Here is a 71,155-nt window from a genome sequence, read left to right on the forward strand (position 1 = left end):
GCAGAGTGAACCCATGCTGCTCAGCGCTTCCCATCCCAGTTCAGCACCATCTGCTCCTCTCCCCAGTGCCCCAAACTTGGGGATCTGGTTTCAGGACCAAGTCTGATAGAGTCAGGTCCAGCCATGCAGAGACCTTTCTGAGGGCTCAGGATTCCCATGGCAGGGGCTGTGCCACCCCACAGAGCCCTGGGGCAACCCAGCACATAGATGTGTCCCCCAGCTGCTCCTGCTCCCAGTGCCAGGGTGGGAAATAGGCTGAGGGATGCACGACTTTGCTTCTGTCAGTTCAGGTTAGTCCTTCAACATTCATGTTACTGTAATGCAGTTGAGAAGGAATCCGCTAGTTACAGGAAATGATTTACAGGACACGAGGCGCAGCATTTCAGAGGTCTCATGTGTACCATAAAAAATATATTATAAAGAAATAATCTCTATCGGAACTGGAGCTGCACAGAGAGAACACATGTCCAGCTGAGAGCAGCATTGAGCTTTTGTTCATTATGGGGAAAGTCTGTGCTCTTCATCTTATTTGATGAGTAATTTTTCTCAGAGCTCAGTATCTGGTTAATATTGGCAATCAATATTATTTTTTCAATTGTTGCTTTTGCTGTGAGATCCAGCTCAGCTGAGATTCCAATGGCATTTGCTCAGAGGTGCTTCCAGTTGAACATCACAAAGTAACAGTGAGATTCGGTGCCGGCCTGGAGCTTCCTGCAGGATATAGGCATGGCAGAATGAAGCTCCTAGTGCTGTGGCCACACGGGGCTGGGCACGTGCTCTCTGCTTCTCCAGCATATTCTCAGCAGCTGGCAATGACCCTGGGGGTGAGTCAATGTGAAGCTCCTCTGTAGTGTACGTCACTCAGTTCAGGCTCTGGCTCTGCTAGCGATGTGCAGCACCCAGTCCCAGCTGGAGCTTGGGGACAGGAGGTCAGGTAGTGCTCATTCACCTGTGAGGGCTCTGGCAAAGGACTGAGCTTCTCAGCCACTGTGCATCACAGCAAGAGCAGATCTGTACAGCTGTGGAGGCATGGAGAGCATGGTGATGTGCCCCCAACGACACAGAGTGATATCTTTGGGAGAGATACTCAGGAGACACGAGAATGAAGGGCAGGAGGAGCTGAGGGACACTGAAGCACAAAATCTATGCTGAAGCCAAAGCTAAGAGCTGGAGGTGGGAAGTGATGGATTGTGAAGCCGAAAAGAGAAGGTGGCTGCTCCAGAGAGTTGCCATGGGAGGCTTTTGGCCACAGCCTGTTCCAGGGCACTGCTCCCTGTGCAGTGTGAGGTGCAGCCAACCTCAGCTCTTGGTTCCCACAATCCAAATCCAATACATAGAGAAGGGCCGTCAGATCTGCTCCACCAGCACAGCAGCTGCCACCAACTCTTGCTCATGTGCTGCAGCCCATCTCTCAAACTCCACTGATGGAATCTGCTCGCTCCACTCCCCACCTGCAGAGGAACAAAGCTGGGGGTCTCTGACCCCTCTGCATGCTGCAGCACGAGCAGAGATTCCCGTGGGACCCCTTTGGTGCGCTCATCGGCGGAGAGCTGGGAGAGTTGGACAGGAGCAGTGAGCTGTGGGCACTGGGGAGTCTGACAATACAGGATGCATTTGGGGGCACCCAAAGGGGAGGAAGTATGGATAACCGGTGAAGGAGCTGCCGCGGGGTGATTTCTGCTGAGGAACAGAGCAGGGGGTGCAGAGGGCAGCGGGTTCCCGCAGGCGTGAACGAAGGAAGGGTGGGGGGACAAACGGGGCGGGCGGAGCGCGGGGCTGCGGACCCCAGGGGCGGCCCCGGCCGGGGCGGGCGCTGCCGAGCGCTGCCCGCGGTGCGCTCCTCGCCGGCGCTGTCCCCGTTGCACCCGGTGCTGCCGGCGCGGCGTTCGGCGGAGCCCGGCGCGCTCCCCGCGCTCTGCACCGCGGCCGGGGGCGGGGGCGGGCCCTCCCCGCACCGGGAGCGCGCTCCCGCCTCCCACCCGGCACAAAGTTTCGCGGCAGGAACTCGGGAGGCAACAGTGCGGAGCCGGCGGCGCTGAGCCCAGGCGCGCCCCGGTGCCCGGCGGGGGCCGGCGCCGAGCGTGCCATGCGGGGCTCCCCCCCGGCGGCGGCGGCGGGGCGGGGGGGCGGCGGCGCCCCATGCGGCCGGGGCGGCCGGGAGGCGGCTGACACCATGTGCGCCCGCTGCCCTGGGCGAGGAGCGGGGAGCAGCCATGGCCCCCCCCGCGCAGCCGGGGGTGCCGGGCGGGCGCGGCTCTAAGGTGCCCCCGGCGCGGAAGCTGCTCTGCATGTGCAGCCTCTCGCTCTGCCTCACCTACCTGTGCTACAGCCTGATGGGGGGCGCGGGCCCGGCCGCCCTGCGCTCCCCGGCCGCTCTCCCCGTCACGGCGGCCCCCGGCGCCCCTCGCTCCCCGGCCGCGCTCCCGGGCACGGCGGCTCCTCGCTCCCCTCCCGGGCCGCCCGGCAGCGCCGCTGCCCCCACCGCCTCCGTCGCTCCGCCGCGGGCCTCCAACGGCAGCCGGGACGCGGGCGCCTGGACGCGGACGCCGCTGGCCCCCGGGGAGGTGATCGCGGCGCAGAACGGAGCCTTCGAGAGGGACCCGCAGGAGTCGAGCACCACGGACGAGGAGCTGAACCGCGCCGGGAGCCGAGGCACCACGCCGGACTACGGCGAGAAGCGGCTGCCGCAGGCGCTCATCATCGGGGTGAAGAAGGGCGGGACGCGGGCGCTGCTGGAAGCCATCCGAGCTCACCCCGACGTGAGGGCTGTGGGCACCGAGCCCCACTTCTTCGACCGCAATTACGAGAAGGGGCTGCAGTGGTACAGGTGAGCGCGCCGAGCCGCGCCGGGAGGGTCTGGGTGGGTTCAGAGGTCCCGGCGGGGCGGTTGTGCGGCCGGGGGCCTCCCCTGCAGCCGCGGTGGTATAACGCGATGCACCGATGGGGTGCGGGACCGACCCCGGCTGCTGCTGCTGGGCGCTGGGCAAAGCGCGGCGGTTCAGCTGCACAGTGCCCGAATGGGTCAGAAATTAACAACTGCTGAAAGAAGGAAGGGAGCTCGTTGTTGCAGGTGATGCTGTGGGTTTTCAAGTGGAGAAGGATGCTTCTGTCACACCAGCTGCAGAGGGTTCACCCCACAATTAAGATTTACTCTTAATTCAACAAGTTTCACGTCCGAAAGTTTTTAAAGGCTTTTTTTTTTCGTTGCAAGATTTAATTAGAAATCTCAAAACGTGAGTGTTCAACATCACGTAACACTTTAAGAGACTCTTATTCTAAGAGTTCTGATGATCAGAAAATCCCGAACTGCAGTGAGGAAAGGCTGAGTGCCTCGGAAGGTGTAGCAGAGCAACGAGTTGTGCTGGCTCAGGGGTTGTTAGTGGTGTTTTCTCCCCTTGGTTTCTACCTTCCTTCCTTTTTCTCTCTTTGATCTCAAACCAGAAAGCATGCAGTGTGTTAGCATAGCTTGCAAGGTACTGTGTTTCTTTAGCTCATGGTTACAAAGAAACCCATACTTGTTATGTTCCAAGAAACAGTGGCTAAGCAGATGGGTTCTGCGTTTTCATTGCACATGTTCTTGCTCTGAGAATTAAGGAAAAACAAGCACAGCAAGTTGGTTACTACATGCTTCAACCGGGCACTCTTTATTGGAATAACACGCACTGTTTCTGTGATAGCAGCATGTAAATCTGAGGAACTCTAGGCAACTTCACGTGGATATCGTGCAAGCAGAGTCTTTGCAGCACCCATTTGGTGTGGCATCCACTTGGCTTTGTCAAAATGCAGAGGGATTTTCTTGGGGGACTCCAATAAAGTGGAGATCAGTGCTGTAAAACCATATTTATCTCTTTTCGGAATGCTGTACCAACTCGGGAGGAAAGCTTTGCCTCGATAAATAAGTTCAGCAAATGTGCTGGAAGGGGCTGGAGAGCGGCATAGAAATAAATGGGTTCAGTTTTATTCAAAACGGGTAAAGAAGATCAAGCACAGGATATGACAAGCTGCTTTTTCATCTCGAAAATCACACTGCACAGGAAAGGGGATGGAACTACTCTCCTGGAGCAAACAGCACACACGGGTTTTCATTTGCAGGAAGTGCTGTGAATGTTTTCATCCCTGTGGTAGCTCTGTGGCCAGCCCAGCTGGTTCCTGGTGCTGGTGATATGCTGCACTGGCAGGAGGTGTGAGATGAAAAGATTGGGTAGGGGCTGATTTGTGAGGTCCTGGGCAAAGTAAGATGGAGGATGGATTATCTGGTCGTGGGGTAAATAAATTACATCACTGTTTAATTATCACTGTGGCCATGAGTGCTTGCCCCGATGGTTTAACATAAAGCATCTTCCACCTGCCCATCCCAAGCACCATCCTTCTCCTTTCTATGAGCTTTGCAGCCGTGTAGGAGCAGGGCAGTGGGTCGCACAGCATGCGGTGGGTGACAGCATCATGTGCACCTATAGGGATCACATCCTGCCCTGGGCTGAGATGAACTGAGATGAACTGACTGCTCCCTGCCCGAGTAGCTGAGTTTTCCTGTCAGTAGATATTTCTGTTTTCATTTTATTAAAGAAAAAAAAAAAAAAAAAAAAAAGCAACCACTGAAGTGTTTATAGCAGCATCTCTTTACAGTGACTTTTATCACTTGTTTACATCTTGCACATAACACTTCCTTTTAAGCTGTTAGTTTTTAATGTGGTCAAGTTGATTTTTTTCTTCTGCAGTGAAATAAAGAAATAGCAGCCTGAGTTCCTTGCTTTGTCGTTGACTGCTGAGCACATCTCACACCGCCCAGCCAAGCCTTGTGGAGGGGCAGGTTCTTCTCCACGTGCACTGGTGTGAGCTGGGTGTCAGGCCGCTCTGGTCTATGCTGCCAGGGTTGCTCTGTGCCTGTAATGTGTGCCCGGCTGCCTGAAGGATGGGTGAGGTGATGGAGCTCTCCTTAAGCTGCACCCAACGCACCATGATGTGCATTAGCTTCTCTTGATAATTTCCTAGGGATTTTTTCTTTTTCCTCAGTGTTGGATGTAACTCCACTGCTATAAAACATTGAGTTAGAGGGCTAATAGGAAGTGAGTTTTAGCCTTTTGTTTTGTTGGCAGTGTGGCATTGCTTATATGTGGTGCATGTGTTAACTTGCCCATCTTCAGTTCTGGGGCCGTGATACCCAGCAGCAGCATTACCTTGGGCAATGGACCCTTTTACCAGTGCTCTGTCTTACCATGGAACAAGTTGTTCTGGCAAGGAACAGGTGTTTACCTTTCCTTTGGATGCCGCTGGTGACTCTTTCTCATTTTGCATTCCTTTCTCAATCACAGGATGTGCTGTTGTTCTCTACTGGAATCACTGCTGGCTTGCAGTCAGGCAGGCACAGTGCAGATGCTGCCCTGCAGCAGTTGGAGCAGCTTCACACCAGGTCTGGGGAGTCTGGGGACAGGGCTGGGGCTCAGCACCTGGGTAAGGAGGAGGAACCTGAACAGAGATCACTCAGTTGGGATGCTTTGCTCATGAGAGTGACCAAAGCTGTAGGTATGAGCACTTCCATCATCTCAGCCACTCTCTGGGACAAACAGGACAGCCTAGTGCTATGGGCAGCTGCCTGCAGGCTTGGGAAGGGGAAGTGGTTCCCTTCTGTCCATTCATGCTTTGAAGGCTGTTTTGACATCTGGTGTTTTAGCAGAAAATTGAGGACATGTAAATGTATTTTGAAAGCAAATGTGTTGTTTTAACAAAAATATGATCTCCATAATGCAAGGAGAGCATTGAATGGAGATCTGAAGTTCAATAGCTTGAAGATAATTCCAAAACCTCAGTCCTGGAGTTAAGCTCTGTGTACACATGCCTGTTGTTGGCCAACAGGCCAGCTGTGGCAGCAGGAGCTGTGGCAATGTCTCTGCAATCAGACCACGCTGCTGGTGCTCTGCCCCAGGCCCCCACGTGCCAAGCAATTACATGGGCATAACGTTATGCACACAGTGGTCCTGCTGCAGCCGCTGCAGGGAGCACTCACCATGACAAGCAATGAAACGGTTTGCATGTCTAATGCTATTTTCACGGCCTGTCTGGTTTGTCTTTTTTTTCCTTTTCTTTGAGTGTTCTCCGTAATGGTCAGACCTGCATGTGTTACTGTATGAGCCACTGCCTTGGTACAAATAATGTGTACCACGACCGGGAGCACGGGCTATTCAGAAAACCAAACCACCTCCGTCAGCTCTGCGCTGATGGGCACTATAGGAACACCTACAGTGGAAGGACAGATGGGTTTTTTTTTGCTAACAACAGGCACCGCTGCCTGGTAACTGCAGTATTTCTCTGTAAAACGCCTTCCTGGTGGACTGTGCCCTCTGCACTTCTGGTAACTTGGGGAAAAGGTATTGATTTTTTTCCTGGACCTGCTGTGAGTTGGCTTTTGCTGAAATGCAGTGACTCAGCTGCCCTCCCACCTCTGTGGATCCAATATATTGGGATTTATCTGGTTTGAAGGCTGCAGGAGCATTTCCATGTAATGCTGTTCTTCCAACAGCTTGTTCTCATCACCTTTCCCAAACCTTTAGGTATGTGTCAGGTCCTACCTTTGCACCAATTTTCTTAGACCAAGTCTTCCATGCAATACAAGCACTCTCATGCACCACTGACCTTCTGCCAGTGCCTGCATCCAGCTGCAGTAAGGCCAGCACTGTTGCTGTAGCTGGCTTGCAGACTGGTGACTGTCAGCACAGGACCAAGCTGGCCCAAGTCTGTCCCTGTATTTGCCCTTCTGGAGGTTGAGAAGAGGCCACTGCAGCATCAGGTGTGGAATTTCTTTCATACCCAGAGCTGCCATGTGCCAGAACCACCGTGTTACCCCTTCCCTGTTTGCAAAGCCAGGGGAACCCCCAAGCATCCTTGGCCAGCAGTTTTTTCTCAGCCTTTTCACTCCCTTTCAGATGAAGGGTTGGGATGCAGGAATGAATCAGGCCTCTTTGCAGTGTTTTATCGCCTGATGATGGTTAACCACAGGCTACTTGACTGTAGCCATGGGAATGGCAGCAGCTTTCAGCACCCCATGCCTCTTCACGCTGTGCTTTGCTCGTTCTTGCTAAGAGTGTGAGATGAGTGTGAGGACAACACACGGGCAGGGGATTGCTGCAGGAGCCCAGCCTGCAGAGCCCTGTGTGGCCACAGCATCCTGCTGCTGGGCAAGGCAGCAGTGAGGCACAGTGGCTTTCGGAGCATCACTCGGAGCACACAGGGAGCCTGCAATAATCTCACTGTTACACTATATCTTCAAGCACATACTTTCTGTAGGATTTTGCTCGATAATCCACTTAAGTAAATGCTACACTGCTTTGCTTCTAATGGTTTAAGTGTTATTTGTAGTGTCAAAGTTTGTGAGCTTCGCTCTGTGCATGAATGCAGTATCACTCAAGCATGTAGACACTACAGAAAATCCAAAAATAGGCCTTGGGAAATACAGCCACCTTGGAAAAGAGAAAGGCAAAGAGTCAGTCGGTTGTATTCCTGGGTTTAAATGATGAGTCTGACCTCAGCTCGTTTTTTTGATTTACTGAGGCTTGTTCTGCTCTGTTAGAAGCACCAACTGGCTGCGAAGGAGCAACAGGTTCTCAGAGAAAGTTGTGGACAAAGCCTTTTGATTTTCAAAGTAAAAATTCCAGTACAAATTGGTGACACCTCGTATTGAGAGAGGTTGGAGTCCTTTGCTTTTCATGGATTTCTCTTACCTCTTGTTGTCATGGGGACTTCTTTTCCCTGAGTTATTATATCATGCACTTCAGCAGAAATTTTATTGCTTTTGGGGCTGGAGAGGCTCATGTGGGACATTTCTCACTGCTCATGGTGTAATACACAGAGGTAATTTCTTTCAAATGATTTTTGCTTGAAGTGGTTTCAATGAATTGAACAGGGTAAGAGTTTGAATGAATGGCTGAAATGTTAGTGCTGAGTTCAGGTAAAGAACATATACCATCAAACTTTCCAGAGCATTAAATGTGGGTATTATAATTTCACTGCGGTATGTGAGTAGGCAGCAGTCCATTTTATCCTTCTATTCACTTTAAAAAATATATATGTGTTAGTTAGGATTTGAAGTGGTTTAAATTGGCTTCCAATCCCTTTTAAAAACATTAGATAAAACCCTAAACAAAAGAGTCATCTCAGACACAGAGAGGAACTGGGGACCCCAATGCAAGAGGCTGGGGCTCTGCTGCCTGCGTGGCCATATGGAGTTGGTGCAGCCACTGTATGTTTGTTGGTTGGGTGGCCAGTTGGGTGAGTGGATGGGTGTCTGGTATGTTCGTTGGTTGGGTTGTTAGGTCGTTGTGTGGTTGGTTAGGTGGTTGGTTGGGTGATGGGTTGAGTGGTTGACTGGTTGATTGTTTTGCTTGTTTGGGTAGCTGCTGCTTCCATGCTGAGCAAGAGTACTCAAAAGCCATGTGTCTGAAGGCTGTGGGAAGGATAACTATTTATGGAAAAACTACCAGTATTTTCAGATCTCCCATTTCCATCCCCAGAGTCAACACACCAATTTAGTAAATGTTGCAAGGCGCACTATTTTCCCCCTTGTCATATTATACATCCAAGCATCAAGGATGGATCATAAACTTGCTCTTTATGGCTTTAACATTTCAATTGCTAGTCACATTTTATGTAAATGAAGGTATTTACCTTGACAAGCTCTCCTGTGAAGTACAGTACTTCTTTAAAGAATTTATTTGGCAATATAAACAGGCCAAACGCTGAGGGTGGATGCAAAATTCACAATTGATTTCCCAGCTAAGTACCGTGGGGTCCTCCCAGGTATCCCAGAGACTGTCTGACCATGGAGAAGCTGAGGAAGGGCAGCTGAGGTCAGAGGAAATAGTGAAGGGACGTCAGTCAGAGCCACCAACCTGCTGAACAGCACTGATTTCAGATAAAAATAACTCCATCTGCCAGACTTTATTTTGTATTATAGTGATCTCTGTGTCACATTTTGGGCAAAAATCTGATTTCCATTCCCTTCAGAGCCAGACTGGAGTAGGCTTTGCCCCTTCCTTTATTAGCAGACAATCATTTTGGTTATGAGTAGCTCTGGTAGCCTGAATTTGTATCTCTCCTTTGTTTTAGAGAATATATCCTTTCATCTTGCATTGAGATGGGTGCAGTAATATAATATACTTTCTATTAGTGTTCATCCACATCTGCAAATAACTTTATTTTAGCCTCAGCTCTGCCCTTTCTGTATTTGTTCTTGATGGACGTTCATATAATTAAGCTGAGCAAGCGAGCACACTCATGGAGAGCTAACGTCAGAGTCAGGAGCATGTGTTAAATTCGCATTCGGATTCAGCAGCTGACAGCACAAGCTGAGATCACCCAGTCAAGGAAAAGACAAAAACATATGTGTAAGCTGGGGGAAGGGGCTCCAAGCAGGGACGGGGCTCCTCTGGCCAGCTTCCCCCCAGATATGGGAGCTCCTGGGTAAGGGAAGTGGCACGGGGGAGGCCTGCTAGTGAGTACAGGGCTGCACGGCTTGAACAAGGCATTAATGAAGAATTTCTCAGCTCCAGTTCCACTTGTTTAAAGATACACCAAGCCTTTTCCATCCAAAGTGCTGACTCATGAGGGGCCGATGACAGACCATGGATCCTGAAGTCGTTGCTGCTGGAGGTCTTTAATTGGCCTTTGGTTCCTCCTCCTTGGTCCTTCCCCCTGGGAGCATGAGCATTGATTCTGCTGCAGCTTGCCTGCACTGTCAGCACTCACAACTCCCAGCTCATTTCTCAGCTATTCATTTGGAGTGCACAAATCCCAGATCATCAGCTCCCACCACCGTGTGGGGGCCAGAGGGGCAGCAGGCTGCACTGGGCTATGGGCCTGGGGGCTCTGGGTAGTGAGCAGGCACTAAACTGAGGGGGCATAGAAATCTTCAGGCAGCGTTTTGGGCCATCTCCCAAAAAGAGCACCCTCTCTGCACCATCCTGACTGAGGGTCTGGGTCTGACTCTTTCTTTCACCTGCTTTTGGGTTGCTCTTCCTCTTTGCTGCTCCTTGGTGGCTGCTGTGTGCGGATCAACATGGGAGGAGGGAGCTCTGCTGGGTGTGCTGCACATGCCTACATCAAGAACAATAATGGTTCCTTACTCAGCTCCAAATCCTCGAGAACCCCCCCCCCCCCCAGCAATCAAAGCACGGTGGAAAAATGCCTGAGGCAATAACTTCATTGGTAAACTAACACATTTAGCTGAACATTTCTGAGACCCAGCAAATCGTAATGCAATTTCCTATGCAAAAAGGGTTTATCTCTATCTAAATATTATTCTGCATCGTTACTCATTGTAGGAAAGCTATTGCTCTCCTAGGTTAACTGATTGAACTTTGGAAATAAAGCAGCGAGCTTATCGTACTGGTGGTAGCTTGACTTTTATTGCTCCTAAATTGTGGTGATATTGTTCGATGTGAGTAAACGAATGCTCCATTAGAAAATATTAAAGTTTGGTACTACTTCAGAATTAAAGAGATTAAAAGAGGCATTTCTGCAGTCTAGTCCACCATGAAATTGCAGTCTACTCGGTATGTAAAGTGTGTAATGCAAACAACTGAACAATTAGTGACAAAGGATGACTGGCATAGATTTAAGGCTCCAGCTATCCTGGATTTCTTGAGGCTGGAATGGCAGTAGGGGAAATGTGTTATTAGATCATTGCAGGCTGTTCTGCTTGAGCCACTGCTGGCAAAGGTACTCCAAGGTGCTTTATTATTACCCCATTCCCATGTATTATTCCAAAACCCAGGACGTGGTCATCTCTGCAGGATGTCATCCATGTCTCTGCCATGGTCTGGGCAACTAAGATCTGAACAGGTTTATTTGGAGTGCAGATTTGTGTCCTGCAATTGCAGTGATGTCCTATAAATGAACACAAATTGCATTTCTAACCCAGCCCTTCTCCAGCACGTTGTGGAGCAGTCATTTTGCACGTTGGTGCCCCTGTGCTTAAACGTACAGCTCAGACTGCATAGTTCCTTCTTCATTAACAGGATTTATATCCTTGGTGTTTCTTGCTGCCTGACTTAGTGTTGTAATGAAGAACACGAATGCTGCCTTAATTAAAATGCAAAACCCTTACATTTATATATATGTCGCCACTGAAAATTAAGGTTCACTAAAAATTAAGGTTCGCTGAAAACAGTGAGTTTAAAAGCTTGTGGCAGGTTTAGCTGCTGCCTGTGAAAAGGGAATGGCTTGGGAGGAACAGCATCTGGGGCAGGCTTAGCAATCAGCCTGTTTGTCCCTGGGCAGTGGGATGGGGACGTGGGGCTGGGATGTGGGGCGGGGATGTGGGGCTGGGATGTGGGGTAGGAATGTGGGGCTGGGACACAGTGTGGAGACACAGTGTTTGGATGTGGGGTTCTTCCAATGAGGTTTTCCCCTCAGGAAATTCTCCATCAAGGGTGCCTTTGGGAGTTTGTTTCCAAAGTCCCCAGTTTAGTTTAGTGAGGGTCTTTTATCCTCTATTCCTGTGGGTTTTTCTTCTTCTTTTCTCTCAGTTTAGTGTGACATACCTGGCCCAACAGATAAGCCAGCAGGGAGTGGTGCCTTCATTGCCATGCACAAGCATTATTGCCTTTTGCAATGGTCAGCTCCTTCAAGCCTCACACCAGAAAAAGTCTGCTTGTCCTGCTTCTGCTTATCTTCATGAGCAGAGGTACTGTGGCACGGTGAGACCCCCCCCCCCCCCTAGATAATTAGCAGTTGTCAGTTAGAGTCTTATCACCAGAAAGGCCTCACGAAGCAAGCTTTGAGACAAAAAAGAAAAACAGTTTTGTCTTTCACAGGTGGGGTGCATGGGTGCTGGCTCTGGCCCATTTGCATGTTGGCCAAGGATGAGCACTGGTCCCAGCTTGCAATGCTCGCCATCATCCTGCTGTTTTACCAGGGAGGTGCAAAGCAGTTTAATGAACCAGCGAAATTCTTCTATAATATTAATTCAGAAAAAAAGTAAAAATTGTAAATGCAAACATTCCAGACTTTCTCTCTCCGAGCACTGTGCATGCATCGCCTGTGGCACTATTATCAGTTATGAAGATATTTTGCATTCAAGGATTTGCAGTTTCCAGGCCCATGAATATTCAGACCCCAATTCGCCCTTTCTGTCTGTGCACTGGACCTATCCTTTCCTTTCCTTCTCTCCATTTTCTTTTTTTTTCTCCAGCAGATTCAATTAGTTCTATTTGCTGCTTTAGCAATAAAACAATTCCCTCTGTGGCATTAAAATGAGTTTGTTTCATTATTTCATTTGGCTTCTTGTTATATGTTGGAGGAAAGGAGGGGGCCGTACTCACCGCCTGCCCCTCTGCGGGGGGAGGGCTGCCAAGTGAGGACGCTGGATGCACTTGGGGCAGCATTAAGAATTAATGAAGGGCATTTGCTTGTGTGAGGCGCGGGATCCTCACTGACGGAGTCAGTCTCAAAGCTATGGGTAAAATTGGACCAGTCCCAGAGATCTTCAAGATGACTTTGGTATCCGAATTGCCCAAGTAGCTTTGGGTGTGCTGGTCTGTTGGAAATGTTGGAAGAGCTGTTTCTGCTCAGTTCTTAAGCACGCAGACCCTTTTGCCTTGGCTGTTAGTAATGAAATGCAGAGGCTGTACCCACGTTTATTTTAGCTAAGGCACAAGTTAATCTGAGCTGAAACATCAATTTAAAGCCAGCATCCCAGTTTATTGAACTGTCGCTCCGTGGTGGCTGGGTGCGCACTGTGCTGGGGCTGGGGCCAGGATACTAGTGGCATTTTCTCCCCAAAATGCAGAACACGGCATAAGGAAAGCACACAACTGTTGTGAGAGTCGGAATAGCGGTGATTATGTGGGCTGGGTTTATAAATAATTATACAGAGTGCCAGAATTCTTTTAGCAATCTGCTCTTGGAGTGCCCTTTCAGGGTCTGCGATGGCGTCAGGTAGCTGCACAGTGTTAACAGACCCATAAATCATCCTTGTTTCACACTGTGCTAAACACAAATCATATTAGCTACAACACTGAGGAGCATCTAAGTAGAGAGAAGAGAAAGGCAATGTAGAAAGAGGAAACCAGATTTAAATCTAATTGCTTTCTCACGTGTGTTGGCTGGGACACAATGGTGGGCTACAGGAAGGGAGGTCAGCGCAGGCTGGGTGCTCCACTGCCATCACACCGTTAACAGCACATGCTGCTATTGGGGGTGGATGAAAAGCCATGGGGCTTTGTGTGTTCCTCTTTCAGTGACTCAGATAGTTTGAAACAGTGGCACTGGTTCCAATTCCTTTTTCATTATGAGATTAAATCTAGAACCAAATGAGAATTTCCAGACCCGTGTGTGAGTGGCGAGTTGGGTGGCGCTGGGGGAAGTGGGTGCTGTACCCTCCACAGGACTCCTATCTCCCCATGGGGATGTTCTGTTGGGGTGGGGGGAGCTGGGTGTTGTGCCCACACCTCTGGTGTAAAGGGGAACCAAAGTCTGCTGGCAGCTGGGGGAGCTCTGCTGCAGGCTGATGCGATGGGTCGTTAACGGCAAGTCTGAATGGAACAGAGTACGGGAGCTCAGAAAGGAAATATGTCTATTTGGGGTGGGAAACTCTTTTAAAAGGAAGAAAAATTAGAGAGTCCAGCGGGGTAAGCAGGACTGCAAAGTTAAGTAATTAATCACACGGGTTGTAACTTGGAAAGGAAGTAAACGTGATAAAAGGATTTGTCTGAGTAGATTACAGACAAATTAGAAAGAAAAAAAAAGGAGGGGTCATCACCGACCTGGGAATTGTGCTCTTTAGAAGTCTTCAATCATTCTCGCAATCAATTCTGCATTTCCTTAATAGCAGTGTGAAACATGGCTCGCTCTGCATTGTCTTAGATTAACCGCTAACTGCAAACCATACATTAAACGAAGTATTGAATATTTGTCTCTCAACAATACACTTGGAAATTGTTTATTTCCCTACTAGGTCTTCTGCAATGCATTTAGGTACTGTAACCTAAATTGTAAAATATATACTGGCAATATCTGCACTCGATATTCTCCCATGCACTGCTCTGACAGCAGCTGTGCGACGGCCCACAATTACAGCGAGTTTTTTTCTCCTAAACTGATTGTTTGTTTCTGGAGACAATTACACTGACTTTATTATACAACCTATGTTTCTCTGCAGCAAACAATCAGCTTTATGGGTTTTCTTTGTAAAATACCAAGTCGGTATACTCACTAATATGATTCAATTGTATTGTGTTATCTGACCTTTAAGGAACTTGCAATCTATAACAACATGGTTCTACAGCAGATCCGCTAGTAAAAAGCCATGACTTCTGGGAAATTCAGCTTGCAAACAAGTGCAGCCCAGATCTAAAAGGAGCAGTGAGGCCTTTTAACCCCTTTGCTGCTGGTCAGTGGGGCTGGTCTGGGCAGTCCCATGGGATGGACACACGGGATGAGGCTGGTAGTGGGAACAGGAACCCCCATCCGTATGCTTAGTAGTGGGGGATTCACCTTTCAAAGGTTGTCAGGCTGTGATCAGATGAGTGAAGGATATGAAATGTTGGATGTTGCAACAGGTTGGATATTAGGAAGAATTCTGTCTCTGGAAGAGTGGTCAAGCACTGGCACAGGGGGGTGGTGGAGTCACCGTGCCTGGAGGTGTTTGAGGGCAGGTATGGGACTTAGGGACCTGAGTGAGGGGGCAATACTGGTAGTAGGTGGATGATTGGACTGGATGATCTTTCCAACGTGAATGACTGCATGATTCTGTGTTCAGCAGCCAAGACCCTGGAAACTGGAGGGAGCGTGGGAGCTGCTAACAGGGAGAGAAACACCTCTGAAGTTTTAATGATCGTTTCTCAGAAGCCGGAGGACGATCTGTGCCCAATGCTCAGTGTTGTTTTTTTGTGGTTTTTTTTTTTTTTTTTAAAGAAAGTTTTCTCAGTGCTCTGCATGGACTTTTGGCAGAAATCTTTGTGAAACAACTTTTCCACTGAGGAACCAGAGATCAGAGGACCGTTCTCTTTAATGCTCGAGTGTGCGTGAACTCACAGGGTATTATTTGAGGCTCTGCTAACCTTGTTAAAGGTCACCTTTTGATCCCATCAAATACCCTCTTTACCTGGAGATAAGATTTAGAAATGAAAGACAAGAAAGAAAGAGCTTAAGGAAGAAGGAGAACCAGGCAGCTTGCTGCTCCCAACTGGAGGGGGGGGGGGGTTGGGAGCTGAGGTGAAGGCAGTGCTGGAGGGGAGCACCAGGCACTGGATCCCTGCAGCCCCATGCACTGCATGGCACTGAGGAAGCAACTCCAGACCAAGGTCACGGCCGAGGTCAATAAATAATACATGACAATTAATCTTAGAGACCTGCTCCTCAGGGACAGAGGAGAGGACACTGCGGTGTGCAGGTCTGGGCTTCCAGGCTGTTGTCTTGGCTCTGTATCAACCCGGGGCGAGTCAATGAAAAATGAACCTCTGCTGGGAGCTCTGTGCCAGGCATTGGGCTCCATCCCAGCAGCCCTGTGCCCACCCCACTGGGATTTCTGCAATTGTTTGCCTCTTACAATCAATTCCCATTGGAGATGTTTTAAAATGTATAACTGTCTCCTTGAGACGACGGTATCCAGCAGGTGGTAACTCTCAAAGCTTTTTCTTTTTAATCGGCAGTAAGGATTTACAAAGGAAACCTTGACTTTTAGATTGATTTTTAAATAAGCATATATTTAGCTGTTAGTGCTTGAAGTACATATTGGATTATATTCTTCTGCAAACAGAATATTCTAATTGATCTTGCTAATAAATAATGAAAGCCAGCTCTGGTACGTATAATTCAAGGTTACGCTGCATTTGTACCAGCAGCACCAGGGAGTTTTTTAATGCTTAAAAGCTTATTTCTTTAAAAAAATAAATAAATAAAATAATAATAATAAAAAGCAGAAAAAAAAACACCACAGCGTAGATGTGGGGAGGAAGGCGAAACGCTGAGCTTTTCTCTAGAATTTCCTTTTGTTATTTTCTACAATGTAATTAGCAGGTGCCACCGCTTGAGATCTTCGTATGTGCACAGAACCAGCTTGAAGGGAGCGGGCAGCAGCTTGCCTGGGCTCCACGTTGTGATGCAGGGAGCCTGACCCCGTGTGCTCACAGTACAGCATCCTTGTTTACCAGTCGTAATGGGAAGTTGTGGAGAGCTTCAGGGTGGGGGCTCAGGAATGTGAGGTTGTCTGGACAATCAGTGTTAGTGTTCAGCCTCCTATTGATCAGTGCTGTCATGGCTGCGGAAGGAGCAGCTGTGTGGAGCATCCACACTGGGATACCCCAAGGGTGCAAAAGGAGCTGAGAGGTCCTGTGCTTTGCTTTGGGCTGCCCTGAGCTCCTGCCAGATACTCCCAGGGCCTGATGTGCCTGTGGCCAAGTTTGTCATTCAGTGCAGCCACACAGCACAACCCAGCACCATTTTCCCTCCCAGGAGGTGGTTCATGGATTGAGCAGAGCTGCAGCTCCTGGTGCTGGTGCAGAATGCGCTTTTCTCATAAACTTCTGTCCTTCTGCAAAAGTTTTCTGGCAAACACAGATTGCCCCTTTGTTAGTTCAGCAGAGCCCATGAGTGGCTGTGACAGTTGTAATACGATAGAGCTGGGTCACTGCAGTTGGCTAAGGTGTGGATTCTCAGCTTGTAGAGCAGGCATTAATCACTCAGTGACATTGCAATTACCATACAAGATAGGGCATTTATTTGGCATCTAACATGTAATTAGGGGAAATAACTGTTTCTTCCCCATGCTAAGGTAGTGCGAATTGCAAATGGCCAGGTTTGACCTGGTGAGTGGCTGCAGCTCGCTGCAGTGGCTTTGCCACAGGGCAAAGAGGTTCTTCGTCCAGCTAAGGTGAAGTGTGCTATTAAAGCTGACATTCACTGCAGCCATCTCTGAACAAAATCCTCCCCTGCTGGAGTGACAGCAGTGCCCAGAGCAGTGCGCAGAGCATGGGGCTGTGCTGACTGTCATCGTGGGGTGGAATCCCCAAACCCAGAATCCTGCTTTGTGACAGCAGCTGTGGGCCGATGCCCTGAGGAGAGCAGGACAGGGTAAGCGTGTGGTGTTGGAGCCTTGTAATCTCCAAACATCCTCAGCTCGAGGATTAAGACAGGGGCCAGCTCAGGACCTGGCACAGGGCTTTTATTGCTGGCTGCTGGGGAGGGAGGAATCCCTGGGGACAGGGCAGCCTCAGCCAGTCAGGGCAGAGGGGACAGTGTGGTGCAGTGGTGCAGAAGGCTGTACTCATTGCCAGCCCTTGGAGAGTAGCTCTCTGTTTCTGAGCACCGTCCTCCACTGCCATCATCCTGCTGCCCACACCAAGGAGCCATTCTTAAGTAAAGAATGATTCTTGCAGAGTGGCCAGCACAGGTCCTCCAAGAGAGAGGGAACATTGCTGGATGCAGTCTGTGTGTCTTAGTGTGGGGAGAACCAGGACCTGTGTGCTGGCTCCTTGTTCCACAGGGCTGCTTGTGCCCAGGATGCTTGTTGCTCTGGGGCTGCCCAACATGGGGCTGCTGGCAGCCGCAGGTGGGTACACCAGGAGAGGAGTGCAGAGGCAATGGGAGCAGTATGGGGTTGTGGCTGGTGACTACCTATCAGCAAAACTGCTCCTCGTGGTTTTGCCTTATGTTTGTTACAGGAGGTCATCATGAATTATGGATACGAGCATATGAAGAACTGGGATGGGTAATTAGAGGAGAGCCCTGGAGCTCCTTGGCTCCATTGCACCCCACGAGGGAGCTGCTCTTCTGCCAGTGAGGTCCTTGGGGTCAGGTGCTGTCCCTGCACTGCTGTTTCGGGACTAGAGTTGCTGCTGCCTCTCCTCAGGACCGTGCTGTGCCTGCTTAGCTGGCGCGTGGTGTGAGTCTGAGTCAATTAATGCTCATAACACCACTCCACATCCTTGGAGAAGAGCAGAGTACTGGAGCTGCTGTTATGATTTGCTAGGCAATGCAATTAGTTTAATATCAGAGAGAGCTCCCAGCCAGCCTACCCGCTCCCCAGCCTCTCACTGTGCATGGCCGCCTTGTGTTGTCTGGCAGAGATGAGACACATGTGGGTCATGTCTGCTCCTCACCACCACCTGCCCTGCTCCGGCTCCTGAATCATCCCTGGCTGTCACCCTTCTGTTCCATTAAGGCCTGATGTCATCATGACCTGTGGCTTGGTCATAGCAGCCATCAGTGATATCACGACCAGATGCAGAGTATAAGCCATCCCATTTGTCCTCATCTGTTTACCTCCATGTGAGCTCTGGGGGTGCCAGTCCCTCCTTTCCAAGCGCAGCAGTCTCTGAGGAACTGTGTAGTCCTGGATTCGGCACCATTAGGAGCCCATGATGAGGATGTGAGCCCTGGCTCAACCCTGTCCCGGGACAACACTGCCCCTGGCTGCAGGTACACAGCTCTGTCTGCAGCACAGGGCAGGCCCTGCCCAGTGAGCTAGGGGCAGTTGGGGTGCACTGTGCACACCAAGGGATGCCTGGGGACATGTGGAGTGCAGGGGGTGCATGAGCACTTGTGTGCTTCCAGCTGAACCCTCAGCAATGAGGCTGTTCATTTCCACATGCTTAAGAAAGGATGCTCAGCCCCTTGTGTTCCACCACTCTGCCCCCTGTGTGCCCCCTGTGTGCCCCCTGTGTGCCTTGTCTCTTCTTAAACCGACCCTTTGCTATCAGATCTCATTCCTCGCAGCACATGAGGGCTGGGGGCCGTCGCCTTGCGCTCTTCCCTCACAGCAGATGAAGACATCAGGCTCCTGACGGGCATTCTGAGAGCTGCCATTACATTTTTCCTCCTCCAGTTCTTGAAATCATTTCACAGGGATTCAGTTTTCTCTCTCATATTCACTCTTGCAAACAGATTTGAGAAACTCTTTGTTAGTTGAAATAGTCTCTGAAATGTGCTGCTGTATTTCTTTTTGCTATTCTAATTAGCCTTTTAACTCGGTGCCGCTTGTATTTATAAACGGCTAATCCTCCCTCTCCAATCCTCCTCCTCCTCCACAGCCGAACATTTCCACTGTTTAAAGCCGTTTGCTCTTTCCTGTTTTCTGTTTCCAGGTTCCTTTGCTATTGCTGGTTAAACACTCGAGCTCTCGACGGAGCTCCCTGATCAGACGCGGGGTCTCCTTTGCTGCAGCACTTTCCCTGAGCGAGATTCAGCTCCAGGCTGGAACAAGCCTTTGAGCAGCTGCCTCACTTCTCCAAGATTATTTCCAGACCACCTATTTTAGCTGTTCAGCTCCAACCATGCAGCTCCCGCAGAAATGGGCAACCAGGGAGGGGGTGGGGGGGTGGTGGGGAGAGCACAAAGGCAGATCCAGTTTGCTAGCATCAGTCTAATCATGCCCATGGGGACACAACCCTGCTGGGATGGTCCCTTCTCTCTGTACTCAGCCCATGTCCTGCAGCCCCCACTGCTGTGCAAGCTGCCAGCATCCCGAGCAGTACTGTGTTCTGAACATCTTGGATCCTTCCGCTCAGAGCAGCTTTTGCGTTTGAGCAAAGGAAGCAATGTAACCAGATTTGTGTCCCTATCCATCATCCTAATTAATCACTGTAGTCTAAAATGCATTTCTACTCTTCGATGCTTTTACATACTTAGGAGCCAGGGTGACCTGCTTTGGGTAGGGTTTCTATAAGCTCCTCAGCTTAATGTTGGTGAGTGCACCACCCCAAGGCTGGGAGTATAAGCATGCACTTATCCCGCCAAAGCTGGTGGGAGAGTACCCCATAAGAACCTTTTTTGCTGTGCGCCTCTAACCCTTGACTTAGGAACACTTTCCCCATTAATGCTTTTATCTATCTCTGCATTTATGAAGCTTAAGATAACTCAGAGCTCTTCTGGTGCAATGCCAAATTCTAGTATAAAATATCGAAATGTCTTGTATGGCGCAAAGCTTTATCTGCAGGCTGGAGATGTAGGGCTTTCCTTTAAAGTAGCCCCGCTGCCAGAGCATGGTTTCAAAGAGCAAATATGCAGGGATCTGCTGGCTTAGCTCAATTCCTAAATGCAGATAAGGCTTACAGCCTTCATTGCAGGTAGGAAGATTCCAGTGACAGTGAAATGTGTTTGATTGTGCAAATCTCTGGCTGTGGCAAGGAGAGATGGGGAGCACAGACAGATGGTCTCGCACGGAGCGCACGCTGGGAGCCTGCTAAGCACACTCTCTAAAATGCATCCTCTGCCTTGTGGCAAAGTCCTTTATAGACATGAAGGTGAGAGTGACAGGAGCCGCGACTTGGGCACGCTGGTGGCTGGGGTGTGCTGTCATAGTCTGTGGGTCCTGCAAGTCCTTTGGTGAGCTGTTTTCCTCTGGAGTGGAGTCAACTCTGCCCACACTGCATGCACTGCTCTGTGCTGCACTGCCTGGGCTCAGAGCTGGGCAGTGCCCTTCTGAAGAAGGGATGGAGGATGGAAGGAAGGAGGACTGTGCAGAGATGCAGTGCTGAGTGCAGGTGGAAGCTGTGCTCGCTGGGGATCTGGTGAGGAGCAGAAGCCGGGACTTTTGTCCTAATACCACTTTTTAAAATGTGCATATCTGTTACCAGTGAGCTATTTGCTTCACATGAAGTATTAGTCCTTGTCAAGCTATATCTTTTCCGTGCATAAACCGCGTATTTTGATGCCTTGTTTCGTTATTCAATCTCTCCACTCCCCAAAATTCATCTCCATTTTGTCATTTGCTCAGTTCTCTTCGTGTTTGTACGGGGTTTATGAGACAGCAAGAGCATTCATTCTCAGCTCTGGGAATCTTCACCTTGGCAGCATGCGAGCCACTCCAGCAACCCCCCTTCCCTTCCCTTCCCTTCCCTTCCCTTCCCTTCCCTTCCCTTCCCTTCCCTTCCCTTCCCTTCCCTTCCCTTCCCTTCCCTTCCCTTCCCTTCCCTTCCCTTCCCTTCCTTCCCTTCCCTTCCCTTCCCTTCCCTTCCCTTCCCTTCCCTTCCCTTCCCTTCCCTTCCCTTCCCTTCCCTTCCCTTCCTTCTCCCCCACCGCCCTCCGTGCTCCCTGCCTGGCTTTGGAGCACCACACAGACCTGGAGGAGGGGGCACACCCCCCACCCCTCACTTCTCTGGGTTCAGGCTGCTCCCAGCTTTTCTCCTATCCCTCCCACTGGCCCTTGGATCACTTCCCCAAACTGGCATTCCCTCTGCTGGGTGTTTCCTGCTCACAGCCTCCTTAAGACCTTGCGGTAAAACTTTACACATCATTTATCATGAGATGTATTAATGGCACAAACAATCTCTTAGCTTCCTTTTAGCTCAGCATGCCCGCCATGTGGTCTACTCATGACTATTAACAGCACAGATGACAGACCAGGCAGTGAGAGGATGTTTTCTAATTTGCTTTCCTCACCCCATTATGTTAGGGGGGTTCTACCACATGCCTAATTCTGAGAAGCCAGAGAAGATGCTCGCAGTACCTGAGGGGTTAAAGCTGTGTGTGTTGTTATGCACAGACCAAGAAGATTTCTGTCCATTTCCCAGACCAGTCTGTAATTTTTAAGCATCATAAATCTGCCTCCTTGCTGCTAAAGCCAGCAAGAAATCACGCCTCGCCATGTCAGTCTCCAGTCAGTCTCTTGTCCTGATTTAAGCAAAACCATGCAACTGGTTGCTACTGTACGCGAATGCAGAAGTAAATGCCTCATCTGCTATGCTGTCAGTGGTTCTGCAATCATTAATCTAATGAAACTGATAATAACTCTTGGGGATGTGGTTCTGGGTGAAATCTCAACCAGAGACGCCGTGCAGCCCGTACAGGAGGCGATTTGTCATCTGCAGGATGGAGGCACCTGCAGTGAGCCAAGCGAATCCTAGAAAAACCAGATGCCACTTCTCATGTGGAGGAAGAGGCTTTCGTTGTGTTGCTCACATGGAAAACTGTTGGTGCCTGAGGATGGTGCCCCCCCAGATTCCCACAGTGGCACCCGCCTGCTGATGGTCACAGCAGTGCTGCCATCCTGGGGGTGGCAGAGAGCAATGAGGGTCAGCAGTGAACATGCTGCCATGGTGTGTCCCGGGGACACAGAGCCAGGAGGCCACGCTCTGTTGAACATCTTACCATTTTGTCTTCCTAATGGCTGGAGGCTTTTACAAGAACACACAGTTTTTGTCTGTGCTCCAGCGAGAGGAAGAAGGATGCTTCTAATCCGGTGCTGGAGAACTTGGCTGAGGATCAGAGATGCTTGCCAGCCCCTTGCTCTCCCAGAATCTTCAGCAGAGATGCCCAGGAATGTTCCTCGTCCATTCTTTAGCTGCAAGAAAAAGTCAGTTGCTAAGTCAAAGCCTGAGCAGTTTGCAAACTAGAGCTGATTTTGATGAATGTTTGGATTTTAATGTGTTTTGGGGAAAAGTTTCGTTGTTGACAGAACACTTTCCTTCAGCTGCTCTGGTTAAGAGGTATGAAAATGACAGTCAGAATGCAAAGGTTTATTTATTTCAGATCTAGAATATGAAAAAAAAACAACAAACCACCACAAAACAACCCACCACTAAACACCAACAGGGCTGAAATCTGTCATGGTTGCATTTCTATAGATCTCAAACAATGCATTGAGAGCTCATAACGTTTTCCAGGATGTTGCTCTTTCATCAGTGTGGGAAGAGCTTTTGATGTTTCAAAATCTCTTCAGGAGATGAAAACCGCTCCTTGTTGGTCTGTAACCAGCGCTTCCTTCCAGACAGCTCTGAGCAGCATCAGAAATAGATGGAGAAGGAGCTGACATCCAGCCAGGCAGTCCCACGGATCTGGAGGCCACCTGCTCCCAGCACATACCCAGCCAGGAGCGTTGCCTATGGAGACCTTCCAGGCTACAGCCGCAGTTGCAGAGAGCCAGGCTGGAAATACATCTAGCCATTGAAAGAGTGTGAAAACTGAGACCGAGAGCTCCTGCTGCCAAGAGCTGGAGGGCCGAGGGACCATCCAGAAGGAAGGCAGAGAGATGGGCTGCAGTGGGATCCCTGTGGGCTGTGGCATGCTGAGCACTGCTACAGGCTTTGGGGTATGCAGCACCTTTCCAGTGCAGAAATCCATGCTCCTTTGCTTTGTATTTGTCCTCACTTCTCTGCTATGGCTTGTGGAAAGAAAGGAGTAGTGAGGCCAGGTCCAGCCCCCCCCCTGCCCTGAGCCCTCCCCATCTCCTTGAGCATTCTGCTGGATCCTTGATGGTCACTTCAGAGGGGCAGAGGGAGGAAAGTTCATGGCTGCTTTTATCAGGAGAAAGAGATTATCTGCAAACGCTGAAAAAATCACAAATGCTCTGTTAAGAAGGGAAAGTACCATCCCTGGCAAATGGAGCAAATTGGTATTAGCCTGCAGTCAAAGAGGATCTTAAATTATTGTCGTCTTTTTTGTATTGCTGCACAGTAGTCTAAAGATAAAAGCCATCTGGGAAGAGTTCAGATAAGTTGTGAGGGAGCTTCGATGTGCTGACTGCAGCATGCCGGGGTGAACCCTTTGGCTGTGGGCATTGCTCTGCTGCCAGGCTCGGGCTGATAAAGCTACAGCACCCAGGAGCAGGGCCGGGTGATGCAGCCTCCCCCTCTCTGCTGTCCCCTGCATCCCCAGCCCTGATATCTGCCTTGGCAAAGCAGCAGTGCCTCTGCAGATCCTGCTGACTTGAGCTGCTGGTGGAAACACCCGCTCATTATGCAGTGCTGGCTATAAATTCACTTTCTTTGCTAAGTGTATGTTATGTTTCACTTTCCTCACAGCACGAGCTCCTCAAAGAGGAGCCTCAGTTCCTCTCTGCCAATGCCCACCACTCTCCTGGGCAAGGACCTGTCCTGATGTCACCACTATGTGCTGAGTGTCATTGCCAGGTCTGTGCCAGCCGTGCTGGGACTGCGTCATTGCCCTGGGACCTGCAGTGCTGGAGCAGAGGCTTAAACCAGGCAGGACAGGTGCAGAACGAGAGTCTTTGAGGAACTGTTTTACTGATTCCCCAATGGCTTCCAAATCTGTCTTTGTTTGGTGCTGCTTTTTCTCTATTGCTTGCATTGCAAGGCAGCTTGAGGAGAGTGATAAGGCTTATGAATATGGAAATAACTCTCAGAGGGTGTTGGGGGGGAGCTTTGCTGTGACCTGGGGCGTATTCCTGAATCGCTCACAGGAACAATACGCATCTCGTGTCCAGCAGCCCCAAGGGCAGGGAGCCCACATGGCACCGTGGGCATCTCCTTCCCCAGGGAGCATCCACAGTGCCCAGTGTGAGGCCACCATCCCCGCTGTGCCCAGACGGGTGCTCCAGCATGCAGCTCCAGGCTGCTCTGCATACATCCGCCGGTTATTGATCGCTGTAAAAATCTTTAAAGATTAACTTCTGGGAACAAATATAACATCTTTATGGAGCGCCGGGAACAAACTGCTTTCGCATTCGGGTGGCTGCTCTGGTGCACAGAGACATCTGTTTGCAACAGGACGCTCAGAGCAAATGATCTGTCAGCGTTCGAGGAGACGTGTCCTACACACGGCTGCCTCCCCGGCGGTGGCAGGCAGAGGTAACCTTGCCATGTACTGCAGCTGCATGAGTCGCACTCCAAGATGTGTTAGTGACACTTGTTACTACACCGAGTTCTTGGCATTTACTGTAAAATCAGACAATGCATTCTCTGCTTTGAGCATGAGGATAGGCAGGGCACAGCCTTCTGGATGAGTGAAGGAAGCAGCTGGCAGTAGCTAGATAAGTTCCAAGCCTTTGGGTTAATATCTGTGAAGAGCTTTGTCAATCTGCATGGTTGCAGGGCACACCCAGGTACAGGGAGCTCCGGTTGTGCCTGCACCGCACCTCAGTTTAAGGAGGCTGGGGATGACAACAGGCACATGCTGTCACCTGGAAAAATGCACTGAGTGCATGGTGTGTGCAGCAAGCTCTGGTCAGACGTGTGGTTTTACCAGAATCATCGCTCCCATCCCACTTTCCATGAGACTCAGTGCAACCCAAGCACAGCCCCAGCACAATTGCCCCTTGCCCAGGAAGGCACAGACAGGCATGCAGGAACCACGTGCCCAGGAAGCAAATTCACAGTGAGAACATTACTGCTGTGCTGTGAGTGAACAAGCCTTAACTCAGAGCACTGAATCACCGTCAGAAACCACTCAGTGACTGATACGAGGAGACAGAAGCCTGATCTCGAGTTGTCAATCCCATAAGCATCCCGCTGGGCTCTCTGACCTGCACTGTGCACTGAGTTTCCCCCTTCCCTGGATTGCAATACTCTGATTAACATGGGCTGCTGCCAACAAACTTTCTCCAATATTCAGTCTGTGTTTTCCATATGTTAATTTCATGCCATTACAGCACCCTGATTAATTACACTGTTTATGCCTCTAGAATATTTGCAGGCTGTTGCCATTGATGCAGCAGCACTTTATAGGAGAGAAATGTCTGTAGATCTGTAATTGCTTAATAAAATGCTGATAGAAGTTAAGAATGTTCACTGTTACCCTGGCTTTTGTAGGGCTGATAAATGCCTTTGTGTTCTGCAAAAGGTTCGGATGTGCTCCTGGTGGTGATCACCTCTTGGCCAGGCCAGGCTGCTTCCATCCTGCTGATCATAGGGCAATGCTGCTCCACAGCTGTTCCCTCCAGGCAACTCCCTGGCACTGGGAGTTCATGGGGCAGATGCTCCTTCAGCTGATGCTTTGTGAGCCTCAAAGTAAAAGGATGCTCAGAAAGGTCCTCTAACTCCCCCACAATGCTGCCTTCCTAAGTGACAAAAGAAACAGACCCACTAACGTTTAGCTTCATTTCTGTTTATCGGGGAAAAGGAAGCTTTTGTCAAGCATCAAAGCTGGGATTTTAGGACACAAAGCAAACTGTTTTGCTCTGGGCTTCTGAGAAACCGGAGGAAGAAAAACAGTTGTTTGAAATTCCCAACTAACCAGGTAAATCCAAACCCTGTAATTTGTGTTCAGCCGAACAGAAGGGACTGAATAAATCACCTGTGTGCTGTAAATCTGATGTCTCCAGCTCCATTCAGGTCTGAAATTGGTGGCCTGGAGCATGAAGGCTGAGCCACGCTGGGAGCAGTGCAGGGTGCCCACAGGCATGGCATGGGGCAACCCCAGGAGAGCTGCAGAGGAGCAAAGTGACTGCAGGGAAACGTAAAACAAACACATGGCCTGGAGTCCGGATGTGCAGTTTATTTTAAAACCTAATAACTCCAGATAATTGATAGTGGAGTGCAGTATTTCCAACGTGTTGGATTACGAGCGTCTGTCGCTCACAAGAAGCTGTAACCTTGAGCTATGAGACATTATTGGCAGTATTTAACACAAATCTGTTTTCCATCATTGTCAAATCCCACTTCAATATGCACCACAGGAAGAAAGTCGAATACTAAATTGATTTCCTTAATGGGAAGTGTTCTTCAGGAGATACCAACCTGTGTGAAGATGCATTAATAGGATTACAGTGAAACCTCTTTATTTTGTTTTACTTTTTATGGAGATTTTTAATGGAGATTTTCTGTCCTGAGATGCCTGCGATGCATTGCTCCGCAGCACACGCTGCAAGGAGAGCCCACTGCAGGAGCTGTGAGCCTCTGGAGATGGAGCTCCTGAACTCAGGATGGTTTCTGTGCTCAGTTTGTCAGCCCACCAGGGCATCAAACCCAGAGGGAGTGCAGAGGCGAGGCCGGGTGTTAAGTGCCAGGCAGTAATTTGTGGTGCAACTAGAGGAGCAATGTTTGCCTTGTCTGAGTGTGGGAGTACCGTAAGTGATAAGGTAATTACCTACTCCAGTGTAAGCTAATTGACAGAGAGCTAATTGACTTTTAAAAAGTTGCTGTTTCCCTTCGCCGTGCAGGGTGAAAGCCCCTTGAGCTCCTCTCTGCTGCTCTCCTGGGAGCAGGCAGCAAACGTGGAGCTCTGCTGGGAGCTGAAGGCACACAGCAGCATTGGGCCAGGCACAGCAGTTGTGTGGAGCGCGGCTCCTTGTGTGTGCGCTGGGGCTGCTCTGGTCCAAGAAGAGCCCTGCAGCAGGGTGTATGTGGGAGCTGCTGACAGCCTGAACATCAGGAGCACAAGTGGTGCTGTGTTACAGCATCTGTGTCAAAACGGCAGGCTGCCATGGAGCTCTTGCCTAGCAGAACTGTGCTTTTCCTTGTGATGCACTGAGGATTGATACCTGTAGGCTGCCAGGGCTGCAAGGAGGGCACACCTGGCATTGAGCAGTGCTGTGGGGCAGAGGGAGGTGACACATCTGTGGGCTGGGCATGGCGAGGGGCTGGGCACACTGCACCGACTGTGTGTACCTGTTAGCACATGTCGGGCTGTGTGCTCTTATCAGAGATGGAGGCACACAGATCTGCAAACATTTCTTCCCGATGAGGATTCTAAAGCCTAATCCCTGTATCAGAGCAGTTTGCTGCTCCCTTGGGGCAGCGTGTCTCTCTGCACGTGTTGTGGTCAGAAGCTGATGTAAAACCTTTTTGGTATTCCCACACCTGTCCCAGAATCCAGGCACAGCCTTTTCCTGGGCTTACAGCTACAGTGTAACCCCCCTAGAGAGGTGATAGTTGCCTCAGGCAGAGATACTGAGACTCAGAAAGCTGAGCACAGCATTTCTGATTGCACGCTAGCTAACACGCAGGAACGTGTAGACTCACAGGAAAGCACTGCATCTTCCAAAGGCAGGTCTGATGGTCCCAATGAAAAGGTGGACACAGTCAGGGCTTACTTTCCCTGGTAATGAGGACAACTTCCCTTGGCACCTGGCTAATTCCCAGCAGGAGCCACATGGGGAGCACGGTGCAGATAAGTGATGGCAGCAGGGCAGGTGCAGAGCCACCATGGGGCTGGAGGCAGCCCTGTCCTTGAATTACCAGTGACATGTGGGTAATTCATGTGCTAAAATGCCCTCGGTGCTGAGCAGGAGCACTCTCCCTCTGTGTTCTCTGCACAGAAGTTGGGCACTTCAAACATTCAGCAGCGCCCCGAGGCCCCAGGAATGGGCTGACATGAAGTGCATCACCTGCCAGACAGAATTGATTCAGACTCTGTCTTATCTGAAATAGCACCGGCCTGGACCAAATGCGAGAAAGACACTCTAACAAGCACAATTAGGGCTTCATGGCTGTAATACAGTGGTAGGAAAGGAGCTTAGCAAGAGTGATTAATTTCCTTGTAATGCCATGCGTTGTGGCTGGACTCAATGTCTGCCTCTGGCACAGCAAAAGCTGACCCCAGCCGTGTTTTATTATAACCCCAATTTGCTGGAAACTTTCAGGAAACTTTGAGGTATATCAGGGTGATGTTTCCTCTGTGGTTTTTTGTGACTTGTGGGAATGCAGTGCAGCTACCAGGCTCAATCCTGGGAACTCTGTGTATGGCATCCGGCACCAGGTGAGCACGGTGTCAGGAGGGTCCCCTGCACCAGAGCAGTGCTGGGTCATGGGGTCTGCATCAGGCAGGGATGGTGGTGGTGGTGTGGCCATGGTGCTTTATGGACTTGAATTAAGCTGCTCACAGAAAAGAACTGATTTTCTGCTGGGGTTGTGGTTGTTTCCTTCCATGCAGCTTTGGGGCAGCTCCCTCTCCTTCCCATTGTGCTCCCTTGGCGCCGTGCATTGAGCCCTCTCCAAGGCACAGAGATGCACTTGATCTCAGCAGTGCTGGGTCCCTCCTCCTCTTGGCAAGTGAAGGAAATTTTATTGGCTGTTTGCTAACGGAGATGGAAATTAACATGATTATTTTGCATCGTAATTGGTAGCATGTGTGGTGAAGAGATCAAAAAGCAGAGAAACGGAGAGGGATGGGGTTTAACGAAGTGAAGCTGAGGCTGGGATCCTAGTGGTCCTGGTGCAGCAGGTGGGACGTGCTCTGTCTGTGCTGTGGATGGGCACTGGGTGCTGTGGTGCAGCCTGAGGTGCCCATGGGCCCTGGCAGGCAACAGCAGTGGAAGCCTTCCCTCCCATGGCCGTATGGAAGGGCTCTGCCACGGTGCTGTGATGGGGAGAAGGATTTGAAAGGTAAAGGCGGGTTCATCTGAACTGTGTTCAGCCTACATAATGAAGAATAGCCTCACTTCAGGGGGTGGCTGGTTTTCACCCTCCCCCTTTCACACCTTTATAGCACCCTCAGTTCTCCTACTGACTGTCCCAAAGCTGCATCTGTTACCAGAGGCAGTGATGGCTGGTGATCAGTGCAAGCAGTGATTGGCTGTGATTTACACCCTGGAGTCACACAGAGCACAGCTCTTATCCTCCAGCTCAAACCTACAGCTCCCATGCATGGAAGCAGCAGTCCCAGATTTATTCACCTGCTCCCGTCCCTTGTTTATAGCAGACCCTCTGCCTTCCTGTCACACCTGGCTGTATTAACTTTGATCAGATCATAAACCTGGCTCAGCAAAGCTGGGCTTTGTGTCAAGCACACTGTAATATTCTCAAAACACAGCCCCGGCAGTGCGCATCCTAATGCCAAATGTACGGATCTCAGGATTACGTGGCAGAGCCCCTAATGTTCTGTCAGTCAGGATGCGGCAAATCCTGTAAGTGCCTGCACGGGTGAGCTTTTGTTCCGAGCATCACAATGGCAGGAAGCTTTTTCCCATGTTTACTTTCCATTGCAGACATTTACATTTGGACCAATGAGCTGGGGATGTTTTCTTGCTGATTATAAGCGTGGCATTAGTATGCAGATGGAAATGCAAATCGGCCTAGATGAGACTTCCTGGATGGCAGTGGAAGTCAAGGATTTCATCTAGCGTGATCTTGGACATAGTTTAAGCTCCTCGTAAACAAGAACACATAACCCGATGCAAAGACTTCACCTCAATAAACCTCCTTGTCAACAAATCCCAGGAGCCTGTGTTTGCTTTAGCAATTGGTTCAGGCTGTGTGCAGTGCAGGACGTGTCTGAAGCCTGAGCCTCACCTCAACCAATCTGCTGCTGGAAGGGCTCCTGGTGTCCTGCAGTGTCCCAGGGTCTGGGTGTCTGTATGGGCTTTTCTTGGAGCTCTGCAGGAGTCTGACCTTGGTGTGTGGACTGTTTGGCCACAGCCCTCCAAGTTGTTGTTTCATGGTAAGAAACTAATTGTCTTCTCTGTGCCAGGTATGGGGATTGCTGCCAGCTCCTGCTGCTTTTCTTCAGTGCAGAGGCCAAAGCAGCGCAGGAGCACACAGCCCCCAGTTCTGACAGGAGCTCACAGTGCTTCGTGTTGTCGGGTCCCAGTCTCCAAACCCATCAGGCACTCAGGAGCTGTGAATCCCATTATGTGAAGGCACCTGAGCTGGGTGCCAGCTGTGAAATGTTTGGGGGACACAGCCCCATCCCACCACAGCATTGAGGGGGCAGAGGATGGCTGTCCCCTGCCCGTCTGCTCCCCATGCATCTCCAGAGATATTATCTCCCATCCAGCAATGCCCTGGTGCCATCAGGCTGCTGTTTTGAGGCAGGCAGGGGTCTCAGGCACCGAGCCACAGCAGAACAGCAGCAGGAGCAGAGCAGCCTCTTGATGTGTGAGCACTCAATTAGCCTCTGTGTTCATGGCCCAGTCCCCAGGAGCCTTATGTAGGAGTTGTGGGGACCAGAAAACTTCTTCAACAACAACAAGCAAGGAGGCTGTGCACTCCCCAGCCTTCCTTCCAGCTCTGGAAAGCCTTCAGACCGAGAGCATGAGCCAAGGAATGCTGGCAGCACCAGGCAGCTGAGCACAGCCCTCACTGCTCCATCCTTGTGCATAAATTACCTCTGGGCTCTGAGCTAAACAAAGGGACCTGAAATAATTCTGCATTTTAATAAAGTCAGCATTCGTGCCTCTGTTGTCCTTATAGAATGAGAATTTGCATTTCTTCCTGCCAGCTCGCTCTGCACAGCCTGCTGGTACTGGAGATCAGCTGCGTGCTCCTGTGCTCCCCACCATGGACTCAGTTATATTTTATTGCTTAATCACTGTTACAACAGAAATACAGGGTAGAGCAGCTCTAAAACCCCTTGGACTGAGATCCTGTGAATGTATTAGAAGTTTTCTAATGGGCAAGTTCCTCTAAAGGGTGTCAGTCCCCAGAACGCTTCTGCTAGTGACCTGCATGTCCCCCACCTCCCCAGGCCACTCTCTCCCTGTGCCCAGAGCTGCAGGAAAACCTGCACCCAATTCACCCAGCCCCTTCTCTCCAAATGTCTCTTTCTGTTCAGATCTCTGCAGTTTTGGCACAGATTCCCCTGGTGAAGCAGCCGATGCCACTGCATCAGCTCAGTACTGGGGACAGCACAGAAGGGCTCTGCCTTTCCCTGTGGGATGTGGGACTTGTTATAGCACCAGTGTGTCCCACCAAAGGCTGTAGGGTTGCATTGCAGTGAGGGGCATCCTGCGTGTTCCCAGGATGATTTTCTTCTTATCACAGTGTGCTGGCAGCCTGCAAAGCCCCATCTACCAACCCCACATTCCCATGCCCTTCTACTGCACGGCTGCCCCAGGGCCTCTGCTGCAGGGAGAGCCCTGATGGTGGCTTTCATCATGTTCAATTACTGTCAGTTAATGATGATTAATTTACAATTAAAGGTCTCCAAAGGGTAGTGCGTGTGTTAAATAAATATTGATCTTTCATTTGTGGCCACAGATATATTACCCCAGTTACAGGAAATGCAGCAGTGGTGGGGCTGTGGCATAGAATGAGATGCCCGAGAACAGCCCTGAGCTCACTGCAACTGCCAGAAGTTCTGGGTCTGTGTGCAAGGAGTGTCCCTGGGACACATCAACAGCTGCCGCATGGGAAACCCCGGTGGGGTAAGGCCTGAGCTGGGACTCATTGGGGTGAGGATGCAGCAGGGCTGTATGATGCACAGCCACTTGGTGTAGCACCCAGAGGCCTTGTTACTGGCAGCCTCCCGCTGCTTGGGGTTGTTAGGAAAAGATCAATTACTCCCTGACTCGTTTTCCCAGAACAGGAGCAAAGAATTCAGCTTGTCTTTAAAGAGCCCCAAAACATCATTAAATAACCCAGAGAGCAGACTGCAGACCCCCAGGCTGCACATCTGACGTCGTCTCCTCATAAGAAATAACCGGGTTGAAGACATTTTCCCAGCTGAAAGGAAGTGCCTGCCTGAGCCGTGTCCTCTTTAGCCTCTGCTCTGTGCAGGCCATTCCAGATGCAGCCCGGAGTGTCTCAGGTCATATACTTCCATTTCCCTCAGTATGGCAACGTGTTTTTCAACCCTATTTTGGCTTCAGGTCGGCACTGCAGCTGGCTGAGCTGCTGCCACCAGTCCAGAATGCTGTCATCTCCTCATCCTGTCAGACATGTCTGCAAAGCTTTCTTTATGCCACTGTTTTCTGACATCTTTCTGACTTTCCTGTCTGTAATGAGCACATTCTCCAAGAGGCATTTCTCTAAAAATCTTTTATCAGTGAGTTGTTAGCTACACCACTCTCCACATTTTCCAATCCCATCCCTATTTTTAACTTGCGCCTTTGAAGCATTTGTGACTGCTTTGTTGGTCTAGCAACGCATATTGGTATGCTATCAATATTCCCATCAAAATCTGCCTGTGCTTCTCAAGAGCCCCTCCTGCAGAGTGTCACGGGCCCAGCATGGGTCGGAGCACAGTGGGACATGGCTGCAGCATGGAGCCACTGCAGCAGGGAGGGCTGAGCAGCACAGTGCGGTGCTGCACAGGGACAGACACAACAGCACTGATGGAGGGAGGGCATGTAGGCTGGGTACAGCAGTGTCTGGTAACATTGGCAAGAAATAGGGTCATCTCTTTTGTATTATTTTCCTCTGGAGACAGAGAGGTTTTTTGCTGTTGCTTCATCCCTTACAATAACTGCATGGATACAGCCTTGCATGCAGATGTCTTTGCAGCACATCCATGTCTGAGCACACATCTGGAGGCTCTGTACATCCTCTCACACAACAAGGAATGATGTCCACAATGACCACATGTTTATTTTTCCTCTAAGTTCCCTCTGATGTTTCAACAAGTGATACTCAGGAGTCTGTGTAAACACCTAAACACGGTGTGAATCTATCCAAAGTAATCACAGCCCATTGCTCTGCTCTTCTCCCAGCACATTCCCCACTGCCATCCCATTGCCAGGAGCTGGGCTCCCTTCTCAGCAGTGTGTTTCTTGGAAGCGAGCTCGCGAGAAGAATATTGTCTCTGGTTTTCTCTTTCATTTGAGGCATGTATTTAAAACGATGCTTTTGTTCCAAATGAATGAGTTGATTCATTCAGAAGTGCAGTTTCTGTTTTTGAATCAGCAGAGCTGTTTATGCTCACAGTGTCCATAAAACTGTTATTTTCGTCCTGACACTGATGCTTATGAATAAAATTTAGATCTCATTCAGAAGTACATTAGCTGTAGCTATTTGGCTTCTTGTTAAAGCATTAATTTTTATTGAGAAGACTACATAGCCAAGCAGTTCTTTCTCCATCTTACAGCAAACTAAGTACCTCAAAGTACAGAGTGCAACAAGACAAAATTGCAGCGCTCGCCTCCCTCACTGCTGCTGCTGCCCTAAGGCGTCGATGTGTGTTTCTGCTCCAGGACCTTCCCGGCTGTGCTCTGCTAATAGGACGGGCTGGAGCAGCCACATGGAGGTGTGGAGGGGCTCTCAGGGCTGGCACTGTATTCCTGTGCTGAGTGCTGGGTGTGCCGGAGCCAATTAGCCATCCCGTGTATTTATTGCACTTATTTTGCTTGAAGCAAGCTGTTAAATGTCAAAAATACTTTATCATTTTAGCAGAAAGATAATTTTTAATAGATTCCACCTACAAAAAGGAGCTGACTGGAGGAATATTAAACTCAGGGAGATTTATTTTTAATCCACGTCTCCAAACAGCTTGAGATAACCATTTGTTGCGTTGCTCCCGGCTGATTAATGCTGCTGTCCCTCACCTGTCCTCCTCGCTTGGTTCTGTGGCAGCTGTGGCCTCTCACATCCCATTAACCTCCTCTGCTGAGGGACACCTGGCCAAACCTGAGGGTTCACCAGCAGTCTGTGCCATTTGCTGGGACCACGCGGTGAGTCCTGAACTCCTTCTTAGAGGAGCTGATGAATGTGCGTGGTTTGTGTCTGACACCAGAGGAGCAATGCTACATCTGATTGTGGCAGTGTGCGCCTCCTGGACCTGCAGCCAGCCAGCATAGCGCCAAGCTGCTGTGCCAAGTGCTTCCACAGCAAAGTCAGCACAGAGATGTGCTCTTGGCACCTCTGCCCCTGGTTCCCCTCGGTTCATTCAGTACTATATCAGCAGTAACTTCCTGGTGCTGGGTGGAACAATTAAGTCGCTGTTCATAATACAGCAGCTTCTGAAAATTAAGGTGATGTCCTTTTTTTCCCCTCAATAATTTGATGAGTTATTTTGAGTGATGTGAGATTAAATGGCTAAATCAATATGTGTATTTAGTGTTAGGCTTTATTTTAGTACTAAGTGACACGAGATAAGCAGACTTAGTGTTAATTGGTTTGTGTTTAGCATTTATACTAATCAGAGTATGCAGTGCTGCCCAGGGCTCTTCAGCACTGGTAATTCTGTTTATCCAAACCAGGCGCTGTTTACTCTATTGACTGGAGTGGAATCAGTCTGTTTTTCCACCTACTTGAATGTTATACTGCATGTGTGAACTCAAGGCGGAATCCTGGCTAAGCCTGAGCTGTGCGTATGGGAAGAAATGGCTGAGCAAACCCTGAAGAAGCCAAAATGTTGACGTGCACCTGCACTGACAGAGTCACTACATGGAGACTTCAGTGTTGCAAGTAAACAGCATTTATTTTCCCTTCCGGACTATTTCTCTGCCTCCCTCCCAAAGCCCGCAGGAGGTGAGATGAGCCGTGCTCCCCTTCCAAACTCACTGCCTGCCACAATCAAGACAGAGCTGCTGTCACCCCGTGCATCAGGTGAATCCACGGCCGCAGCCAAGCTCTGCTAGCTGGGGTTACAGTGCTCTGTTTTCATGAACCATCAACAGCAGATGGCCTTTATCCATAAGGTTTGGAGCACAGATCCATGTTGCTGCCCAAGCTCCAGCTTCCTGGGGCAGTGCTATAAGCCCCTGGAAATGGGGGCAATGCCAGCAGCCCTAGCAGCTGCATCCCGAGCCCTTCTCAGGGTCTGTCTGTGCTGAGCACCCCACACACCTCGCAGCGGGACAGGCAGATTTATGGGCAGCAGCAGTGTAAGCAGAGCCCGCAGCGCTGCTCTCCCAGCTGAGCTGGTTTTGGGGAAGGAGGTCAGGTGCACCACAGACAATTCAATCTGCTCATTGCTTGGAGCTGTGCTGAGAGGCAGAACAAGATGAAACCGCTTTTATTTTGCAAAGTACGATTTTATTGATTTCAGCCAAACAAACCCTAACCTGGCGGCACTGCCCCTCCAGCAACCTTTGCTTAGAAAGGTCCGTGCACATCTGCAGAGGAAGGAAACCCAGAGCCTCCCATATCAGAGATGCAGCAGCATTCTGACAGTCCCGAGATGGACGTTACATCGCTGCTGTGAGGACAGTGCGGGGACGTCGCTCAGTGAGGGGAGGAAGCTCTTCTGCACCATTCGCACTGACTGTGTGATCCGAGTCAGAATGAGAATCATAAATCTTGATTATTCTCTGTCTCGGCTGATTTGAACCAAATGCCTTGGACAGGGATATAGTTCACATCTCGCTGAAAACTGCAAAAAAACTGATTAAATGTACAAACTGATATAAATAGCACTCTATCTGCGTTAATGCCCAAACTGTCACTGCTTGGGGAGAAGATACTGTGTGGACGGGGCTTTCTGTCCTGGCCAAGAACAGCTCCATGAGTATTTTTGGAAGCGGCTTTCTCCCTGCTTCCATTTATTTTGGTACTTTGTTCCTGTGATGCTGGCTGTTATTATGGTGCTGTCAATTACAGATGGCATCTCTGATTCTGATTGCACTTTGCTTACAATTAAGCATCCTATAGAAAAATGGAAATGCCGGGTCATTAACATAAAGTAATAATAAGGTAAACCGTTCAATTATGGAGGGAAAAACATTTTGAATAATAAGGATATTGTATGCCTAAAAGACATTCAGATGCCAGTGTATTATCATTTGTGCATACATAATAAATGAACTGAAACTCCAAAATAATCGACACGAGTGCATCATGGCTGTGCACTCGGCAGCAGCCCAGCTGGCATTGCTCTCTCATGGGTCAGAAGAGCAGTGCCCAGGTGGGAGCAGTGCAATCCCAGATCCATGGGCGTGCTATGGGAGGACTCAGTCACTGTGGGGCTCACCTGTCTCCTGACCAGCACAGGGTAGGCTGGCTGCAGAAGCTGGATGCATTGTGCCTGCATGCAGCTCACTGTGCACAGTTACAAGTGGAAAGTTGTTTGTTTTGGAACAAGTGAGAGAGGTTAATGCAAGAGGGGAGGTCTGTCCACCCGGTGTTTAAATGGAAGGGTTTGGGACTGGCTCTGCCTCCTCCACATCTGCTGTTACCTTGGTCACTGTAATGCAGGAGCCTGTCCTGCCATCCACATGGCCAGGGCATTCAGTACTGCTGGGCCTGCACTGATCCATCTCTCCTAATCTAGAAATCAAACCCACAATCTCTCAGTGCTAGATGCTCCTGCCCTGCCTCAGTACAGCCCGGTGCTCCTGTGACAGCGTTTAGCAGCTGTTTTGTGTCAAACCTTTCTGTGTCTGTGGAGTGGGAACCCTTTTTTCCACGTGGCTCATCAACGCTCAGAGCTTGGCACAGGGTGTGTACAATCACTGCTGTTATTCAGCCTCTTCTGCAGATATTGCTGCTCTTGTTGTCCTTCCATAACAATTCCATCCTTTTAGTTGTTGATGGCTCTCCTATTACTCTGGTACTGTGGTAGGATAACATCCAGATACATCTGAAAAGTGGAATTTATTTACTGTTTGGTTGGTTTTTTTTTCCTGAAAAGCTTTTAGCATGATATAGCAGCAGTGCTTGCACTTAAGCAGCCATTATTTTCAGGATCTTTTTTTTTTTTCCTGTTAGAAGTAAATTTTTCCAGAAGATGAAATTCCTCATGGTGTATAGATCTATATTAATACAGCTTAATGTTCTACTTTCATGATCTTCCTTCTCAGGAATGGCCCATCTCTGGTAAACAGGAACGATCTCATCTACCCAGTTTTGTTGCATCAGTATTTGAAGCAGTTTGGAAGTGTCACTTTTAAGCAGATGAAGGGACAGCAGTGAGGAGGAGCAGGAGCACCCCCATCCCCATAGGACTCCCATACTGGACAGTGAGCAAGCCAACGGTGCTGGCAGCCCAAAGCTGCTTTGTATCAGTTTGTTCATTCCATAGTTACTGTTCTCCCATGGGTTTTGTCACACAAAGGCCTGATCCTTCTCTGTCAGCCCTACTGTGGAGTGCAGTTGTTGCAGTGCTGGTGACACTGCTCTGTGCTGCTGCCCTGCTGTGCTGCTTTCCTTCTCCACCATGGGGAGAACATCATCAACATCCAGGTCGTCTTTCTTCCTCATGTGATGATGTAAAACAGTTGAGGTGGCATGGAAGGGACTTGCACTGAAGAGAGGCCCATATCTAACAGGGAAAGCACAGAGTCAGACCCAGTGCAGGAGGTAAACTTGACTTGGAAATCCGCCGCCAGCAGAGGCAGCACCTCCACTCTTCCAGCAGTGGCACGTACAAGAGGGGGCATTCATGCTGCAGCTTCTTTGCTATGGCTGTGATTAATACAGTAATTAAATCTGATAGACAATGCTGACATATTCCCCGTGAATCGCATTGCTACATTTCTGTAGGGAACAGCAGTGAGAGTCAAAACAGTTATGACTGCAGTGGGGTTTGCAATATGTGTTTCCAGGCTTCACTACCTGCTTCATGACTGAGCAATGACCAACAGTAAGTCAGACATGAAAATTGGAGAGATCAGGTCGAATTCATCCTTGATAAAACAATGTTGTGCTAAATGTGCATCTTCACCTGGAGAACTGAGATTGCTTTGCACAGGCGAAGCTGAGTGATGCTGAGGGCCGTGGTTCTGCGAGGCATCTGCCAGCAGCTTGCAGAGTGTTGGCAAGTGTTTATAAGGCAGGCAGCTCATGGGGACAGCAGACCTCCAGGCATTTGCCATGGCTTCTGGTGGGGAGGTCTGCAGCTGGGGGCACTCTCCATTAGGAACGCACTGAAATCGTGGCAAAGCTCATCTGAAACTGTGATTTCTGTGTGAGCTGCGCTGTCAGATGGTCGAGGGATTTCAGAACAAGGCAACAGCCATGTCCCCAAGGAGATCCACTTGAGGAAAGAACAGAAGAAAGCAAGATTTAGCATTAAGATCATAATTTCAGATTACATTGTGCTCGCAACAACCATCTATATACATAAGAGTCTTTGAGGCAGTAATAGCTATCCAAGCCAGCCTGAACAGAGGAGGTTATTTTTAATTGCAACTGAATGGATCTAACCTTGTGATGTCTGCTCATAAAGCATCACTGGATTAATATGGGTTCCATAGTCGCTTCTGCTTAAAAGACTTTAATGGATCAGCTTAGTTCTCTGCTCCACGATTATAGCGTCCTTACCCGCCTATCATGCATGAGCCAGATGGTCCTGGTGAAATCAGAGTGTATTTATATTTTTGCCTGCTCTCAGCCAGCTGCCCACTGATTTTGGTGCTCGGTGGTAGGAGGAGAGGAGCATCCCTGGGTGAGGTTCACATCCCTTTCCCACAGTCCTCCCCAGGAGGAGCCAGGCACTGTCTGTCTCCTGGAGTGGGTTCAGCTGCTTCCCAGTGTGTGTGGGGATGCTTTCAGTTCTGTAGGTGGTGAGAGCCATTAAGGTGGTACAAGCACTATAGAGATCCCGAGCGATGCCTATAAACCTCTGAATCCTTGACAGAATCAATAGTGGGCTCTCAGGAGTCACTCCTTATCCAGGCCAACACCAGCACATGCCAATGAGCCGTTAAAGATTTTGCGTTTTGTGGAGACACAGAATTGGTTTCCTTGCATCAGTTGGGCTCTGGACTGTGCTGGCCAATGAACCGTGACATTAGAAGTAGTCCACACTCCAGTGTCATTGGCCTCTGCCACTGAGGGATGCAGGGATGGGCCAGCAGTGTCTATGTGGGCATGGCCACAAGGGCGGCTCACGTGATGCCCGTTGTCTCTGTGCAGTGCCCTGGTGCCATGCTCAGGCCCTGACCCCATTGTTTCTGTTTGGTTCCTCTTTGATAACTTTGCTATTGACACCATTTCAGATTTGGCATTTCGGTTACCATAGCAGCTCGATACTTCCATTCTCTGATCAGATCTGCTTGCAGTTAGTCAACACGATGTTAGCACCTCCGTTGTTATAGCAACCAGAGATCGTTCTCTATCGCTCCGCTGCCGTGGTGCAGGAGGGGGCTCGGTGGGCACACACGGATGGTGGGAGCGGTGCTGGGGGTGCTGCCATGCCCTGGGTGCCTCCAGCACACATAGTCCATGAGGTGCTGGGGGGAGGCTCAGTGTGGAAGTGAATGGCACGAAGAGATCATCCTCAGGCTTGCACACTTGGGCTCTTTCCAACTGTCCCTCATGAGAACACTTTGCACAGGAGCCAAATGACTTGATGAACTCTAGGACAAAGGAAAGCTGCTCTTCTGCTGCAAAAAGCAGTCCCAGGAACTCCTTATTTCTGGGCATTACATTTGCGGGAGCAGAGCTGCTGGTGCAGGGCTGGGGTCTCCCCATTCTCCAACACTGGGGTTGCAATGGCTCCCAGGCCATGCAGCTGACACAGAGCATCTCCCAGGGATGTTTTGTTTCCCTCTGTGCCGGCATTTGCTTTTCTGAAAGCACCTCGCAATTTGTTGGATGTTTTTTATTAAAACACATGTGCGAGCCATTTGAATTAGAGCAGCATGAATCTATTAGGCAGCGACAGATGCAAGTTTTGTGTCCCTTATTAGAAGGGATTGGATTCTGAGGTTTAGTGATGTGCAGAGGATTGGACTTTGGAGAGATTAAAATTATTTTCAGTGTTAAGCACAATATTTCTAAGCTAATGCACTCAGTCTTGAATATAGATTCACAGACCAAAAAGATTATAAAACATTAAACCTATGTAAATTCAGCTGTAAATTTATGTTTGAACGAATTCAACAAGAGATTTGACTCGGGGGCTTACAGCAAATAGGTTCTGCTTTTAATGCGCACTGCAGCCCTCGGTTGCAATGCTGTTCTCCCCTTGAAAGTCCCACGCCTGCTGAATTACTGGCAGGTCACAGTTGACAGCTCAAGCAATTATACCAGAATGTGTTAATAATAAAATGGAAAATGACTTCATGTTTGTCTTTTGAAAGACAAAAGCAGATGTTGGCTCCGCGCAGAGGAGCTGCGGAGATGAGCTCCATGCACAGGTGTCCCCGTGGCAGCCCCTGGCCATTGCCTGCTTCAGAACAGCATCGTGCAGGTCTGTGTCCTTCTCTGTGGTCCTCTGAGCCCTGGGAGCTGCCGTGAGCCTTTTTTTCCCTCTTGTTGGGAACATGAAAATGCCGTTAACAAAGACTCCTTTTGAGTGGGATTGCAGGAAACCTGCAACATCGTGCACAAGCTGCCTACACAGAGATAAATGACAGCTGTGACTGAAGGAATAAACAAGATAATCTGGATTTAAATAAACCACAAGGGGATTTTGGCAACATGCAAATTCACAAATTTATAAAAATGTATCCTTTGAAAATAAAGAGCTTTCTGAAGGCAGCAGTTAAGAACAATTACTGCAGCAGGCTTTTCTGAGGAGGGCTTACAGCTGCCCTTTGCCACAAACCACCAGGGATGAGGCAGCAGATGCACTTTGTGCCCATTGCCACTCAGCAGACAGAGGGTCTCTGGGAGGAGTGGGAGCAGCAGGTCCCTCATAGGACTGTGGGGTACTTGCCCTGTAACTTCCTGCCAGTGTGTTGTCTGGAGCATCCTCACTGTGGAGTGAAAGCTTAGAGGCTTTTTGTTGTTATTGTTGTTGCAACAGTTTATTGAAACTGCAATTTAAAGTAAGAGCCAAGTAAGTAGAACATTAAGGCTCCCTCCTTGCCCCAGAGCAGAGGGGAGCAAAATCCTTGTTTACAAAACTGCACAAGAAGGGGCTTTGCTGCTGTGTTGCATTGCCCGGGGGGTGTGGGAGAGGGGGAGATCCTCTGCTGGCAGATACCCAGCGCCGCAGGGAGTGGATGCTCCAGAATGACGGCGTGGGTGCAGGAGAGCAGCAGTGCTTCCTCTGAATTCAGATTAATTTTCGTCTGTTGTAAAGCACTGTCATCTAAGAACCCACAAATAACAGCCACAGTCCGTAATATGAAGCAAACAAATCTAATGCTGGACCCCACTGACCAGGCAAATGTAGCAGTGGCAGCAGAGTGCTCGTGGTGTTGGAGCAAATGCAATGCAGCTGCTGTCAGCAGCCCCAGCTGTCTGGCTGCACAGCATCAGCACAGGGTGCAGGGCCCAGCCAGCCCTTGCTTCTTGGAGCTTTCAGTTTTAGCATCCACAGACATTTACAGAACAGCATCATGTCAGATAGGAGCCCAGATACAAAGATGTATTACTCTGAAACAATCATTTAGTGGTTGTGGCCGGACTGATTTGTGTTGCAGTGGAGATGCCAAGTGGCCATGAGTGATGTGAAGCAGTGCTGGGAGCTCCCCATGGCTTTGCAGCTCCATGCTTCAGAGCAGATTGGGGTGGGCAGGGAGGGCTCTGCCCCTGCCACAGCAGGGTCACTCCAGGCAATGGCAGTGGGCCCCTCGAGCACTATTGTCTGAGCATCCATCTCTTGCAGGCCAGCAGAGCTTTTAACATCTCATAATCGCCACATTTTGACATTTGACAGCCTGCTGCTTGCTGCCAGCATGTCTGACTCAGAGGAGCCTACAGCAGCCAAGTCTGTCTGTGCAGGCCCCTCCGTATGCTCAGACAATTGCATAGGAAAACAGCTTATCCTGTCTGAGAAAGCATAAACAAGTGTGCAGTGCTGCTGCACGGGTCTTGAGTTAATGGAACACTGTGGGATAATGTTGTTCTCTACCTGTCTGGCAGTCTATTTGCACCATAGAAGGACTTCTGCACACTGCTGCTCCTGTTACTGACTAGTACCAAAGCCAGGGGACCCAGGAAGGACACTTCCCAGCCACTGCCTGGCTGCGGTCCCCCATTTGCCCTCAGATCAGCTGTAGTTAATTTTCACTGTACATAGAACAGCCAGAAGCAGTGAGCTGCGGTTAACTTGTGTTAGAATCAGTTAAAAAGGAAACACAGAGAGATTGCTAGCTGTACATGATGATAAAATAACTATCTTGTTGAGGAAGGAACAGAAGAGCAACACATCATTTTGGTAATTAATGGTTCAATAGAAATCTGTTGTGAGAACACCATAGGCAGAGTCACTGGTTCCAGTTCTTCCCCTTGCTCCCTTCCTGGTTCCTGGGGCTGCTCCCAAATCTCAGCTCAGCTCCAACCATTCGCTCCTGCACCATTTGGGTGCTGCCCCTCCTGCAGGTGTGGGCTCTTCTGGAAGTGCATTGGTCTGTTGGAGCAGTGTTATCTTCCTGGGCTGCAAACTGCTGCCAGGCATTGCTGACATGGCTGCCAGTGGCAAGTGCTGTCCTGAGGGCTAAAGACTGGAAGTAGCATCACACCAGAGCCATGCTCCTTTCCTGCAGGGACATTATGTCCGGGTGTTGGATCCCTCCAGGAGTACCACCCTTGGGTTCTGCAGCATCTCCATAGTCCTGCTGTTGGATTCCTCTTAATCCCTTCTGGCTTTTCATAAAGGAAAACATCTTGAGATGCATCATTGCACTGCTGTGGTCACTGTAGCTGCAGGGACAGGGTGGGATGGGATGAGGCACATGGCAGCTGCTTGCATTCAGCAGGCACAGTCAGGAGACACAGTTACAGACAAATGTGGCTGGGCCTCGTCTGGCAGAAAGCAGAGCCCTCAGCTGTGTAATTCCATGTACTGACTGCTTCTGAGTGCTCTGCTGCTTGACGTCAGCATCGCTGCGGTCACCGGTGCCCAAGGTGCTCTCACAGAACCAGTCCCAGCCATTCACATTGTTTCCTCAGCATATGTTTGAACTAAAAATAGTGAGAACGCAAAGGGATTATCCTGCAAGATCCTGAGCACCTCCTTCTGTGCTGCCGCCTCACACCTGCTCAGTGCTGCAGGATCTGGTGGGTCACAAGATCAGAATGCATCCCCTCACCCTGCTGCATCCCCCCATCCTGCTGTATCCTCCCACCCCACTGCAGCCCATGCCCAGCATCCCCACAAGGCAGCATGTGCTCAGGACAATTAGCAAACACCATGTTAAACAAACTGCACATCACGTGGGTGTGCATATGCACAAGTATTTCAAAAGCTTGAGATAAAAATATTGTTGGAGCACACTTAAAAAGCAATCAATACTTGTGCTTGTAAAACCTTTAAGCACACGTGCCATGGTATTGAATGCTTGTGCACTGAGACTGACAGCTGCCAGGGCTGGGAAGGAGCTGCAGCACTATCGCAGGGACATTGCTTCTCGTCTTCTGCCTTGCAATGGGGGCAAATGGGACAAGCATTTACCTCTTTGTTTTCTTAGATATAACTGCTATCTTGCTGCAGTTTCATTTTACAGTATGGTAATATGCTATCCAGGAAAGTCTTGCTACATGCTAATTTATCCGGTAGGCAAATTCCTTTTGGCTAATAAAAGTGCTTGCACAGGAAGCTCAAAACCCAGCAGCAATTAATTATTGACAGAGCATGTGAATTAGAGATAAAAGAAAAGTCATTCTTTCTCACACACAAGATAGTAAATAAATTTAATTATTGTACTAGAAGCAGGGGATCTTATTCTGTATTAAGTTTTATTAGCTGAGACATTTAAAAGCATGTCATCATAACAAAAAGGTCTTGTGTAATCCTAACTGCACCACTCCGGTACAAGGCTCTGAAGTGAATAGACTTAATTGAGCAAATGGAAGCAGATGGCTTGCTGAACAGACAGGTATTGTACAGGTTTATTGTCAATTAACTTTTGTCTACACATGCCTATGGCGAATTGACTGTATAATGTGTTACTGAGGCTAATTTAACACTTAGGGTGCCCACCATACCAGGGGTCCAAGGGAAGACAAAACCAGAAGTGCTTTGGTCCCCAGACCCTTGGGATGGGTGGTTACCCCATCATCACGTGTGGGTCAGGAGGAGCTGCCGGTGTCCACCCTCAGTTACTAACACCCTCCCTCTGCTTCTGCTCAGGGATGTGATGCCCAAGACGCTGGAAGGCCAGATCACCATGGAGAAGACCCCCAGCTACTTTGTGACCAATGAAGCCCCCAGGCGCATCCACTCCATGGCCAAGGACACCAAGCTGATCGTGGTGGTGCGCAACCCCGTCACCCGCGCCATCTCGGACTACACGCAGACGCTCTCCAAGAAGCCGGAGATCCCCACCTTTGAGGTGTTGGCCTTCAAGAACCGGACCCTGGGGCTGATTGACGCTTCCTGGAGCGCCATCCGCATTGGGATCTACGCTCTGCACCTGGAGAACTGGCTGCAATATTTCCCCCTCTCCCAGATCCTCTTTGTTAGTGGTGAGAGGCTCATCACAGACCCAGCCGGGGAGATGGCCAAGGTCCAGGACTTCTTAGGCCTCAAGAGGATTGTGACAGAGAAACACTTTTATTTTAATAAAACCAAGGGGTTCCCCTGTCTAAAGAAGCCGGAGGACAGCAGTGCTCCCCGGTGCTTGGGCAAGTCCAAGGGTCGGACTCACCCCAAAATAGACCCTGACGTCATCCACAGACTGCGGAAGTTTTACAAACCATTCAATGTCATGTTTTACCAAATGACAGGCCAAGATTTCGAGTGGGAGCGGGAAGAAAGTGAGAAGTAGAACCAAGAAATCGGGAAGAGAGCTCTTTCCTTTTAAGATGTGAATCATCCTTAGAGACCCAGAACTCATGCAGGGCTGAAGGCTTGGGCTTGTAAGCACAACACTTGCATGGTTGGGGCTTCAGCTGGAGGTGAACAGTATGTCCAGCTCTGAAACCTTGGTGATGTGTCACCTCCAGGGTGTTTGGCCTGGGCCGCATCCTCCTGAGGGATCAGGGAATGGGCAGGAGGAGAAGGTGGTGGGAGTGCGGCTGTGGGTGACGGGCAACTTGTGTCCACGTTCTGCTGCTGGTGTGTCTCTGTGCCATGCAGGCAACAACAGGAGGCAGCGTGCAGAACCCAGCAGCACCACAAACCAAGAGGTCTGATTTCCCCTGCCCTGGCTTAAAGTTTTGCTCACGCAGCAGCATGAGATCTGGTGAATTCAGGCCGTGCATTCACAAGCACCTTGGCATTTGTATGTGGAAGGAATAAAGCCAGTTATGCTGCAAAGGAACTCTGTACAGAAACATAATTTGCACCAGATGTTCCAGTTACTTGTTGCACTAAAACTTGTACTTACCAAGTGCCACAAATCTTGGGCGTGATTCTTCTCTCACTGGTGATTGCAGCTCCACTGATGGAAGAGAACCATTCTGATGTATGGGGAGAGAACCTCTCTAATTTATAGGGCTGCTCAGTGAGACCAGAATCGGAGCCTTCCCCCACATCCCCAAGGCAGGTCCTGGGCACTGCCTGGGGACCAGGCACTCTCCATGGGATCCTGGCCATGGGGACAGCTCTCCTACCATGGCCCTGGGACTGTGGCTCACGTGCACCTCATGGACCTGCTCCTGCTGCTGGCTGCTGCCAACGGGCTGTGCAAAGTCCTGAAGCAGCCTTTCTCTTTACTTTAAATCCATTACAAAAAAGCAATTAATTCCCAGGGTGAGCACTGCTCCACAAACATATGTGTGTGTTCTAGTGGAATTGACCGAGTCATATGCTCAGCCAAATTTGCAAATCCTGGTAGAAGCTATGGAACAAACCCTTATCTTAACTGAATCCTCAGCAGTGCATTGCAAGCTGCATGCTGGGACCGGCGGAGAGCAAGGCAGCAGCACTTTGAAGCAGCTGCTGCTTTCCTGACCATTATCAAGAGAAAAACGGGAAGAGAGAGAGCAGAAGAAAAGTGCAGAGCTATTGCTGTGGAAATGCTCCCCTTGTATGGGTGATTTCTAACTCAAGTGTTGCTCCTGTCCTCCTGTAGCTCCTGGTACGAGCAGCAGAGATGCAGTGTGAGGTGGCTTTGGGAGGACCAGGACTCAGTTCCGATTAAGGTGGGAAGAGAACCCCACTGATCCAACTAACCAAATGAAATCAGTGTTTCATAAGCAAAAAAGCTGAACCTGCTCTGGGTTTCATGGTCTGTCATGTGGTTCATTACATTAGAGCAGTGCTGGTGCCTTGGACTGGGAGAAGAAAGAGATGGATCCATTCTGAAAACCTGCACTGTGGTCCGTGCTGTAGGGGCATGGCACAGCTCTGTGCTGGAGGGTACTGAGCAGCTCCCTGCTGAAGTCACATTGGCTCCTATCAGTCTGGATTAGGTTTCAAAGCAGCTCCTGCCCTGGCATAAGTTTTTTTACTGATCCTCAGACCCACCCCCCCAAATTATTGCGTGATAACTGGAAGTATGTAATAGGAATAACTTCATGGTGTGTCACATGCTATTAAAATGTCATCCCTTCTCCTGAGCGCAGGCTGCCCCAATGCCACATGGTGTGAGTACTGAGAAGGAGGACGAAGGCTGGGGCACTGCATCACACATCCCTTCCATGTTAACACCTGGACTCTCCAGGAGATACATACGTGCATCCTGCCGCCCTCCTGGTCCACATTTTTTGCCATATTTGCAGAGTTTTAGTTTTATACCAGCCATGAGCTTGAGCCCATGGCTGGGAGCACTCGTGGCACTGAGGGGTCGGGCTGTGGGGCTGTGCTCTGCTGGCTAAGACATGGCTGCACTGCACCCTGATCGCATGCAGTTGCATCTCCAATGCGGAGCTTTGACAGAGGAGTTATTTGGCCAGAGAGCGGCCTGCCAAAAGAGAGAGTCAGGTTAATAATACCTTTTTAAAAAACCTATTCAAATGTCAGCATTACAATACACAGGAAATTGAATTTTGTATTTGATTTCAATTAGCAAAGCATAAATTATATTTAATTTTATACACAGACGGGTGATTCATTGTTCTGGAGGGCTGCGTGGTGCAGAGACTGAAAACGGAGCGTTGCTGGTCTTTTCTGAGCCCCAGCCACTGTGCTCTCACTGCCTCGCAAACACGTCTCTGTCTGTCCGTGTCCCTCTGTACTGCACAGTATGAACATCTCCAACCACACACTGGAACCCGCAGCACTAAACAATAAAACGGTGTAGCAGCTGCATTTCTGTGCTCTGTTTCTCCTCAGACACACACTGAGCCTGGAGGGACCCCAACTGTGAACCCCACAGCAAGCCAGGCCCCAGGACTGCATGGCCCCTGTGGGTGCAGACCCCCCAGTGCTGAGCAGGCAGCAGAAAGCCCCTCTCGCAGCCCTGCAGTGGGGTGTCCCTGTGGGCAGAGGGTGTTCCTGTGCATGGCCCTACACTGGGGGCTGCCCTCCCTGCACACTCACTGCTCTCCCAGCTCAAGAGGCATCGCCAAGGTCACGGGACATGGATGCCTTGGCAGCACCTGGGAGGTTTCTCTCACCACTGATGGAGGATAAAGCAGTTTGTAATGAAAGCAGGGAGAGGGCTGGCTGCCAGGCAAAGAAATTAGGGGGAAATTTTTTTAATCCTATTTTGTGTGCACAATTTCCTGCTTGCTTGAAAAAAAAACCCACGGCCTTCTTATGTCATCTGATAAAACCACTAGAAAACTTTTATCAACAAAATTAGGAAGTAGTGAACTATAAAATTGCTAATTATTTTCTAGTAAATTTACTTTTAAATAACTTTAGACACCAATTACAGGCACCATTAGGCACCATTAACACTGGGTGTATTTACCAAACAACAGCGGAATGCTTATTATTCAAATCAAGACCATTTTGGTGCAGGTTTTGCTGTTTGGAAAGCAGTCCCATCTCACCAGATGTTTAAAGAGTCATCAAAAAATCAATCACACCTGAAGGGTGCTCAGATGCACAACACCTGGGCTGTGGGTGCATGCATTCTGAGGGAGAACCCCTGTATGTCCACTGCTGTGTCTCAGAGCTGCAGCTTTCTCTTCCCATGGGGACAGGCTCCAGGTGAACCCATGCAGCTCTGCTAACTGCCATGAAGCTCTGCTAAGTCTCACTTGCTGCAGGATCCCATAGCCCCAATCCAGGCTGAGCACACTGCCCTGTAATTGGACGTTGCCAGGCGGCTGTCAGAGAGCTGGCTGCAGAGCTGCTACCTGTTCCCATTCCCTGCTGTTCTCTTTGACATCCTCATTATTTATTAACTGCCCTGTACCCAACAGGCTGCCACTGGTGCAGAGATGCTCTTATTATGCAGCTCTGCTGCTCTGCCTGCTGTCCAAGGTCACCTCCTCCAGGACGTCTCACAAACCAGATTGAAGAGGTACTGGCAAAAATGCAACATGTTCTGTACATGTTAGTGCCAGGTTTCAAACAGAGCCCTTTGAATGAGGTAGCATACCAGATGATGATATAAGACCCTGTTACTTACTGCTTCCCTCTATCCTGTGTGCAGTACTGAGGCTTCTGCACCTACATCAGCAAGCAGAGTAAAAGAGAGCATTGGGAAAGGGCTCCAACCTTTGGCTTTCACATGCTGGAACAAAGAGCTGCTCTCTAACACCAAGCCCAGGAAGAGAGCAACTCAAGGATCATTTTGATGTCCAAGTTGCAGATCCGTGATGACCTACTCTAGCTGCCAGCACAACAGAACTGCTCCTTTCAGCCCATATCCCTGCCCCCCGACCTGGCACAACAGCACCACTGTGCCCAGTGCCAAAAGGTGCGACCCCTGGGCTCACCAAAGCAAAGCGATGCTCTCAGTCCCCCTGTTTGGCACAGTGCTTTCTGCCACCATCAGGTAGAAGACTTGAACTCAGAAGAAATACTTTGATGATCACTTCATTGCAGCTCTGTACCATCACCAGGGATATTTTGGAAGGTTTAAGTGCAACACGAAGACTAATGGGCACATAGATCTGAGCAGTTCTCTTGTGCATTTAGGGTAGGGATAGAGCTGCTGGAGCAGAAGGCTTTTCCCCAGACACTGGAACTCAGCACAGCTATAGCAAACATTGAGATGCTGCTGCTGCCTGCTGGGACTTGGAATTCCACAGCCAGTGCCCACACACTGGGCCTGGGGTGGGGATGGCATGGAACCAGGGGTATCCAACACCACATTTTGCAGCTGAAGTTTCTATGTGCAGAGAGATGGATGAGAAGTTGAAGAACCAAATAAATATGGTAAGTAATCCTCTCCCTTTAGCAATAGCTTTCCACATGAAATAATGGGCTAATGTCTAACTTTCTCTCGCATACACATTTCCTCATAACAAACACTTATATGATATGCAGCTATTTATGTTTCAAGGCAAAAACTGTGTAGTGTAATGGACTCTGTTCTTGACTATTTGTCCGTAAAGAAATCTCACTTTTTCATGGGAAACAAGGAAAAACATTATACTCAGAGACAATTTCTTTCTGTTAAATCCATTCTTTTCATTTCTCCTTAGTTCTGCTTTAGAGGAGACGTCTGCGGGGCTCTGCTGCCTCTTCAAGAGTGTCTGCAGTCAGGACAGGAGCACTGTGCTGCCGTGTAGGGCTAAGGAGAAGGAAGCACTCAGCTCTGCTCCTTGTCTCTCCTTCTACAAGATTAATAGCCAGAGTGGCAGGGATAGAGATTTGTCCTGTGCAGGGACTTGTCTCTGTGGATGTTGCTCTCCACGCTGCTCTGAGGCAGATCCTGCAAACATCAACATCACGCAGAAGAAATGAGCTTTTCTCCGGTGGTGACACACTGCTCAAAAGCACTGATCCAGATAACAAGAGAGATGTCTGTGTAATGAAGGCAAATGACACATCTGGCAATTTTCCACCCAACTGACAGAGATAAACAGTTATAAATATACCCCCATTAATGGGGTAAGCATCTTTCACAGCCTGTCTGGAGAGCCGCGGGGCCGCGGTGCAGACACGCACGGTACTACGGCACCAGGTGCCATTGAGCGGCCGGAGCTGAGTCCCGGTGCTGATGGAGGCACAGCGGCACCAGGTGGGATTGGGGGCTGCACAGCCACACACACACGGGGCAGTGCTTCCAGAGCAGCTGGATGGCCCTGCAGGTGCCTCACCCTCACTAGGAGATGCTCCCAATGGCACAGGTGATGCTCGTGGTTCACTGCTTAGAAGTCTGCTTTGGCTCAAAAGCTCTCGGCACCCCCTGAGTCGACTACAGTGGCTGTTTAAGGCTAAACACCAGCACAACAGCCGCCCCTTGGCGTGCTAGCAGTCTGAAAAGGCAGTTCATTAGTGACTCTGTGAAAGGGCTCGATCAGGGCTGCAGTTTGGCCACTCTCCAGATCGCACAATCTGTCCGAGTTCACAAAGAGCAGGTCCTGCTGAGGAGGGCTTTGCAGTTTCTAGATAGCTGAAGTGAAGATATAGCAACAAACAAACACTCTGCTCATCCATTTGGTTGGAGGACATCCCTACAGAGTAAGGCAGAGAAATGGTGCGACTAACATTTCCTTATAGCAAGGCTTAATAACAAACTCATAAGTCTGGTGTCTTCCTCCAAGGCATGACAACTTATGTGGCAAAGTAGGTTTGGTGGATTTACAATATGAGAATTACTCACAGAAAAGGAAAAAAAAAACACCAACAAGGCCAAGTTCTCAGAGATACACACTACAGATATTCTAAAACTCAGAAAAATGTGAGTTTTATCCTCATTCTATATATCCCCCATTCTTTGGGTGGTGAGGCCTTGGCACTGCTGCCCTGGGTACCCATCTCTAGAGGTGCCCAAGGCCATGGAGGGCCCTGGGCTGGTGGTTGGCTTGGGACTAGATGATCTTTAAGGTCCCTCAAACATAAGATGCTATGATTCTGTTAGGAAAAATGTCTTTTCACACAGCGAGGCAATGCCACTGGCACATCTCACTCTCTTGCTCTGTTTGCAGCAGCAGAGCTCCCAAACCAGTGAGGTCCCATCAAAATAATTCCTACTTTCAGATGAGATTTTTTCCCCTCCATTTTGAATACATAAGCACAGAGCCAGGCCAAATGATGGACTCACAGCCCTGTGCTTGAGGTGTCCCTGTGAGCTCTGCAGGAGCACGGGGCTTCTGGAGATCTAATCATAGGTGCTTGTGCAGAGGATGCCTTAGGACCCGGCACACTGCCTGCTCCCTTCCCTCCTCTGCTTGAACGCAGTTCTTAGATCCTTCAGTTCCTGCCCTGATTGCATCCATCAAATCCTTTCTGTTAGATCCCTTTTCTTCCTGGTTTTTGAAGCACTCTCCCACCCCCCTTCTCAGCCCAGGTGACAGCAAACATTCCTGCTGTGGGGCTTTGCAGTTTTCTGCTCTGGAAAGTACCTGCAGCTCCATCAGTCATCAGTGGGGCTCTCAGATGATATTTGCAGGCCCCTCTGGATTCTCTTGGCAAGCACTGGGTGCAGACAGAGCTGTGGGTAATAGCAGCACCGGCTCACAGGCCAACAGTGATGGAGCTGGAGGAAGAAGGCACAGAGCTGGGAGGCAGCGGGCAGAGCTGCTGCTCACAGTCCAGTGCCAGGTGCTATTTACACCACAGGTTTCTCACAGGTTACAAACAAATGTTGGCATGTTTCAGCATCACCCAGCACATATCTGCTGCTGGAGCCCTCCTGGTGCCACAGAGGAGTACTGCTGTCTATGGGGTCAGCTGCTTGCATTCAGCCCACACAGTACCTACAGCATCATTCATATTCACAGCCTTGTTCAGTGTTTAATAAGTTCGAGTAACTTTTTGTTAAGCAGCAAGAAAATATTTTCCAGGGGAAGCTAATTCCAGCATATCCTCCTTGTGTAGGTTTGATGTTATGGAACAGTGAGCCTGTTGAATTAATTAGCATCCTGCACTTCACTTCCTCAGCCCATCTGCATACATTGGGCTGAGGGAAGCCTCCAGGTGCTGTGTGCTCAGGCTCCAGGTGGGCACACACAGTCCCAGCAGCTCCCTACACACACAGGCTCTGCAGGGGTCACCTCACCCCACTCTCAGGTCAAACTGTAGCGAGTGGGGTCAGAGAGAGGCAGCACAGTTTTCCTCCAGGATCTGTATCTGTCTGCTCCCATCCCATACCCAAAGTGGGGCTGCCCCACATTAGGGCTGTGCCAGCTCCATGACCCCCAGCTGGGCTCTGTGAGAGGAGGAGCAGATCCTCCCACAGCTCCATCCTGGGCTGTGTGCAGAGAAAGGCACGCGCTCGCTGCTGAGATCCTGGCATTTTTTCATCTTGGCACAAAATTCTCCCAGAGATGATTATTTGAAAGATGAGTCACCAAATACAATAGCAAAGACACATCCTTGACTTACTGGCAGAGAAGAGAGATGTGACCAGCATTAAGTCTCTGTGCAATGTCTCCATCACACAGCGTCTGGCGTTTATTCCAAACAGCTCTCAGTCTTGAGCAGGATTGTCCTTTCACATCAGATATCCAGCTGCTTTTCTGTCTGAAACGTTCCTTAATGAAAGGAAAGGCATGTGCACAGATGCAAAAAGCACCGGGCTGTGGCTCTTAGCTCTGTACAGATGCCTTCTCTGCATTGAGGCTGTGATCTGTATTGGGGTTTACGTTCCAACTGTCTTCTGGGAGCAAGTGGGTTCCTCGTGTTCTTGGGGATTTTCTCAGCCTTTCTTTTTCTCTGCCAATCTATTTCTGGGCCAGTGTCTGGTTAGGAGCAGACCTTGAAATAGTGAATGGGGATGCAGTGTGAAAGAGATGCTGCTCTGCACCACAGAGCGCAGCGTTGGATGCACATGTGCATGGCACACAACAGCCATGGCAGAGGCACGGCACCCTCCAGGCAGCTTCTGGGCTCTGTGCTGCTCCTGGAAACCTGCGAGTGCTGTGGAGGAGGATTGCTGCCTTCTAGACTATTCCAGTTCAACATCATCTCTGACCTTGATGATGTTGGTTTAACTAGAATATGAAATGCAAATATAGCCTCAGCTCAACAATTCTGGCACCCAGCAGAGAGACTGAAGGGTGGAACGCTTCCCAGAAGGGTCAGAGAGAGCAGGAAAAATTATATAGAGCAAATAAACAGAATAAAATGCTTCTCCATTATCCTGATGCGCAGAGCTGCAGCTCCAGGCGACTGCAGGAGCCTGCGCTGCCCTGAGCTTACACTTAAGGACAAGGGGCTGATCAGGGAAGAAAGGAGCTGAGGGCAAGGAGATAAGTCACTTGGTTACTATACAGCAGGACAGCCTCCCTCCTCCCCCTCGGCTGTCCCCACATTCTCCATCACTGTGCCCCACAGCAGACACCCTGGGAATTATTTCCTTGGGATCTGGGGTCAAACCTTAGGTGAGGGGTGAATGTGTTACCAAGTCAGGCAGGGCAAAGTGTTTATACCCCATGGCTGAGCTTCCCTGTGCCTGGCAGAGCACCATGCAACCCTGTGCTGGTACCAGCCCCAGGCACCACTGTGACCAACCAGCAGCAGCTGAAGGGATGCCGTCCTGAAGCAGCCCCTGCCTGCATGGAGCTCCTGGCTCTGCCCCACACAGGGGTGCAGTCAGGATCACACAGTGCTGGCAGTGCCTGAGGGCCAGGTCCAGAACCGCCTCACCGAGCATCTGCAGTGCCACCGTGACTTCATTAAAGATTTAGAACACAAATTACAACATTCACCCGGGAAGAATTGCTTTCCTACCAATTACAGTTAATGGGGTAAAATTAATGTACCAATTAATATGGCTGCTTCTAAAACTCGGTCTAATATGTTAAATACTGTTCCTGCCTCTGTAAATGCAGCAAAATAAAGTGATGATCAGGATGGGAGCTAATAAAGTTTTGCTCCTCTGTACTTAAACTATTTGGCACCGCTGACTTAAGGCACAAGGAAAAAGGAGATTATTTAACATTTTAAGGTTTGTAGGACCCATAAATCATTTCATACATGCCATATTTGTTGAAGAGGATAGAATACATTCAATTTTACAGTATATTAAACTTCATCTAATTTGAACGTAAGAACAGACCAGCAAAATAAATGACCAATTTCTGAAGCAGAAATTACCATTTGGCTGCTGCCATTATGAAGCTGCTGGTATTTTATCATGTTCTTAACATAATATTGCTTGTCTATTGATGCATAGTTATAGTGCTAGTCCAAATTGGAAGGCGGTGAAAGAGGACAGTGCGGAGTTTTTTTTTAATAGGCATCATTTGTCAGATGTTATTTCAGAGGTCTTTGCACTGATGATAATATGCAGATTAAAGCAGAAGTAAATAGGAAAAGAAAAAAGGAGAGAGAGAAAAGAGAGAGAAAAGAAAAGCAGAAAGGGAATGAGAATTTCAGTGTGTTCCGCTGCGGCAGACGAGAGGCAGGCAGGTGGACCGGGCCCCAGCGGGTACAGATAACAGTAATTAATCTGGGTTGAAGGGTTTCCTCCGAACCCCTGGTGGTGTCTGACAAAGGGAGGAGTCCTCCGCTGCATCTCAATGATGTGGGGCCACGGGGCAGGGCGCAGCGCTCAGCCCCAGCTCTATGCCCGCCATCCCTCCCACCCCACACCGCCCACAGGAGCCACAAATCCGAGTGCAAATAAAAATTATGTTTAGTTTGCAAAACAGGAGGAAGGCATCTCCATCCTCTGGAGTTCATTGTTCTGCTAGACTTGGTATTATAGCGGCAATATATTAAAGGGAAGAAAAATCAGCTGGCTCGTTGCGTGCGGAATGACAATGGGAAAGCCACAAATATGATGGAGGTGCAGAGGGTGGAGGAGGGCTCTGCAGGCACTATGAGAGCCTGTGGAAGGAGCTCCAGGGCAGTGCCCACAGCCCCGTGGTACATAGATATCTTTCATTGGAGCAGCTCCTGGGAGGAGGAGGTGGCAGTCGGCCTCTTGTCCTGCCGCACTGCTCAGCTCTCTGCCCTCAGCAGGGCAGTGCTGTGCCCACACACTGTGCCCATAGCAGAGTGCTGCTGACACCAGACAAACCGAATGGAACTCCTAAAGACCAATGTGGTACCAAGAAGCAGGCTTTTGTCATTACGGTGCTGGATGCACAGGGATCGTTCGACCTAAGGCACATATCTAACACAGATCTTCAGCTTGTATCCATTACTTATGTTACATACTTAAAGATTTTCCCAGAAAGTGCATACATATTCAGTATTTTTCCTCAAGATCATTATATGAAGCTTCCACAGGTCAGGGAACCACCACAGAAGCTGTAAATTCCCTTTTATTTGCCTCACGTGATTGTTTTGCACGTGCAAATTGCATTAGCAACCTTTAAGTTATCCAGGTGTGCCCTCAGGATACAGGAATGGGGTGGTCAAGGAAGCAGATGTACCCTGCAAGTCACAGCAGAGGGAGTTCTTTTGTGACGAGGTTTTAGGTCACACCAGCATCTACCAGAGCCACCCAGACCCTGTATCCCCTCAAACCAAACAAATTGCTCGGATATTAGAGCTGAAACTGTGCTCTATGACTGCATTTCTATGCAGGGATATATTGTGCTATAACATAGATTTCAATTACTTCCCAACCTTCAGCGTGATGATGCGACATTACGCTCCGCTGTCAGAGTTTGCCAGCGTGCCCTTACTTTTATTTCTCCTGTTAAATACGGTCTTTGTTGCGCTTCATTGATCTCTGAGCATATTCTGCTGTTTACAACTTTGATAATCTTTGTGTAATCTTCAGGGGTAATTGAATTCCGACAAACATAGCTGAATTTTAAACACCGCACTGATTTAAGCACATTGAAAAGCCATGATGTGAAAGTCAAGCCTGAAGAAAGGAAGCAGCACTGCAAACGTGGGGGTGAGCCAAGCCCAGGGAGCACATGAGCAAGTTGAAGGACACAGGTGGGGGTGGCACAGACCTGCCCCACGGTTTAATCCCAGGCAGTAAATATCACTGTATTTAATGATTCTTGTATATGCAAATGTCAAAAGCCTCATCATTATTGCAAAATTCCAGGGAATTCCACAGACCTGCACTGCTAGGACAGGAACTATAAGTCTTGCCTTCAGTGCCCAGGGAATCGCCCTTGTACCGATAAATTATTGTTTTTATGGGCATATTTTGTGAATTAGGCAAGGGGGAAAATGTTCCAGTTGGCTTTCAGTGTAAAAGTTTCTTGGCAGAGCCCTAGGGGCACATGCACAGTGCTTTCATAATCATTATTGTTATTTACTACTTGCCTCTCAGCAGGACTGTGCTGAGCGCAGCGCTGTGCAGTGCAGCCACTCACCACCCCCATCCCCATCACTGCACTCCCAGGGATGCCAGCACTGAGCTGACACCCCCCACCTTTGGCAAAGGCATCCCTCCCTTCTCTGTTGACCACCAGTCAGTGTTACCTCCCCTTCAGAAGGTGGAGAAACAGATGTCTTGCTTGAGGACATAAGATTTTTGATGCATTTCCTACAAACTTTAATTTCCCAAGCCATCCTCATTCAGGATGCAGAGGGATCGCTTGGGTATGGTGTGAATTAGTATGCGAGCAGATCTCCTCCTGCAAGGGGAGAAGCTCTGCCAGATGAGAAGGTGCCTCCAAAATCTCAGTGCTGGAAGGGAAAAGCTGCAGCTCTCGCACTGTTTGTGCTGGAGCCGTCTCCAGTTTATTGCAGTGGCACACACACAGCCTCTGCGCAGCAAAGATATTCTGCCAGAGGGTCTGAGGAGGACAGAAGGGTCCCTGCACAATCGAAAGAAAAGGAATTAAAGGGGTTTCTGGCTAGAGGAAAAGGAGAGTGAATCTAATCAGAGCTGCTGTGGTTTGGAAATCCAATTGCATTTGTCCGTCAGCAAAGGCAGAACCAAGGAGGGGCACCCAGAGGCCATGGGCAGGGAGCTGGGGTGCAGCTCCCCTGGGATGGGAGACTGTCCTACAGCACAGCACAGAGCTCTGAGGGGGCCACGTAGAAACAGGTGCTGAGCATCCATCCCACTGCACACTGCAGGAGGAGCACCGGAGCAGAGCTGCTCTCCCTTCTACATGTGCTGTATTTTCCAAATTAAAGAGCAGAATTACAATGAGATTTGACATTAAATTCCATAAAAAGTCAAGCTAATCAGTGACCAAACCTGTAATTGATTCTTTTGCTCGTTCAATACTTAATGCTACATGTTAAGCAATAGGATTCTACAATTTGCTAGCACTTCACTTACAGAGAATTAAGCAATAAAAATCCATTCTGAGCACAAACAGCGAGGAAGGAGCCTCATGTGCTGGTAAGTGAATGAGCCAATAAAGCAGCCCAACTCTTCCAATCTCTTGCTTTTCAGAGAAGATGCTCTATATGCCTCTGTATGATACATGAAGCAACCTTAACAGACGCAATTGCAGTTGGAAGCCTCTCTCCTGAATGCCACCCAGGGACGTGCAGTGCTGCTAATGAACCCAGGGCAGCAAACATCCATGTCTTTGGGTACAGGCAGGCTGGAGGACTGCCTGGCCTCCCATTTCTCCTCCTCAAGTCTCCCTTCTGAGCCCGTCTGTATTGGGCCCTGAGCAGCAGAGACACACTTCAGAAATACAATTATTGTAGAGGTGACGCCCACACTGCAGGGCTGGGTGGGGGCTGGACATCCTGCTGCAATGATTCAGGGAATCTGTCCAGGCACATTTGATGAATTCCACTGAAGCTGTGGAATTGCTGCATTAGGTGAATACCTCAATGGTTGTCATGTCAGCCACGTGCTACCAGAGCTGCTTCACACTGCTCAGACCGGGGAGAGCAGCTGCCCACAAATAGCACTCTGCTGCTTTCAGCACTAACCCTGTGCTGTCTGTGTGACTACAACAGCACACACTACAGACACAGATTACCTTTTCCAGGCTCCCTTTGAGGGCACTTTCCATGTGACAGCAGAAATGCTGCAAAGGGGCCTCCAGAGCCATCTTAGCTATACCCATATGTGGTATTGGGATCAGTGGAGCCTTTCCAGCATGGAACCAGCCAACCTGCTCATCACACACAGCTGCTCTTCATAGAAGAAGGCACAGAGCCAGGAGAGCCCCATTAGGGCCAGCTTCACCCCTCATCCATAACCCCTTATCAGAACCTCCGTTTGAATAATGCAGGTTAACATTGCTGAGAGATGTGGCAGAGCAAATCAAATCGTGCTGAGCTGGAGAGGAAAGCAGAAGTAGAACCCCACCAGGAGGCAACAGCAGGCAGCTGCTGGGTGCTCAGCGGTGGCACAACCCCATGGGGCAGCATCACTGCTGCCTGAACACCTGCAGACAGCACAGGTTGGCTCTGGAGATCTGATCCGCAGAGCACACCTGGCTAATGAGTTCGTGCCTGACAGATGTAAGCATCAGACAGACATGTGTACAGCGCGAAGATGTGCCTGAGCACTTGTCACTGAAGACATAAGGCAGTGCTGTGACCACACATCTGACATGCTCTGTATCTGTTACAAGTGCAGCCATCACTTCCTGCAGGCAGGCTGTGTCAACAGCTGAGGGACACAATGACTGCTGCTGCCTTGCAGATCATGCACTGAGGCTGTGAAGCCCAGCAACCCTATGCACATGCCTGACTCGTATGCATCTATTCCACACATTCAGCAGATACTTTTGTTCTGTTTCAGAACCATTATGCCCATTTATCACACACAGATAAGTGCTTCCCATCAGGTATTTGCTGAGGTTGTCATAACACCAGTGGTGGTGATTCTTACAATATCCAATGCCTGAAAAAATCGTGTCCATGAATTCTCAGAAGAAGCAAATGGAAAATGTGCCCAACTGCTCTGTTTGTTTCCATTCAGGTTTGGAGTTAAGGTGACATTACGCTGCCCTGAAAAACTGTAAGGAGACAAATAAGGAGCTTGATATTTAGAAAGGATGAACGGAAGAGCTGCCCTCAGGGGAAGTTACAGAGATGTTTTATAAACTACCAGGGAGTAACTGCAGCCAAGGAAAAATAATGGGAAAACTCAGGGGAAACCTATAAAGATTTAACAGGTGGGATAAGTCCAGTTCACATGGAGCAATAGAAAATAAGCTTGTCGAACAACACCCACTCCCTCAATGAGATTACAAGTTTGGCTGATTAAGGCAATTACATTGATGTAACTGAACCCTACCAATTGTTTGGCTCCGTAGCACATGCCACTGAAATATTGCACTCCACAACAGCCTGCACTGAATGGACTGCAGCAGCTGAAGCACCTGTCAGTGCGCAGCCCCCACCAAGGCAATGCTTCTGGGGCACAGTAAGATGGATAGGATAGAAAATCCAAGCACACTGCTTTGGGGATCATCCACAGGAACACCTCATCTCTTCTCCTTCCGGGCTGTAATGGGGTGCGCGAGTTGCAGAGGACGAGTGAGAGCTCTGGAACACAGCTGAAAAGCTAAAGACAACTGCTGTTGAAAAGCAAAGCCCAGCTCAGATAATTCAAAGAGCAAGCACCAGCAGAAGCCCTGGAATCCAGTTTGCGAACTCCGGTCCATTTCATAGGCATTTGAAATATTCAGCCCCATTTTGGAATGATCCCATCCTGCCCAGGAACAGCAGGCAGTGCATGTCTGTGCCCAGATGTGGAGAACTGAGATCCCAGGGCACTTCTGAAATAGGATTCTGGGGGCAGGGTCAGCTCTGCCCCCCACCCCATACAGGCCACAGCAGGTGCCCAGGGCCATGCCTCAGCTCCTGAGCACTCAGTGTTGTTAGCAGCGCTCCCCTATGGCACTGAGGTTTCTGCTGCAGCCCGGAGTCCTCAACCATGAAATTATATGGCTCTACCTTGACCTCTGATTTTCTACAGTTAATATCTCCTAGAGAATATACACCGCAGCCCAGGGCCATTTCTCTGAGTCAGCCGACGAGAAATGCAATCTCCAAGTATGCCCCTGCTAATTCACTGGGATGCCATTCCCAAATGCCTCTCAGGCTCCCACCGCATCCCTCCCCTTCCCCAGGCACTGTTCTCCTTGCATGCAGCAGCTGGGAGCCACGGGGCCACTCCGAGAGCTGCCAATAGAAGATTCAAAGAGCTCTCAGGCTCCAGGGAAGGGAAATCTCGCTTTCCTGCTGCTCTCACAATCAAGACACATCGGATCTTCCAGGAGACTGATAGAGAGGGGACGCTGGTGTCATTATCGAGTTAATTAGAAAAACTCAAATGGAGCTTTAAACATTTTTATAATACATTTGTGGGCTTTTTTTGGCAGGATTATTGCATCTTTTGGGTTTCCATTTCCCATTAAAGCATTCTCAGTAGTGCATATATAAAAGCCATGCGATATTGGCTCTGTGCTGCTTTTCCCTTCTTTTTTTTTTTTTCTTTAAGACATATTTTTTGTGAGGGGTCGGAGGGGGGGGTTTAAGATTTATGAAATATTGTAATCAGTTAAATTCTGGCAGCTTCAACATTTTCTTTAATAGCCTTGTTAAATGTGGATTAGATTTAAAATCCCTGCCTCTCAACTCCTGAGCAGTAGTATTTATACTCAACGTTAAAAAAAAAATTAAAAGCTTTACAAAGTGGTAATTACTCCTCTGCTGTAGGAGGAAAAAAAAAAAGACTGACTCTCCATGTTATTTTATGGCAAGTCTTACCACGCTCGCAGGGAGGGCTGCACAGAGATGTGTGTGGTGTTGAACCCCAGGACAACTTTCAGTTGGAGCATTGAGGACTGACTGCTGAAGCAGGGGGAAATCCCTCTCCCAGCTCACCCTGCCTGTGCCCCATGCAGCAGCTCTGTGCTGCCCCAGGCTGCAGACATTGAGCTCTGCATGCTGCAGACAAGCAGCTCTGCACTGCTGCTCCCTAAGGACAGGCACAGCTGTGAGCAGGGCTGCAGGGCATCCCCTCAAGGTGAGCGCAGCAGCGCAGAGGATCCCACAGACAGCTTCAGCCCCACCTGGGCAGCACTGTAACTCTTCAGTTCATCTTGTTGAAAGCACAAGTTCTGCTGAATATTTTTGAGAAACAGAAGGTACCTTTGGGAACCTTAACTGGGTTTTAATGAAGCTTTTTTTTGCCATTGAATGTAAGTCAATTTTCTTGGAGTGATTACCCTATCTCTAGAGGGTATTGTAGGAATAGATGAGAACTAGAAAGGGACAAGAAAGGGGCTGGGGAAAAAAAAAATCTCAAATAAGGACAGACAAGAAAACAAGGTAAAAAGAATGAAAAAACTAATGAATGGTCTTCAGTAGACAATTCAGGAGCTCCTCTTATCCCTCATAATAAAGGAAGAGAAAACCTGATGTTGAATTAAAAGCTGGAATAAAAGGGTAACAGGAGGAAGTACTTTACTCATGTGAGCTGTAAGAAGTGGGAGGTCTCAGTGCTGCACAAGCACCACCATACAGCCAGGTGTGCTCTGCAGGAAGCAGGGCTCTGTGGTGCCCGAAGTGCACATAGCACTTCCCCACACCAGGGCTGCTGGGGAGCAAGCAGGAAACTTCTCATTGCTTCTGTCCAGGCTGCAGCCTGCTCTGACTTTCACATTTTGTAGGCAATTAGCTGTCAGCTGCGCTGGCAGGCAGGGTGACTTGTCTATAAATGGCAAAATACCCTGCCTTGCTCTGTGCTTTCCTTGTTAGACACAGCGGTGAGCAGAGCAGGCAGTGGAGGGGGGTTCCACAGCCTCCATCACGTTACAGTTGCCTGTATTGAGGCTGCTTCAACAGTGGTGTGTGTCACCTTTGCATCTCTGCCCTCATCACCTGCACTGTCCTACAGAGGCATGCAAAGGAACTGCACGGAGCAGCCAGATTGCTCCAAGTATGGGGACACTGCAGCTCCTCAAAGGAGGGCAAAAAACCTTTCCATGCAGAGCAGGGAAATATGACAAGCGAGGGTGCAAAGGTGGGGATCCCTTCACTTGCATGTGGTCAGCCCTCAGTCCTGTCCAGCACAGGCATTGATGTCAGGAGACAGAAGTGTGGGGGAAGGATGCACTGTGATGCCCTACCACATCGGTGCTGTGTGCCCACCCCAGTACCACTGTCCATCCTCAGCACACAGGGACCATCACTGAGCCTCAGATAAAACACAGGGACAAATAGATGTAAAATGTGCTGGCATGGAATGAGCTCTGTGAGCACATCTCTCCTGTCTCACAGTCAAGACTCAGCTCTGGGGATGCGACTTTGGGGAGAATGAAACTCTCTTCAGCTCCGAACTAGAGAATGAAGATTTTCTCCTTTTAAAATTCATAAACCAACACAGGCTGTAAGTTAAAAAATAAGGTTCTCCTATTTACATATATCACTGAAACAACCACGGTGCTTGTTATGAATTATTTAGCATAATGCACTTTCACATCGGCCCTGCTTACTCTGCGGCCTCCTCTCAATTAGGCGGTTATGGCAGAGGGGTCAGTAATAACAGGTCACTTAAAATGTAAATAAAAGTGGCAGCGGGAAATATACTGGAGCAGTTATTTATGCTGTTCTATTGCTGCAGAAGTGTGTTTATGAAGCCCAGCATGTTCCCTCGTCATGAAAAGATCTGTTTAGCAAACTGAGAGCTGAGCATTGCACAGAGAGAGCAGAAGTGCTGTGTTTGGGCACTGGCAGCCAGGGTACAACACAAAGCCCTGGGGCATGCACTGAGCCCTGCCTGTGTTGGGGCCTTGCACTGATCCATGCCCATGTCAGGATCCTGCACTGGTCCTTGCCTGTGCCAGGGCCCTGCACCGAGCCCTGCTTGTGTCAGGCTTTAAAAAGCACATGATTCAAAGCAGAAGTTGGGAGTGTCCACCTGAATCAACTTAATATTCTTGAAAAGCGCAGTTCATTGAGGAAACTGTTCCCCATTTTGGCCCAAGTTGATCTCTTTGATCACACAGAAAGTTGGTTTCTGTTTGGGTTTTACGGTCCTACTTGCTTCGCTGAAGTTTTTGAGAAGTTGTTTAATGTCAAGGCAATGTTCTTGGGCTTGTTGAGCTGCAAGCAGACAGCAGAATCAGCTGCTGCATTGCTCCCTGGCAGCTCTCCCAGCTGGCAGCAGCTGCTGTTCCACTCCATCCTGCATGGCATCCTGGATCTCTGTCAGAGCAGCTCTCAGCTCTGTGCCTGCAGGAGCACAACTGCCAGCTCTACTGTGAGCACCTGAATCTACAGCACCATCACTGCATGTACAGAAGGTGGGCTCCCAGGGACGGGGCTGGCAGCAGCCTGGTGCTTCATCCTTTTGCTGGGCAGGAATTGCACCGGTCTGCCTGCATCATCCTACAGTTGTATTTACCATAAGAGGGAGTGAATCGCATTGAAAATCAAACTGCTGCCCAATGGAGCTCTTGGTTAGCAGGCAGCAGACCCCTGGGATTGTCTACAGTGCAAAGGGAAGCACAAGAAGAGGGGCATGGGGTTTCCTCACCAGCCCCACACGTGTCTTTGTAAGTGAATTTCTGACTCCATTTGCCCCTGGGGAAGACGCAGTTGGCGCAACTTCGCTTTTCTCTTCACCTTTGCAAAAAGAAGGTTCTGAATTATAAATCACACAGAGAGGGGCAGCTTCATGAGCAGTTCCGAGGCATTTCTTCCCCTGGAAAGGCAGGAGGTCCCAGCAGAGCCAGGATACAGTTGATAGGGTGTGGGGCAGCCCTGGGGATGCAGCCATACCCCACACAGCCCTGCAGCCAGCGCTGGCTCTGGGTTTAGATGTGTTTTTTCCATGAACTGTTATTAGCCCTGTATGGGATGGTGATAATAACAAGCCATTAATAGGAATCTGTTTGAGTGCCACTGTGTGGCAAGATCATAAATTAACGGCCATTTCATTTATTGTCATTTTACCCGTAACAAGATGCTGATTTTCCTCCTGGGATAAGGAAATTGGTCTGTGAGACCCATAAATCCTCACTGTGGTGGGAAGCTGGAGCAAGGTGTGGGATTAATGGGCTAATGACACAGATGTGAAGGCTCTTAAATTGTGCTGCAGGCAGGGGCTGGGGGAGCAGCATGTGCCATCTCTGGTGCCAGCCATGCTCTAGAGGTTAACAGCGAGTTCCCGCAGGTGGCAGACCACAAGGATCCAGATCTCTCCCCCAGCACATCCTCACTGTTTCTATTTTCTGCCTGAGGAAATATGGTTTTAAAAGGCAGATCTGTCAGACTAAAGTGGCCGAGGATGTCGTGCTGATCTGCACCCCATCCGTGGTGCTGCAGGCAGATGCTGCCTACTCTGCCCACGGCAGCTCATGGTCAGCCATGAAGGAGAATTGATTTCTTCTGCTTCCTTCATCTGGAGCAGAAAACAAAAATAAATGCTGGAAATTTATGGGGTCCGTCGAGCTGAAATGTTCCCTTGTGTTATGTTCTCCCTATGGTTCCTGCGACTGTCTGCTGAGGACCCTCACCCAGCATGAGGCAGGAGGTCCTGCTGGACACAAACCCTCTATGTGCCTGGAACAGCCCAGAAGTGCCAGGGGGGTCCCATAGAGGAAAGGGAGATGTGATGGTAACCTAGAGAGCCCAGCATGCAGAGCAGAGCTGTGATCCTGCAGCACAGCACCCGACCAGCATTCTGAGAAGGGCCCACAGTGTTCACTTTTTCTCTCCTTGCATAATTCAGCAGAGTTTTCATTTTAAATGTTGCTATTTTCTCACTCAGATGAGAGAAATATTAACTGGCCAATTTTTGCTGTTGCTGTCACCGTCCTTTTCGCAGCGTGATTGCCATTGGGGGATTTATAGTCCTCCCTGCACCTGGGTTATTTGAGCTCTGCTTTGCTGCAGGGCCAGGGCAACAATAAATTTCTCTCTCCTCTTGAACATGTTCTAACCTCTCATTTTCTAATATAGCGTTAAACCTTGAAGCAACCCATGCTGGTCTGGGCTGCCTGTGTTACAGTCGAGCTGGTGAGCTGCTTACTGCTGGCTGGAGCACTCATTTCCAGAGTGGAATTGGACAGTTCTGCTTCCCTTTCCTATGACAGCTGCATCCCCAGGCCGGGCTGTCCCTGTCCCCATCCCCAGGCTGGGTCACTCCTGCAGCACAGTCCCCATCAGCAAAATGGCAAAAGGGGTCCCAGCAGCAGTTGCTCACAGTGTCAACAGGTGTCCAAGATGGACAGTGTGTAAAGGATGGATGGTTGGATGGATGGATGGACGGATGGATGGATGACTGGGTAGATGGATGGGTGGTTGGATGGCTGGGCAAAGGATGGGTGGATGGGTGTTTAATCTGCTGCTGATCTCATTACAGTAAAAGAGGTGGACACAGCATTAGGCTTTCACTGGCTGAGCTGTTAGGTGAATTACGGCGAGGTTCTGTATTGCGGTAATATGATTTCTTCAATATATTCTGTTTGGATTGGCAGGTTGGTCTCACTCTTTCTCAACTGACTGATAAAGCACTAGACAGGGGATTAGTCCTCTTGGAAGCTAAAGAAAGAGGTAATTTGGGTTGTTTATAGCCTGCAGGGGCAGAATCAAAATGTACAATACCGAGAGAGTCAAACTTTTACAGCATACGGCACAGCTATAACTCAGAGCAAGTATCAAACATTACAGTCCTGTGAAATGCATTCCTGTGACAAAAGGCTGGAAAGGCAGAAAGAATGAGAGGAATTAATCTGTTCTTGGGACAAATATTGTAATGAAGACAGGAAGTGCCAAACAAATTAACCCTTGCCTGAATGAGTTTTAGCATCAGACTCTTTGGAGCAGAACTTTGTGTCTGTGCAGGAAGGGAAGGAGACACTGGGGAAGCTGATGCCACTTGCATGTAGCAGCAGCTCGAATCCAACCTTGGCTTTTCCTCACTAAAAGAATAACAGCTTTTCCTTAACTGGGTTTTGGTAGATTTTCATAGCTATTAAATCTAATTGCTGAGATATAGTTATAAAATTATAATTTTAACCATGCAATTTAGATGGAGTAACCGGTCGTCTCTTTCTGTGATTATCCCTGATTATTAAATGAACAGCTGCCTCCAAATATGTTTGCAACAAACTAATTCAATGAGTGCATGTGCCTGAATATTCATGCCCCTGATTTGCGGCACAGAGTTTTAAGACTTTTTCATTGTGGCTTTAAAAGTTAATTCATCTTGACAATTTAAATAAATACACTTCCATCAGCTTTGGTTAGTGCTCCAGACTTCAGCACTATGTTTGGCAGCTAGCAGAGGTGTTCCAGTTCTCGCTTTGACGTCCACTTGCAGCAGAGCATATTCAATGGAGATCGACATCAGTGTTTGTGTTGCTTTCAGGCTTCTCCCATGTCTTCTCTGCCAGCGTGACAACCCTTCTCCTTGCAGCACTAACAGAATGTGACAATCTATAGTCTGTTTGTTTTAGCTCTTCCATGAAATTTTGCAGCCATGCCAAGCAGCCAGGAAATAACCTGCCCTCCCACATGCTGAAATATGGATCAGGTTGGCCCAGGCAGCACACAGGGTGCAGTTCACACACCCTTCTCTACCTTCTGACCCCAGCAGATGGAAAACACCTGCCTGGAAGCTCGATCCAGAGGAAGTTCCCTGCCCTGCCTATACCCAGCTTGGCATAGGCAGCCCATGGGGGTGTATGTATTGCCATAGGTGTGGGGCTGAGCACTGGCACCTCTGCATGGCACCCACCAACCCCAACCAGCTGTTCACATTCACGTGAGGTTGCAGGGAGCACAGCTGGAGCAGAGCTGTGCAGGTCAGTGTGCACTGGGTGGACACACACCTCCCAGCACAGCCCACAGGAATGTTAAAGTGCTGCTGGCTCTTCCACACTCTGTTTAGAGTAAGCTGCAATTTTACTGACTGGCAGAACACTTTAATAGTATTCATCGCGTGGTGCAGTTTGGATAATAAAGTGTACCACCCTGTTCCACAGGTAAGTGCCCGAGAACAGCTATTCCACATGATGCTGCTCACACTGCAGCACAACAGCTGACCTCAGGGGTCTTGCAGCCCCCACAGCAGCGTGCAGCCTCTGAAGCCTGGCAGCAACACGGTGCACTTGGGAATGCGCTGGGATTTACATAGTTACTGGAGAGAAACAGCTGCCGCTCAGGAAAGAGCCGCAGCTCCCAGGATGCATTTCCCAGCGCCTATTAGGCAAATGCTTGCAGCCGCGGTGCCTCGGTTGGACCAGCAGTTCCCCCAGCCTCCCCCATGGGTACACGGAGCTGCTCGGCTGGAACAGGTGAGCACCAGCCCAGAAAGCTGAGCATAGCATGGAGCAGTGGCTGGTGCAGCCTCTGGCTGCGGTGCCTTCCCCACGCCCTCACAGACACATCCCTTGGGAAGCAATCACCATTTTAAAAGAGTATCTCTTAAAAGCTTTTATTAAAGATCCAAGAAAAAGAGAAGAGAAAACCCTGTCAAAGTATTTGAAATGTAAAGTAGGGCTTTCATTTTAACAGCATCCCTTTCTCCTTTTGTCTTTTTCTGTATAGAGGTTTCGCAAGAAAATACACAGTTTGACAGACTTTCAGATGATATTAAAGAAGGCAAACTCTGATTGAGAGCCAAAGGAAACAGTTTAATTGAGACGGGCAGGAGCTATTGGACCCTGACCTTCTGTTCTGCAGAGCCAACCAGAATCAGGTGGGTACACACACAGCCCACCACTGCCAGCCCACTCTACCCAAACCCAGTGGCCTTGACCCTTTCACAGCCACTGCCCTGCAGCAGCCCTGTCCCCAGGGCCTGGCTTGGTGCTGCAGGAGGTTTCCCAGGGCAGGGGTGGGCAGGAAGGAGCCAGCAGTGCTTCCCCAGCTCTGGGATGATGTTTGGTGTGCAGGGAGACAGCCAAACACAGAGCAACAGAGTGCAGCTGTCTGCAGAAGTCAGATATGAAATACAAACATGTGAGGTTGCAAAAGGGCCGTGCTGCTCTGCAGAAGAAGCAGAGCAAGGAGAAAAGGGAAGCATGAAGCACATGGAGTGGGGACCGCCAGGCTGCACGCTTGGAAATTGCCTGTTGCCACATCCAGCCCTGGGCACAGCTGTACAGCTGACACAGGCAGCAGTCACAGCGCTGCTCACTCCTTGGTCCCCCAAAGAGAAGCTTGAACAACAGATTCAAGAGCAAAGAAAATGCACGGCAGTGCCCAAAGTGGTACAAAACCACACTGCAAAATCCAAAGGGAATGTTGGGATGCCCAGGATAGCCCCACGCAGCAGCTCAGCACAAGCCCTGAGCGTGCCCAAAGCTAAGCACAGGACTGCTAGGGGCAGCAGTGCTAGAGGTACAAAAACAGGCACCAAGAAATGCTACTGCTTTTCTAACAAGAGGTGATAGATTAAAAAGCTAGTTAAAAATTCATCCAAGAGAGACGGAGCTTCCCAAGCATATCGGAGTTAATATTTATAAAGGGGATTGTTGCTCATTCTCAATTATCCTAAAAGCTGGGTACAATTGATGCATTGAAGAAACCGCAAATATAGGCATGTCACGGGAAAACCATTCTGTGTGACCACTAACAAAATGCAATCAGATCTGCAACATGTGGAGCCAATTGATTTTCAACAAGTTATACAATGTAAACAAATGATTGATTCTTGGGCTCCTTTTATTTCTGAGCAGCAGTCAGAAATCGCTCCAGCTCCTCGGAGCAGGTAGAGCTGGTGGTAAACAAGGGCTGCAGCGGGGCAGCACGCCGTCCTTTCATCAGCCAGCAAACAGCAGGAGCTTTGATTTTTTTGCCAGCCCCCTAAGCAGCCACTAAATAATCAACAATTCCTCAAGTAAGCAACTCCCCGCTCGTGTGAAACCTTTCTGTTGCCAGTGGTCATGTCAGACCGGCTTCTGCCTTCAATGAGAGTTGGGAGGTTTTTATTGCTTTTGCATTTTGTCTGCTCTGATGTCTGCAGCCTTCCTCTGATTTACACGAGATGGATGAGACAGGAATATCTCCAAGAGCTTTATCACTCCTCTCTGTCAGCGGCTGCCGCTAAGTCAACAGTGCGATGGTGTGTATCTGGACGGCGAAGCACTGAGGTTGCTCACATCGTTCTGTGCTCCCGCTGAAACCAATAAGCCATCCTCCACTGCCTCTGCCCGCTCCCCAGCCATGCCCCGTGGTTACATCAAATTAAATCTTACCCCCAGACTCTCACCAGCAGACTTCCAGCACTGCAGCATATCCCCTGCCCATTGAGTGCAAGGCGGTGGGGGGCCAGCGTGAGGTGCACAGCTCAGCATCATCTACCCAAGGGGCACAGCACCCCACCAAGCACAAGAACCAGTCTCTTGGCATGGGCTGTTCTGGGACAGGCACTGCTCAGGCTCCACATCCTGCAGCATCAAAGCATCCCACCATCCACTCTGCTATGTGCTGTGCCTCCCCAGTTTTGTTTAACAGCTCCATCTCCATAGCGGTACCCAGAGATGTGTGCAGCAAGGGTTGCTCTATCGTCCCTGTGCAGCACTGCACGCCTGTTGCATTACATCCATAGCCCCATGTTGCACGCCCTGTTTCACTTATCCCCTTACTACCACTCCTTTTTCCTCCTCACCCACACCTGCAGAGCTCCACAAGTTGTTCTGGAGCCCATTTGTAGGCTGAGCATTGAGTGCTGCTGCAGTGCAGGGCCCTGAGGGTCCTCAAGTTGGGGGGTGGCCACCAGCCATGTCCCAGTCCCCCTTGGTGACAATGGCCTCAGCAGTGCCTGTCCACATTTCCCAGCCTGGGAGAAGAACTGCTGTGTAAAAGAACCTCCTGGGGAGGCCACAGGAGGAAGCAGGACAGCATGAGCAAAGTGAGTGCTGTGATCTGGGCTGGCAGAAGAAGGGACAGGAAGAAAGTAGCAGGAGAGTATCAGGGCAGGGAAGAGGTAAGACACTTATTCCAGTCTTGGTCGAGAAATTCAGAGCCCATTCCCTGACAGCAGAGATACATAAACAGATATGGATGACTCCTTCCTGAGAAGGAGCCCCTCTTTTCTAGGGCCTGCACACTGGGGCCCTTCTGGAAGCAGCCCATGGCAGAGCCATACGGTGCTGCCATCCCACTGGTGCTGGCAGTGCTGCCCGTGCTGTGCCGTGGGCATGCAGTGCCTGCAGCACCGCGCTCTGCCAGGCTCAGTGCCTGCTCCTGGCACCAACGTCTGGCACCATTCCTTGCAAGTGGGCACAAATTCATCCCAAAACACAAACACAGGGGGAGGCAGCAGTCATCACTTGTGTGGGCACTGAGAGATTCCTGCAGAGAGAGGGACTTCACCACGACCGGGAGAATTTCTGCTCAAAATTAAAATGGTCTTTTTAAAGCAGATTAAAACTCATTATGAAAGCAGCCGCCAGCAGCTGTGATCTCACAGCAAAGACTTTCCTGATGCCTTTAGAAATTGCCCCGTTACCACTGTAACACCAGCATGATTCTGCCTCTTTCTTTCAAGCTTGCAAGATATTTATATTTCATATAATTCTACAGAGCTCAACTGTGAATTGCTACAGTGTTCTTTTTCTGCACATTAATGGTATGTGTGTGTCCAGCACTAACCCTTATTGCCATGTAATCTGTACGACGTAATTAACCATGTAGAAACCATAACACATTGCATTTGGAAGGGTTACATCCAGTTAATTTAATTGACTAATAACATGTTTTCATTTAGCAGCACGTACTGTATTTCCAGTGATTGAATTAATGTCATGTTAACGGCTGCTTTTTGCAACAACATTTGGCATAAATTGCATTAAAAATTGATGTTCGTACAAATGTATTTTGAATACAGCTCAGCATGAGGTCTGGAAAGCACTCCTGTTGCTGATTGCATCCACTGGGATCACACATGGAGCAGCCCCACTCCTACCCTTCGCCTCTGCTGCAAGGGCTGGAGGGGCTGTACAGGTGCTGCCTCCAAGCTGCAGAGCAAATGCTTTCCTCTTGTCAGCCTGGGGCTTACAGCTTCCATGCATGGGCTGCTGACATGGATTCTAGAAAGATTCTGTGCTGAGAGGGACTGCAGGAGGAAAACTGCAGGCAGAGCTGGAGGCACCATTGCTCATGTCCATCTGTAAACCTGCACTGCCCTGACTGCTGCCTTCCTTTCCTCCCTGCAGCTATGGCAGCCTCATTCCCCTCCACCAGTGTTTGCGTATGGTCCTGGGAGGTGATCGATGCTCTCAGCCAGCAGCTGCTGGAACCA

General features: G+C 49.4%; 1 protein-coding gene and 1 long non-coding RNA gene across 2 annotated transcripts; both read left to right on the forward strand.

Moving 5' to 3' along the window:
- The first annotated feature begins 2,178 nt into the window (after positions 1 to 2,178).
- On the forward strand, positions 2,179 to 47,289 carry HS3ST4 (heparan sulfate-glucosamine 3-sulfotransferase 4). The gene is made up of 2 exons (XM_015877008.2): positions 2,179 to 2,827; positions 44,227 to 47,289. Exons 1-2 carry the CDS (start codon positions 2,214 to 2,216, stop codon positions 44,861 to 44,863), a joined length of 1,251 nt encoding a protein of 416 aa, XP_015732494.2. The 5' UTR covers positions 2,179 to 2,213; the 3' UTR covers positions 44,864 to 47,289.
- Positions 47,290 to 67,113: 19,824 nt separating this feature from the next.
- Positions 67,114 to 70,729, forward strand: LOC116654094. The gene is made up of 3 exons (XR_004309002.1): positions 67,114 to 67,202; positions 67,456 to 67,606; positions 68,876 to 70,729. It is a non-coding gene; the product is annotated as an uncharacterized LOC116654094 (long non-coding RNA).
- The last annotated feature ends 426 nt before the right edge of the window (positions 70,730 to 71,155 follow it).

This window comes from Coturnix japonica, chromosome 14 (assembly GCF_001577835.2).
Source record: "Coturnix japonica isolate 7356 chromosome 14, Coturnix japonica 2.1, whole genome shotgun sequence".
NCBI lineage: Eukaryota > Metazoa > Chordata > Aves > Galliformes > Phasianidae > Coturnix > Coturnix japonica.

What these genes read in the sequence shown, in the direction of transcription:
- HS3ST4 (XM_015877008.2), top strand. Translation starts at nt 2,214, where the DNA reads ATGGCCCCCCCCGCGCAGCCGGGGGTGCCGGGCGGGCGCGGCTCTAAG. An exon ending in AAGGGGCTGCAGTGGTACAG is followed by an intron (nt 2,828 to 44,226) that starts GTGAGCGCGCCG and finishes GCTTCTGCTCAG; the next exon opens with GGATGTGATGCCCAAGACGC.